The sequence below is a fragment of the Gymnoscopelus braueri genome (assembly GCF_963280865.1).
Source record: "Gymnoscopelus braueri genome assembly, chromosome: 8".
Taxonomy (NCBI): Eukaryota; Metazoa; Chordata; class Actinopteri; order Myctophiformes; family Myctophidae; genus Gymnoscopelus; species Gymnoscopelus braueri.
In genome coordinates this window covers 25,875,636-25,947,724 of record NC_137609.1, presented here as the reverse complement: position 1 = coordinate 25,947,724, position 72,089 = coordinate 25,875,636, and the positions used below count along the sequence as shown (strand labels likewise).

At 40.5% G+C, this 72,089-nt stretch overlaps 5 protein-coding genes across 8 annotated transcripts in view; 2 read left to right on the top strand and 3 right to left on the bottom strand.

Moving 5' to 3' along the window:
• Window positions 1–11,421, bottom strand: part of gria3a (glutamate receptor, ionotropic, AMPA 3a) — an 84,314-nt gene extending 72,893 nt beyond the window's left edge. Inside the window, exons 1-2 of the mRNA XM_080435313.1 lie at window positions 11,146–11,421; window positions 10,548–10,706 (exon numbers count right to left, since the gene is read on the bottom strand). Of these exons, the coding sequence (XP_080291439.1) occupies window positions 10,548–10,706; window positions 11,146–11,233 (247 nt within the window). The 5' untranslated portion in view covers window positions 11,234–11,421. The remainder of the gene's footprint in view (window positions 1–10,547; window positions 10,707–11,145) is intronic.
• Window positions 11,422–20,466: 9,045 nt separating this feature from the next.
• Window positions 20,467–29,960, bottom strand: cchcr1 (coiled-coil alpha-helical rod protein 1). The gene is made up of 19 exons (XM_080434784.1): window positions 29,684–29,960; window positions 28,491–28,785; window positions 28,098–28,265; window positions 27,550–27,667; window positions 26,850–27,044; window positions 26,606–26,769; window positions 26,360–26,474; window positions 25,653–25,763; window positions 25,256–25,399; window positions 24,828–24,938; window positions 24,267–24,373; window positions 23,902–24,014; window positions 23,734–23,806; window positions 22,999–23,117; window positions 22,710–22,898; window positions 22,376–22,477; window positions 21,418–21,569; window positions 21,186–21,327; window positions 20,467–20,980 (listed from the first exon to the last, which is right to left on the bottom strand). The coding sequence occupies exons 1-19, from the start codon at window positions 29,742–29,744 to the stop codon at window positions 20,850–20,852; spliced, it is 2,610 nt and encodes an 869-aa protein (XP_080290910.1). The 5' UTR covers window positions 29,745–29,960; the 3' UTR covers window positions 20,467–20,849.
• Window positions 29,961–39,684: 9,724 nt separating this feature from the next.
• On the top strand, window positions 39,685–53,018 carry LOC308089829 (neuroligin-3-like; the record flags this gene model as incomplete). 3 transcript variants are annotated; one of them, XM_080434757.1, is made up of 6 exons in its annotated part: window positions 39,685–40,165; window positions 42,131–42,190; window positions 43,269–43,418; window positions 44,045–44,230; window positions 49,034–49,823; window positions 52,226–53,018. In XM_080434757.1, the coding sequence occupies 6 exons, from the start codon at window positions 39,685–39,687 to the stop codon at window positions 53,016–53,018; spliced, it is 2,460 nt and encodes an 819-aa protein (XP_080290883.1). The 3 variants fall into 3 exon arrangements, with proteins under 3 accessions (XP_080290883.1, XP_080290884.1, XP_080290882.1); XM_080434758.1 differs by lacking the exon at window positions 42,131–42,190; XM_080434756.1 differs by lacking the exon at window positions 42,131–42,190 and having other exon boundaries at window positions 39,685–40,178; window positions 43,225–43,418.
• Window positions 53,019–59,446: 6,428 nt separating this feature from the next.
• plp1b (proteolipid protein 1b) lies at window positions 59,447–62,019 on the top strand (the record flags this gene model as incomplete). The annotated part of the gene is made up of 7 exons (XM_080436006.1): window positions 59,447–59,486; window positions 59,864–60,050; window positions 60,163–60,319; window positions 60,758–60,932; window positions 61,356–61,429; window positions 61,668–61,733; window positions 61,945–62,019. 7 exons carry the CDS (start codon window positions 59,447–59,449, stop codon window positions 62,017–62,019), a joined length of 774 nt encoding a protein of 257 aa, XP_080292132.1.
• A 1,305-nt stretch (window positions 62,020–63,324) lies between these two features.
• LOC308090393 (uncharacterized protein) lies at window positions 63,325–71,833 on the bottom strand. 2 transcript variants are annotated; one of them, XM_080435549.1, is made up of 9 exons: window positions 71,748–71,833; window positions 68,881–68,922; window positions 68,543–68,651; window positions 66,915–66,992; window positions 65,789–65,875; window positions 64,596–65,573; window positions 64,426–64,488; window positions 63,991–64,093; window positions 63,325–63,854 (listed from the first exon to the last, which is right to left on the bottom strand). In XM_080435549.1, exons 2-9 carry the CDS (start codon window positions 68,888–68,890, stop codon window positions 63,756–63,758), a joined length of 1,527 nt encoding a protein of 508 aa, XP_080291675.1. In that variant the 5' UTR covers window positions 68,891–68,922; window positions 71,748–71,833; the 3' UTR covers window positions 63,325–63,755. The 2 variants fall into 2 exon arrangements, with proteins under 2 accessions (XP_080291675.1, XP_080291676.1); XM_080435550.1 differs by lacking the exon at window positions 71,748–71,833 and adding an exon at window positions 71,361–71,404.
• Between the last annotated feature and the right edge of the window lie 256 nt (window positions 71,834–72,089).

Here is a 72,089-nt window from a genome sequence, read left to right as displayed (position 1 = left end):
AATGGGCAGGTTTGGCTGACAACAGCGGCAACAGCTGCATTACTCTTTGAAGGATTCTCTCTCCTCTGTGGCTTAACCATCAAATCGAATTTTAATGTTCTGCAGACAGTATGAACCGTTTTAGCTAATACTTGTCTCTTGCCTTGTGTTTTGTTTTACAGAAACTTTGCAGCTTTTGCTATTGTGTTTAATTTCACATACATCACACAACTACTTTTCTCCAGGTGGGTGTAAGGAGCAGCATGGCCTCTAGGGGGCCAAACTGTGGAATTATAATGACCAGACCACCACCACCAGCCTACTTCGGAAGTACTTAAATCGGGAACAATTTAACTTGGGAACGCATGCCCCTCTGGTTATGCAATACTCGTTTTACTTGCTGCACCCGTCTATCTGTGTCCCTTTTATGGCCATATGGCAGTACTATGACTTCATATTGATGATGATATCATGGTATTCCATTATGGGTATTTGCGGATTTATCAATATTTTTGGGACAACCGGTGGATCACACCCTCGGTGCTCGGCGATACGCACGCTGAGTTTGAATGTGAATCGGTCGTTAATTAATCATCATTTTCAGCATGAGCTGACATTTAAAAAAAATTGGCCCTGAAAATTCTATACTAAACCAAATGCATAGGAGGATGTACAGTCTTATTTATCAGTTGTGTTAGATGAATTGCTGCTGGTCAACCGTACCATAAAACCCTGATAAAATTACCTAGTGAGACAAAACACTATCTGAAGCTGAAAAACATACTGTATAAATAAACTGTCTGTTGTTAAGCAAGCATAGGTATTTCTGGATGTTTTCTGAAGAACTACTGTCGGGGATGTTTAATTACGCTCACAGTTGAGCAAATAAAGAGAGAGCCCAGGGAATGCATTATTCGCACTGAAGGTTGAGTGGGCATTTCTCCTCAGGTATCATGATTCATGGTTACATATAGATGTAAGAAACATGTAGGTTCCTCCATTTACTAAACTCGGTTAATCATGCTTAAATGGTGAGGCTGCTTATTTAAAATCATCTCCTGCTAAGTTGGATTGTCCCTAATCTGAGAACCACTTGTTGTATCATGCAGCCCACACATACTGTACTAAAACAACATCGTAGGAGGAAACCAGCAGCAGTGAAAGACAGACAGGGCCAGTAGACTCTTATATGGAAATTTCACCAGGGCTGTGCAGAAGCGCTGGTAAATTCCACCTACACATGCTTTGCATGCTGCAGGAACAAGAGCCCCAGACCATTTTAACAAGAGGCAGGGGAATAGAGCATGCTCTATACAGTCATGTTCTTCAAGTAAGTGAATTTTGTATGCTCTGCAGCAGAAACGTGACAGTGGAAAGTGATCATACTGTCATGTGTACTGTAAACAACTCATACCAAAATGAAAAGATGATACGTGGGGCTTTTGAGGAAAGTGATAGATTAAATCATTTGGCATGCAAAATAGTAGCAGCAAAGTCATGATGGTGACATTTCCTTGCTTGAGTTGCATATTACAGCCTTGAAATATAACAAGAAAACTTCACCTGGAGTTGTACTTGCTACGTTCATGACATCATCACAGTTCAGTAATCCTTACATTCATCATACATTCCATTATTGTGCCATGTAAAGTACCATTGTGCACATTTTATATGAAGCACATGCAAGCACATATTTACAGTACAGTGTAAGCGGTTTCTATATCACAAATAGTTACATACATTTAGACAAAATATTGTAAAACAACATCTAGATAGTAATCACCTTTATGTATATAAGAATAATAATACAATTCATAATACAATTATGAAGTGGACTTAAGTAGGAAGTGCATGCAAGTCTTTGAAAAGCTGCAACTCCAAATTATTCAGTGCATCGCCGGCATGGTTGACCTTCTTATTATTAGTCTATGTAGTTCATAGCTTGTCCTCAAATAATGTTTAGGAAACATTTAGTGAATTGTAGCAGCTTTCAGAGGCAGTGCTGCTTTGTGGGGCACATGATTAAGAGTGTTGTGTAAGACAGGAATATTGTGCCTCACTGCCATCATTGTGGCTTGTCAGTAATGATCACTGTCGCTCTGACATGTAAGCACTTTCTGATGCAGTATTATGGGGGCACGGCACATCCCACTAGCTACTGTAACCAACACAACTAAAGCACAGTTCTGCCATTTTACAGCATCATTATCCACAGCACTGCTGCCTGGACAGCCTAGAAGAGGTGGGGATGGGTTAAGTGAGAAATAACAAGATGTCCTCTTCTGACATAATAGTTGACACACACTGTACTGTACATACATGTGGCTATTTTTGACTGAACAACACCAGTGTCTGCGGTTACTTCAAGTGATTTCTAACAGCCTCTTCTTTAATTGGCACTATGATAGTTTAGATAGAAACAGGATTTTCTCCCCAAAATATTCTAAGCCATTCGTGTGGTCTCGTGAATGTGACATGGACCGACAATCCTTAGGAACAAACTAAATCCCGAAAAGCAAAGATTCTATTTGGAAAATTCAAATAACAGTAACACTAACGCAAGTCACACTGTAAACATCAGGCCACGTTAATGCCTTAAAGAACAGAGGCTATTTCAAGCTGTCTTCAAGTGGGCCAAAGACCCCCACACCACTTACTCTTCCACGCGAGCAGTGAGAATCCAATCCTGCTTTCTTGAAAGCTTCCTTAATTTGATTCTATGTTCAGACTGACTACATTCAGAACAGAGCACAGTGCAAGCAGGTTTAAAGCCAGCGAGTCTGAGGATGGGTTTTGTATTATCTTTGTACGGAAAAGACACTGTGCATGAATGTGCATCGTGTAATCGTGGAGACATGTTGGCATGTTTTCAAATATTCTGGGATGCTATCATCTTGTGATTACTTCATTGGACATTACTAGTGGTGCCTTAGCCCTAAACGTATCCCATTATCTCCCTGTGTGTTATCTTTTTTTAATTTTTTAATTTAGAGTAGCCAATCATTTTGTACTGCCTTTTTCTCCACAATTTCTTTATGCCAATTATTCTGTGTTGTCATGTCACTGCTGTTTTATCCTACTACTCACCTGGCAGTGAGGAGACCCCACCGGGAGGACATAGATCCTTCGTCCTACTCCTCCTGCCCAACACTCCCTGCTGACAGTCCCAGCCCGTAGGAACACATGCAATGACCAATATCCCCCTCCCCGACCCGGCTTCCCTCCCCCGAACACGGGCCAACATACGTGTGTTCGCATAGACGCCCGACAAAGCCGGCTGCACCGCGGGTGTTGTTAACTTTTGTACCACATCTTGGAGCTTCATTGTGTAGTCATAGGACCAATATTCATGTTCTGACCATGGTGACACATTCATTATCAGGGTATTGACAGAAGTCTTGGCCTTGCGAAACCCCTGGTTGACTTGAGAGGTGAAATTCAAATATCAAACAGTGTACAACAGCAATCTTGGAAAGGCCCACAGTTGAACCCTGAGGCAGCTTAACAGCAGTGGTACAATTTCATAAGCCGTCACACACTGAGCATAGATGTCTCTGTTCCAACCAAGCGACAGTTAATCAGTGGTGCTGGAAAATGTTCAGCGCTCTCTCCAGTGTGGTATTAAAGTAATACTGGAGCTTTGCTGTGCCTCAAGAGAAACTGGAAACTAGCTTGAAAACGCGTTATAATGAAATTTGAGGAAAGGGACATCTATTTCTGTGATGAGCAATGTTGTTGTTAGCTATGTAAAACACAGTATAAGAGGTCAGGTCAGTAAGAAAATGCATTATGTGGTTTTTGAGAATGCCTGTACCGCTCTGTGATAAAGCATCTCTGCTACACTGTCAATATACTGCTACAGTACATTGCACAGTGCAGTGTTATGAGACCATAACGCATTTGCTAATTCTTCTTCAATTTATCCAACATGTAATGGGTAGATTTTTTCAACACTTACACATCTGAATGCCTAAACGAATTACGTATAATAACCACAGGTCTACCGGAAAAAAACACTTAATGGATTTTGTACAAGCTGTGAAATTGCCAATACAATCTTATTCATTTTCCATTGCCTGTCATTACTTCAATTTGAAACTTTTAATAGAACAACGCCTCAGCTTAATTCCACACTGACTAGATTAATAGTCAGTCCAGTCGAAGGACTGTGGCTGGAGCCTTTTTCTCCACCCACTCTCCCCTGTTTTGACCCCAGCCTTAATGGACGACATTACGACCTTCCCATCTCTGCATCTATGCGCACAAACCCTCCTAGCCTGGGGCAAGGTGTCTCACATCAACCCATGTACAGTAGTTCCAGTTGAGTCACAGATTGGTGACATACTGTAGTGAACAACACAATCAGCCGTCTTTGACCAAGGCAGGGAAGGAGTATGCTCTACAATACAATTAGCCTAAGCATTCTATTTGCAATGAACAAATATAATACAATGACTCAAGCCATGTGTAATCTCCGCTATTTGACATTTTGTTGCCCTTTGTAATTTAAAGATCACTGTATCGTAGTTACAGTATGACAAGCTCTGGAATAAAGTATACATTTGCATTTAGTGAGGTATAGATGATTTTGTCCATACTCAAACGAACAGGAACGGCACACTTCACTGCCGGACCGAGTCCTTCCTGCTATTGACCCATTGCTGTCAATATCGCAGTCAATGCCATCAGGGATCTGCAACAATCGTTACATAGTCACCCAATCAGAGGAGAGTATGTGGTGTCCTCCTTTACTCTGCTCACAATCCATACGGGCTACGCTAGACATAAATGAAAAAGTTGGTTGAATACATTATGACTTCCTGTCTTTCAAATGATTGATGTATGCTCTGCTTTCTGTTGTTGGAGACAAAGAGGAAATCGTTTGACCCATTCAGTCCGGGGAACGCATCTCTGTCATTTCAGATTTCTTTGGCTATTCAAAAAGCTCATAGCGCGGCACTTGGCGCAGCGCTATGAGCTTGTAGATCTGCTATTTTTTGAAACATTTAGAAAAATTGTGAAAATCTTTGAATATGCATTTTTTTAAGCGAACATTTGTAACTCAAATCTTTGCTTCTGGGGGGGGGGGGTCCCTGGAACAAAATATTTTGAGATGGGGGTCCGCGGTCAAATACATATCATTTTGGGGGTCCTTGACATGAACAAGTTTGAGAACTACTGATATAGCAACATACGTTGTTTAAAAAACTGTTAGGATTTAGAAGACATTTGTAGAATATATATTCAGAGATTTGCACAAATTGTCATGATCTTTCTAAAATAGCAGATCTACAAGCTCATAGCGCGGCACTTGGTGCCGCACTATGAGCTTGTATATCTACTATTTTCTAATAGCCAAAGAAACCTAAAATGACAGAAATGCGTTTCCCGGATTGAATGGGTTAATGAAAGGTCCATCCTCTGCTCAGGAGCTCCACTGTCAAAGCTGGATGTTCCAATCCATAGAATGAGACATGCAGTGAACTTAAGAGTTAAACAGCAACGTGTCATATTCAGATCACTAGATCATCATTTAGGTTTAGGGCAGTGGTTCTCAACCTGTGGGGCGGGGTCAAGTCCCCAGAACCCAGTGGTTTCATTGAAGCCAAATGGACATGCTGGCCATTCATGGTACTGCAGGCCTGGGGCCTCAACATGAACGAGCGAAAACGGTTTCGACCAATGGGCTCGACTCACGAGCGTGCGCACGGGGCTGCGCGCTTCTGTGATGCAAAACGCGTCACATCTGTGATGAATTGGGCCCATAATAGGCCGCGCCTACCAAATTTCCAACCCAGAAGGGGTGATTTAGGCCCATGCGCTGGGTGAGCAACTCAATGCAAGTGGATGGGAGGAGATTTCTGGTGCCCTCTCTATTATTTTTAACTCTATGGGCGGGGTCCACTGGTGGGCCGTGATGACATTGCAAGTGGGCCCCCAAATAATTGGCAAAACACAAGAGTTTATGACAGAATACAGAATGTAAGAAGATGTCATGGTATTTTTTTTCTTTCTGTAAAACCTTGAAATATGAGTTTTCATTGTGATACAGATACATTGGAAGTATGCTACGCTCCATTGATCCAAGCCAGAACACAATTGGTGGATTGATCATTAAAATACACGCGGCCCACCCATCTGACCTCTTAATACGGCAGCCGAAAGTTCTTTAAATCTACACTTTCAAGATTTTCAAGTGGGCCCTGATCCAAAAAAAGGTTGAGAACCACTGATTTAGGGCATTATGAATTGTGGACCAAATTAAAAAAAATATTTGGTTAGTTAAATTTTTTAAGCAATATTTGGCTTAACAACCGTTAGTCAAAAACATGTCATAACGGGGACACTTCCTGCACTTTGGCTATGTGAAAACGGGGTAATAGTGAGATGGTTGAGCTCTTTCAATTGTAATGCATCTAGCTTAGATGGGAGATGCATTTCTGGCCACGATAAACTCTGACTTAGCAAGAAATAAAATACCGCAATTTCTTATCCTACAGCAAAAAGTTAGTTTCAAAGACCTTCTGATCCTTGTGATACTCACTATACTGTACATCCACAATCCACATGTTCAAGTCCCCAGGATTGACAATGAAATTGCTTTTCCCAATTAATTTGTTGACTACTGGTGGTATTCTAAACCTCTGTGTTAAAATTGAATTACTTTTCTAATAAAAAGATAATAGCTCAGTGTTCCCTCTAGCGGTTCAAACTGCAGCAGGTACAGTAGCACTCTAAGGAATTAACTTGTGACAGGTATGGGTTTTTGCAAATATGATTGCACTATACCCATGGCGATTTGTAATCTGGCACATGGGAAGGACTTCAATTATGTTCCTAAAGAAGCGTTTTCTTGAACTAATGTAGATTAAAGGTAGAACTCAAAGTCTGAAACACACAAAGATTGAAAGTATGCTGGATTTGTAAACTCAACTATTTTTGGGATGGTGATTAAGGAAGACAAGAACACTATTTTTTCTAAACTAAGCTATGACAGCAATGTCATTTGAAAAAGAAATATTACGTTACATCACCGTAAAGATGTCATAGATGACTAACTAAATAGACTGGCCTCCAAGTACGTTGAGCCTGTTTCACGCATGCAAAATAACCCGGGCAATGTACAGATACATATAGACAAGTCAGTACTGACATCATAGTACTGACAGCATAGATGTTTTATATATATATGTGTGTGTGTGTGTGTGTGTGTGTGTGTGTGTGTGTGTGTGTGTGTGTGTGTGTGTGTGTGTGTGTGTGTGTGTGTATGTGTGTGTGTGTGTGTGTGTGTGTGTGCGCGCCCTTCTAACGCGCGCGCATTAGAGGGGCTTGGACTTGAGTTACTGCTGTAGCCCTGATTTGGCCTTAACACTCTTCACTCCCTCAACAACTACTGACAAACACTCTTGAGCAAGTAGTGACTGGAATAATGATGCCAAATAACCTCTTCAGACAATATTTATAATAATAATTAATAATATACAGCGATACAGGGGCCAAGGAATGCAACAGGAAATGTGGAAAATGGAATATATGCAACAAGCCATAGAAACAGAATGGATTGAACTTGAGATAAAGGAGCCTGTACATTTAACAAATGAGCATTCTAAACAGCTGAGCACTCTACCACTGTAAGAAGTTAACTTTAAGGCTAAAATATAAAATAAGCTACACAGCACCGCCATTTTGTTTTCACAGGTCAATATTGAAGGTCATGGTGATGTTTATAATAATAATAATAAAGACCTTAAATTATTCCAACAGGGGAAACTACTTTTCAGCTTGACCCAGCTGATGTGGTCATATTTAGCACAGGGGAGCAATTAGGGGATAAGAATCCCACTCATGGACACCTCAACCCATGGCCGGGGATAGGAGTCAAACGCTTGACCTTCTGACTCACAGGCTGCCACACTACAAATTTAGCTAGAGCTTTGGCCACCCTGATGGTCTCTGTTGACTCTAACACAGTCACTAACACTACTCTAGTGGTTCACAAACCATTTACCAATACAGAAATTTGATGTCTCCTTGGAAACAAAACTAGTGAAAATAGCTGCTCTACAAGCTCACAACGCGCTGCTATACGAAAGGTTGTGAGCTTGTAGATTGGCTATTTTCACAAGGAAATATGTCATACATTTAAAATAAATACCCTCAAAGTAGCATTTCATGTTATCTTTAAAAAGTGTGCATGCATTAATTAATACGGTCAAGTTTTGTGTGTGGCAATTTAAACGAGCCTGCATAAGGTAAGGCTCGAAGCGGGGACCTTGTGACCTACAGACAGTGACGCTATCACCTGAACTACTGCTACCCCCAAACTGTGAAGAGAGAAGAGGAACCTATGCAGCTATAAAATGAACATTGGAAACAGCTTAGCAGTATACTGAGGGATTCTGGGTATTGTAGTCTCTTTACTATACAATATTCATTGGCCCCTGGAGGCTTCATTTTTTCACATACAAACTTCTCTTCAACTGGGATTTTTGATCATCCATATATTGTGTGTAGAACGTTTCACTCAAATCACTCAAAAATCCCAGGCGGTGTAAGGATTTAAGTGTTTTTCAAAATGGCGGAAAATCTAAGAGCGGAGCTTACTGGTCAAAGAGACAGATGCATGTGTTCCTCGTGATTCAAGGCACATGTGTAAGCAAGTTGCATGGCTTTAGGCCAAACGAGGCATGACTTATGCCTGTTCAAAGTTTGCATTTTCAAACGATTGCTATAGCACCCCCCCTTTGGCCAATTGGAGAAAGATTGGTTTCAGCGCTATTTGGAATGACCCTCTCTCCCATACTGCAAAGTTTAATAAAAATGTGACTCTGCATTCATGCAGCTAGGGGCAGAAGAATAATTTTCATAAAACTACAATATTCATTGGCTCATAAAAGCTTAATTTTTTCACTTAAAAATAAATTCAGTACGATTTTTGGTCGACATAATGTCCAAAGTTCATGTGTAGAACGTTTCGTGCACATTAATAAAAATCCCTGGAGGAGATAGATTTTAACAGTTTTTCATATAATTCGAAATGGTGGGAGATCTTAAGTTCAGAGGTCATAGGTCAAAGTGACACATTTGTTCCGCATAAGGAGACGCATATGTGTATTGAAGTTTTATTGCTGTCGGTCAAACGGTTCATGAGCTATGCCTGTTCAAAGTTTGCATTTTTCAATTGATTGCTATAGCGCCACCCTTTGGCCAATGGTAGTGGGTTTCGTGTCTTCGCCATTTGACATAGCCCTCTACCATATTGCTGAGTTTCGTAAAAAACGACTGCATGGTTAGGCTAATACTGCGATTATGCGGAAAAACTGCGGAAGAATAAAACCAAGCAAAACAATAGGGGACCACGGCACTATGTGCTTGGCCCCCTAAATATGATAATTATGTTCACTGACATGGTTAAGTTAAAATATATTAGCTTCTGGGGGGAAACTAGGCCAATATGCAACATTGAGCTACAACCTAACATACCTCTTCAGATCAAATCTTCATTACAATGAAGAAAAATGTGAAGTAACAAATATACAATATGTTGCTTAGTCTACAATCTAGATCACTCTTGATTTTTATCAACAGCAGTCAACAACTTAAAAATAAACAACCAAGATGGAAATAGGCTAAAAAGATAGCCTCTATGCATACTGCATTATCATTTGAACTGTATGAAGAAGCTGACACACTCTGGCTGTGGAGCAATGTATGTTTGTGTCTAGTAAGTTTAGCAGATCCATATACCATATTAGCATTTTTTTTCCCTACCCTGAATCACTCATGCTAACATGTCCTTGAGCAAAGCAATAAACTCCCTCCTCCTGCTTGATGACCATGGCAGTGGGACACTCATTGCCAAGGAGGGAAATTACCATCAGCCACCACCTAAATTATGGTGAATTATGTCTGGTGCCTGATGTGCAGCCATTTGGAAAGTGGTGAAATATTCGAAATATTCAACAACCACTCTGAGGACAGTTTTGCATTCCCAAACCGTCCACAGGTGTGTGTGTGTGTGTGTGTGTGTGTGTGTGTGTGTGTGTGTGTGTGTGTGTGTGTGTGTGTGTGTGTGTGTGTGCGTGCGTGCGTGCGTGTGCGTGTGTGTGTGTTCATGAGAGAGAGAGAGAGAGAGAGAGAGAGAGAGAGAGAGAGAGGGGTTGATAGAGGAACTATCCATGGTACTACACTAGTGGTTTTTGCTACACAGAAACTATCCAAGGAACCATCTCCTTCCCTGATGACCGGTTTAATCAATTTCCCTGGTTAAAAAACGAAGTACACTGGCATTGCACCTTACAGAAATAGAGCTACTTTCACAAGTCAAAAACATAGGACAACCTTCACAATAGGCCCTTAGTTTAAAACAAAATACAGAAAAAGAAAAACAGCAATCAACTTCAGAAAAATCTAGATAATAATAAGCACACTGTGTCTGTGTGGTAGGCTAGCTGGCTCTATGGCTGAATCCCTAATACAGTTTGGGGCAACAAGAGGTTTACATGAAGTTGTTAATTGAATAAAAACACATATTTATAAAAATGGCATAATTGTGTCATGATACTCACAAGCATGTGTGACAGAAAAACTGTTTGAGGATTCAAGGTTGTCGACATTGTAATTGAGATGGAACGGTTTCTCCGTGACATTCTGGTTTGTGTTATATAGTTGGACAGCAAACCTGAAGGCGCTGTGTTCCTGCACTGTAGAGCGCATGAAGAGTCCACCTGTACATGAAAGAATACAATACAAATTATTGCAAAATCTACGCTGCTTAAGATAAATAACAACCTGTCTTTTTCATGCCACTGTGTTTCTTTTCATTGAGATCATGCAACACATTAGCCTATACGTATCGTCAGCGGCTATAATAGAAAACATGCAAGTGAAGACAATCTTAGCTAACAGCCCCACTGCAGAGGCTGAAAAACTTCTGTAGCGATATGCATTATTATGTTTTTGATTATTTCAACTTCAGGGCCATTTCTACCCAACCCCACAAAGGAGCGCAGAAGTATTAGGCTAACCTTTCAGTGTAAGTAAACTTGACAAAGAATTATTATGCAAATAAACCGTGATCAGTGCGACGTGAAACCGACACTTGTACAAACATACCCAGTTTAGACTATAATAAAAAATATATGCAAGTCAGGAGAGTAAACTTACCTATATTGATCTGATTTGGAAATCCGGCAAACGATTTCCCAGAAAAATACAATAAGAAAAGGACGGTCGCTCTTGCGCGATACCACATCTTCTCCGACAACTGAAATCAACTCCTTGGACGGACGTGATCAAGATCAGGGAAAATCATGAACACAGGCTGATGCGCCAAAGAAATTCCTCAAGATGTGTCCGCTCTCTCACTGTGTGCACCGACCCACTGCAAATGTGTCAATGCATGACAACTACACCCGCCAATTATATCTGCCGCTAAGAGAAAAAGGCACTGATTTATCTCAAAGATGGTGGTGGAGCGAGAAGCTGGTCTTATTGTGAATGAGGATCATCCAATTGGGCCAGCAATGCATGGGGACGTTTATCAAACTTGATCTGACGTTGGATTAGAAGAGCAACCTCCGTCCTCACGTCACTGCAGAGTTGTGCTGCATGTGTGTGAAACGGCGCAGCCACTGGTCTACTGTTTGGCGGCATAGTGCAGTAGCCTAGTAGTGAATGCAGTCTATGTGATTTATATACATTTTGGTTACGTTTTTTTGGCCCGTATCAGATCATAAATTAATAAACCATCACATCCAGCCCATTATTCTTATGAATTATAACTCTAATAAACAATTTCAACCCCATTTGAAACAGCACAATAGCCTATAGGCTATACACACACACACACACACACACACACACACACACACACACACACACACACACACACACACACACACACACACACACACACACACACACACATATATATATAATATACACACACAGTGTCTTCTCAACTGTATATGACCAAACCTTCCTTAGCTACAGTATCATGTATGGCAGCAGATTTTCATCCATGTTTAAAGATACAATAATGAGTAGCATTCTGAAACTTGTTGCTTGTAAATCGGAAACACAACTCAGAAAGTCCAACAGAAAACATCTCTGCCTCATTCTGCACTGACTGGTCATTCCTCTGGAAGATACGCCTTAACAAGCATTGATTGGCCAGCTGCCATATCAGCCCAAGAAGTTATAAGGCAGCTGACCAATCAGCACAATCTTATTACCCTCCCAGGCCTTTTATCACTCCTCTTTCCCATGTCAAATAAAGGCTGGTGCAATCTCTGTATACACGTTTTGTTAGACATGGCTGTTTTCTGTGGTCTGTGTGGAGGGGCTGAAATCAAAGCTTCCAGTTAAGAGTGATGTAACCAGTGCAGCAGAATAGGACACACAGTCAGTATTTATTGATTTGAATCAGGGTGATTTGGCATACAACTATGATCATTTGCAATGTATGACTGATGGTGCTACTGCATAATACAGCAAGTGCAACAAAAGTGGTTCAAAATATTGATGGAAGGCATGAAACATTTAGGAAGCTCTACCATCTCAAAATCAAACTACTAGCAAAATGAATAAACGTAGCATTGTACTGTAGTGTTTATAAGCCAGTAAAATGAGCTTTTTGTACAGACGATAAATTATGCTTGAAATAACGTCTTCTTTTTATGAAATCATATATTGTAAAGAATTATGTGATACTGATGTCTGGCTATTGTAGTCACTCTCTTCACTACAGGTTAGTCTGCGGGTGCAGTGAGCTCACAGATGGCAGATGAGGCCACTACACAGCTCTATGGCAAACTACAGACAGGTTACTGCAGCCCTGTGCTGCTGCTGTTGCAGGCAGCACTGCATCATGAGCCCCTCTGGTTTCAAACAAGACAAGATCATTCTGGCTGTTGTGAGACTCCAAATCAGGTGGTGGTGAGGTGATCTTGACCAAAGACTCAAAGTCACCTTTAGTAAGGTCTTCAGGTTATCTTTAAAGTGATTCTTTGTCCCGAATGGGGGCAAAAAACGATCTGCTTAACCACACAAACTCTACCGTCCCTATTCTGTGGTAAACATTCAGCAAAAAATAGCAGATCTTCAAGCTCACAACATATCATGTTGTGACACATTGTGAGCTTGTAGATTGTCTATTTTCAGTGAAGAGATTTGGAGTAGCGGGGGAAAAATGAGAGGACCAAGTATAGAGCCCTGGGCTGGGGGATCCCGGTCAACAAAGTATATTGGGTTTAAGTGGCTAAGTAAGCGCTCTCTCTCTCTCTCTCTCTCTCTCTCTCTCTCTCTCTCTCTCTCTCTCTCTCTCTCTCTCTCTCTCTCTCTCTCTCTCTCTCTCACACTTTAATAAGGCTCAATTGAGTGTAAATGTCAGCATGCCTTTCCAGCACCTCCTATGGAGTTATTAAGTAAAAATGGCATTTATAAAGTGTTGACCATATGGTGGGTACAATTAATAGCAGGGTGTTGTTCTGGCGTTGCCAGCAAGAGCTTAAATGGCACTGTGATGACAAACCTAAATAGTTAGTGACATAACATCTCTCCAAATGTTTGCCTCGGGTATTGAATGTTGTTGGGATTGAACCACATAATTAGACACAGACTATATTGGACAACCAGATAAATACAAACATTGCAGCACACATACTTAATATTACTTGTCAATACAAATCTGTCAGAGTCTGTGAACTCAGCTCTGCTTTATATTTAGTAATAGCTTGTTATAACCCACAGAATTACGCACACAAGTTGTAAGCCTGAGGGAGTAGAGTGGCCTAAATACAGGCAAATGCGGTGTCCCACAAAGCACCATGAAGCGCATGCACAGAGCTACAGTCAGACACATCAGCCATCTAGAGTAATTAAGTCAGCAAAATCGTTTTTCAACACTCCAGTCTGCCTGCTTTTAATCAGAATCTTTTCAATTCAGTGGAAATCTTGTCAGGCAGGCCACATACCAGAAATAGACTTGCGTAAGAAAGCCTTGAATATAATCACTTTTTCATTTATTTCTATGATCATTCATATTATTCTTATTCTTAGTAGTAGAAGTAGTAGTACTGGGTGGTAGCACCTGAAAGTATTGTTTATGACAATGTGTGTCTAATGTTTGGCCATCACTTCCCATTGCTGGAACCTGTTAAATTGGCATGTGGACATTGGCAGGCATACGAATGCTGGATGTGGTTGTGCATTTCACATTTAACTTGACATTAGGGCCAAAGCCTGCTAGGGGAATTGAAAAGTGCACAGAAGAAGTACTTTGATGCATGAACAGCCTCATTCTCCATGGGCAGATAAAGCAAATGAGGGTTGGCACTGCCTAATTAAAGATGGGAAATCCAGTCATAAATAATGTCTTCCAATGTAAACAGCAAACTGTGAAGATTTTGTCTTGGTGAGACATCAAGAGTTTGCAAGTGAATGCAAATAGAGTGGGACAACCAGTTTTATTTGATGATGGGTGATCCAGCATATGTGATTGAATGTATTACTTTATGCATGGTATTAACCACTTTCAAACTGGCGTCTTTATTTTGGGAATTGGACATTATAGGCAAAAACTCATTAAAAAAATAACAAAAATACAGCAGCAGATCTACAAGCTCCCAACACGCGCTGTGAGCTTGTAGATTGGCTTATTGTTTGTAGCTGTGTGTAGCTACTCAAGGACAAGACAAGACAAGCCAAGAATAACCAGACTATGACACGTCAGAAAGTTGAGAAGATACAAGGAACACATTGATTTCTATCAAAGTCTCACTTTTCTAATGTTCCCTAACAAAATGTCCAAATTAAAGTGTTGATGCGGTTTCTTTCAAGTACTGTACTGTAAGTGCTCTGAACTGACCAGCAGGTCAGATTTTTTAATCCAGGGTTTTTACCACTTGCCACCTAGCTTGCTCTACAATACAATGTATTTCTATTTCATCTCATACTTGTAGCAGTCACTCTACCATTATGATGGTGCTAATTTATGTTAAGAGGTTGCAATACAACCTTAGAGAAGGAGCGTACAAAAATATAGTAGGTTCAAAGATCTGGAACTTGTGACCTTTAAGGTGTAATTACTTTATTGTCTTTGCCAGGCCAGACAGCCAAAGGGTATACAGCCAAAGGCCGGAGACTATGTTTTCGCCCCTGTCCGTCTGTGTGTCTGTGAACAGCTAATCTCCGTGAAACTTTGCACACACACTCCCAGTAGGCCAAAGAAGAACCTCTGCCACAATTATTTTAAATTGGCCTAATCGTGGTGCTAAAACAGGCTACTTCAAGTTTTGGCCTATACTGTAACTCTTAAACCATTGGTTGTACAATCAAAATTATTTTTGGATCATGACGCAACATAGGCTATCTGTCATTTAGGGTTTAGTTCAAAACACGCTTTCTGCTACTACTACTACAGATTTTGTCCAAAAGTCACATAAATTGGTACTATATGTGGTCAAGTGATCAAGACATACATGTCCGAGGTACCAAAATAATATGCTCAGCTTTTGTAAACGAAATAACAAGAGGGCCGAAATCCTGTAATAGAAAAGCCTATTTGTACAGTGCTGATAACCACAGAGACGTGAGGTGCAGCAGCTGAGCTGAGTGATAATGGAAATTTGATTTAAAGATTCCCTGTGTCTTCAGTTGCAGAATATATTGCTGACAAAGTGATTAGAGAATTATATAAATTGGCCTGGCAATTTGCAATATCAATGTCCTGCTTTGTCAAACAAGCCTTTCCTGTTCCATCTAAAGACAAATTCACGATGGACTTTTTACATGATATTAACTGAATCTTTCCAGGACAATTTAAGTTCCTTCTATCGCCAGGAACTTGAAATGACTTTGTGGATCCCAAAGATTCCAAAATGAATCAATCTAAAACTCTCTCCATGAACTTGAACAGCTTTGTAAAGTCTTTTAACCCTGACATTACAATATTTCACGCTTGTGTCAAATACTGTAATGAAACATTGCACAATTTGCATAATACATCATAAAAACCCAGAAAGCTAGGATAATGATCTTTGCCTTTTTTGGGGGGGGCTAGAAATAGGGGAAGCTGATTTCAAATCCGGCTTAAAGGAAGGGAAACAGATAAGGGACAACTTTACATATTTACATACTAGTCTATCTAGAACATCAGTTAATTTGGAATTATATGGAAACTAGAGGTTCGGGTCGGCCCGAACACCTACAGGTGTACATTGCACCACCGATCTGACTGATATGCCCATATATGGAGATCTCTGTATATGTCAGTCCTTGTCCCTTTTATTTATTTATTTAAATTTTTTATCCCACGATTTTGTAACACATTTTTCACCCAGTTCCAATTTCCTAAGCTTGTAATCCTGGCCGCTACTCTCCCTCTGCCAGCCTGGGGAGAGCCCCGAACTGAGCTCATGCTTCCTTCAATGCATGAGGACTTAGCAGGCCGGTTCTTATCACCTGACAGGGGGGAGTTTCCCCGTTAGGACGTAGCGCGTGGAAGGAACACGTTATTCCAACCAGTTCCTTTCCCCTCCATCAGGTGCCCCGGCTGACCAGGGGGAGGCAGTATAGAGACCAGGATTACAGCATGTTTTTTATGAGGTTACCTACACTAGGGGACATGGGGAGAACATGCAAACTCAACACACTTTCCAGATTCATCTCACCTACTGTGTCGCCTACGCACCTGCTTGTAAAGGAACTGGCTGTGCGGAAGTTTTTTTCCGCTAATATAGGATGACTAAAATGAGAAGTTCTGTAAAGGTGACTGCACAGGTAGCAGAATGGAACTGCAGAGTAATGACATCACGAGTGGAGGAAGTTGCTAGTTGTATACTGCATTAACCATACTTGGAACAATATTGGCCTAAATGTACTTTGTAAATGCCTCTCTACTGTTAACAGTGAAAATAAAGGTATATTGATGATTTAAGTATCCTTGTATTTGTTTATACAGAGTTTGGGTGAGTTTACCAAGGTGGACTTCTTCCACTCCTAACATCACAAAACTGCTCAACTTTATGATTACTGAATGTTGCTGTTCAAACACCATTTTCCAACATATATATAAACCATATATTTATTGTTTATGAGAATGCCAAATTATAACATACCGTAGGCAGGCTAGTGTTTTCACATTGTTTTAATTTACAGTGTTTAAATGATCTGTTACCCTGTCTTTAACTGCAGTTGTCTGACCCCTCCATGTGCAAACCATTTCCTTTGTAAAAGCCTTCTATGGTCAATGTGTGATGAAAAACAACAGTGCTCAATATACACATACATACTTTGTATTAGTTTAACACCATGAGTGTACAAATGTAACCAAACAGGTCCATCTGGCTACATTTGTGTAGGAACATAAAGAATGGTTGACTTGAGCCATACTTTTCATTCACAGAGTTGACTGTTTTGGTAACTTTTTACATAAGTTCTAAGTGGTCAGTACACAGCATTTGCTTGACCTTCAACAACACACAAGATAAGGATTAGCCTCATTCTAACTCTCTACAGGGAAACAGCAAAATACTGTAGTATAATACTGTAAAAGTGCCGCTGGCATTCAGTTTGAAGATTGGACAGTTCAGTTCACCGCATTCCCCCAAGCAATGCCCCAGACATCCTACATCTATAAATAGGGTTACTTGGCTGCCTCTCTGGCTGCAGTTTTACCCTGTAGCGTGGCCTGCAACGGCAGCGCTCAACCATCCACCATCCTCTGATCCAGCACAGAGCGCTGGTGGTGGACTCCACTGACTTAATGGATCACATCAGCCTCACACACAGCACCAAGTTTGCTCTGGCCTCAGGTCCGCAAGAACTTTGACAAAATATGGATTGGGGCGCACAATCCAAGGTACATACCATAAGTGATGCGTCCACAGTAATATTCTCTTCCAAATACCAAATAAAGGAATGGAATGCTTTCTCCACAATACTTGGCAGCATCTGCATGGTGCTAAATATGACTTTGGGAGTACAGAATGCAGAGCTGATGTTAATTAACGATACATATTAATTGACACTATGGCTAATGAAAGCAGGATTTATTCATTTAACCAGGAAGGTCAATGAAGAACAAATTCTCAATTACAATTATACCCTGGCAACAAGCCTCTCATAGGGAAGCCTAATTGTGAGAAAATAAATGCACAGTAAACATGATGAGGAGCACAGATGGATAATACTAATACAAAATACTATAATACATGGAAAATGACCAAAACAGTAGCAGGTAACAAGAGGAGTATACTGTAAAATTCAACAATAGTATTTTCTAGTGTCTTTGAAAGTATATAGGGAGGCGAAAGTGCCCTGTTTTAAGGCATAGTCCAAAGTGTGTTGTCTGTCTGCAACACACTTGAATGAGGACTGGCCTAGGGAGGACAAGAGTTTGGGGACATATTGGTAATATGTGAAGGGCAGAAGATATATTATGGCCGAAACATTACGTTTATAATAGGTTCCCCATCAGGCCATCTGGACTTTCATAAATGAGCATCAGGCGGTGGATTTTTTTTTAACTGGATATGTGAGACTGGCCAGTTCACAGAGGAATACAAAATGCAGTGAAGGCAAAACTAGCAAAATCATAAAACATCAAGAGCTCAAGGAATGCTTTTGCTGCTCTTTCAATGACAGCAATATAATCTGCATGGGTGAAATAAGCTTGACTCATGAGCTTCATATGAATCATGTGAACTCTGAATAAAGCCCCAGGAAAGAAAACTGAAGAAAAACAGTCACTAGCATGTACAAATGTGTTTACTGAATAAAAGGAGTGAGAGATTATATTTGTTGTACGACAGTGCCGTGCGATGTGTCATGAGCTTGTATACTGGCTATTTTAGGCGCACAACACTGTGGTATGACAGGGCATAAGTGAGGCATATGACAGGACCTTGGAACACACAGTCACAGGCCTTTGTAAAAATCTTTAAATCAATGAAGATAACGTATACTTATAGAGTGTACTGTGTCTGAGCCCACTAGAGCCAGAATGCAGTGATCCAAGGTTGTTTGCTTGGAATGCAGAGATTGGCACATGAGTGAGTTTTGTATGCTAGGAGCACCAACTTGCTCATCCCACTCACTTATTTTACATGCCATTAATTCTGAATTGTTAATACAATGAGAGCTGAGAGCTTGTCTCCCTTGCATTCCTCTGCTCAATTATTCATAAGTTACTATGTTATTTCGCTTTGCTATGGTACTAATCTTCCAGCCCAGCTGAGGAAAGTGAACTGATGCATTTTCTTTTTACCTGGCTTATGCATTGCATGGAGCAACAGTTCTGCGTTAATCAGAAACTAATTGACTGTGTTGACACATTATGTTTGCGAGAGGCATGCTGGAGGGCAAGATTCCTCTGTGCAGTTATTTTACATTTAAATCAAGTAGGCCAATGGTTGTGGATTATTCTCATGATAGTCTTCAAGAGACAATAAAGTGGCCGCACACACTGGTAGCCAAAGTGCCAATATTTTATTCTGGACGCAGAGTGATAAAAAACAACGTTTCGGCAGCTAACTGCTTTCTTCAGGGTATGGGATGTGGATTATTCTCACCCATACTCTTGTCAGCCTAGGAACCTTCATCTATTGCCTGTATGTTATTGTTATGTAATGTAGTTTATTGTGCATACATTCATAGTCCTGATCTTCATGTTCGACTTCATTATTCTCAAAACAAAGAAACTGTATAGCTAACCACGAATCAATAAAAACCAGAGACTAAAAATCATCCAATTTATTTAATAACACTGCCCTCTGCTGGTAAAGGAATATCAACACACATTTAGATTTTTATTTGCGGTTATTGCTACTGGAATGAAGGCTATTGACATCCCACAGATATTGACACCTACTGTTCATTATGAAAATTGATTGGTAAAAGTGGTTATCAACACTATGTGTTCAACCAATGTTTGGAAGCAACATTTTTTTTCTTTTAGGTAATGCCATGAACACTTTTGGAAACATGGACAATGTAAATTTCATGACATAATGTAACAGCAGCCTAATTACTAGTAAACATGCTAGTGAGGCATACACTAAATGCTGTTGAGATGTTTTCTGCATATACTGTATAGATGACACCAAAGCCACACGAATATTACCATTATAAAGTTTATAATTATATATTTATTATTATTATTATTATTATTCATGGCTGGATTACAGACATATACAAGAGTAAGCTTTGTCTACGTGTTTTTGATCCTGTTAGTAACAGAATGAGTCAGACTAGACATCTGGTATGACAAAGGAGGTGTAAACAACCCTGAAGGCGGGTGTGGGGCCGCTACGCGGTCACACTAACTAATTTCAATGATGAAATAGCCATCTGAATAAAGGCTTTTTAACATTTTTTCCTTTGTTGAGGTGCAAACCAACTATGACCTCAAGATTTACAGAACATGACTTCAGTAGATCATTCCACTCTGTCAAATATTGTCTCAATAATTCATGCAAATATTCATAAATATGAAAAATAATTTATTAGCTCACGTTTACAAAAAAGCATGGTAAAGCCAGTTAAAAATACTACATATCCCATCTCAGTGTGTTCATCGGTCTTCCACACCAGTGCAGAAGATGGAGCCAAGTTCTTTATTTATTTGATATTCCTGTCAGGCTCCACTTTGCACAGAGGCACAAGGAAAAGCCCACTGACTCTATGAAGTCATCAGTGTCTGGTCTGGCCTTGCAGACAATCAAAAACTAATCCTGCTTTTCCAGACTCATTGATTTGCTGGGTATTAGTCATATGAAGACCTTTTTATTGCTCGAACCTATCACTGCTTTGGCGATTATCACTGAATCCTCGAAGCAGTGATGGATGTTGAAAACCTTACTTGACTATCAGCTGTGTGGATTGGCTACGGGTGGCCCTACACTGTCCACATGTCCCTCCTCCTCAGCTGAGTCTTCTGAACTGTTGACAACGGCAGCACTGAGAGCCTGGAGGTCATCCAGCACAGACAGGAGTGTCTCTGACAGAACACAAACAGACCATTGGTCAGGTTTAGTCAAATGATAGATTGAAAAAGTCTCACCTTACTTCCAGTGGTGTGAATAGACAATGTAACAGTGGCTATGTTGAGGAAGGAGGTTAGGCCTGAGTTATACTTAGTTGCGTGCGGGTGTCGCGCACCGAAAATAGCAGATCTACAACCTCACAACGTGTTGCAGCTTTACCTTTGGCATGGAGCTGGGTTTCCCCTCTGACAACATTCTTCTCTGAAGGCCTTGCTTGTTCCCCAAGAGCAGTCGAGTGCTGCAGCACCGTAGTGCGAGCCTTCTTGTACTCGTTCATCAGTCCTCTCTCATGAATAGTGGCCTGTAGAACACAATTGAGCTCAAATGAAGACAAAAAACAACATGACAGAGGTTTATCATTAATGCCTTGGCATTGCATTAAATGTCTCACCAAGAGTAAGTTTTTGTCTTTGTCCTTCTGTCTCAGTCGCTTATGCAAATCCTCGAACTCTCTCTTTGTGCGTTCACTCTGCAAATGTTGCCCTTCCTTCTCCTGATCCCGTTCCCTCGCTGCGTGCCTCTCAAACTGTCTCAAAGTCATCACTGCAAGAAGCACGAGAGAAACAGTTATTGGATTTTTTCATCCAATAATTTGGATGAAAAAATTATAATCATAGTCACTAATATGTTTAAATATTGCACACAATAATCTGATAAATGAGAGTAATCAATTTATGGAAATAATTCAACTGATTAATTTTCTTTACATCAACCTCAGGGGGAGATGCAATGATCTTAACACATTTCTCAGGGAGAAATGGCCAGAGAGAGAACAGACATAGTTAACATTGTACTCATTGGTCGCCGTTTCAGCACAAAAACAATTTAGGTTTTCTTGTATTTCAATTAAGTGTGTGCTGCGTAAATACTAAGGAATACTAAGGAAAAATATCAATTCTAATTGATTATGCTAGATGAAATAGAAAGATCTTGGGCCCTATTTTGCACGTCTTACCAGGTATCATAAGTACCTTATGACTTCACTTAAGACGTGGAGGCCACTCAAAAAAGCAAAACAGCATTGGCTTAAGTTAAGTCATAAGACCTGGTACGTGCAAAATAGTGAATGATTTTTCAGCATCAATTTTAATAACGGTATAAATAAACCAATCCCTCTGTGGTCTTGATTGTGCAGTTTTTGAGGATGGGATAGGTCTCCAAATCTTCTCCCCAGTGGACCCTGTATAGCCTACTCTAGTTTGCGAGTTTGCAATAATAATAATAAGGAAGTGCCCAGTATGTTATAATGAGACTGAAGGTCCTGGAATACTATGAGACAAATGTTCAACTTTTAAAAATGTTGACGCAACGATATATCAGGCTTTAGTGGCTGGTTGATGCCTTCATACCTGCTTTAGTGTGCTCTCTCCTGGCACTGTTAATCTGAGCCTCCATCTCCCTCAGCTGCTCAGCACAGCGGCTCTGCGTCTCAGACACCGTCTCCCGCAGGGCTGATGAGAAACAACAAAAACAAACACTTCAGCGTCTCAGGTAATGAGAAACACAGTCCAGCCTGTTTTTCAATCTACCTCAGGGGGAGATGCACTGAATCTTAACACATTTCTTGAGGAAGAATCGTCAGAGAGAGAGAGAGAGAAGAAATCAACAACCACCAAAAGATTTGACTGAATAAAATAATCAATGTCATGTGGGTATAAGGCCAGAGTGACATGTCTGTCTGACCCTGTTCACTGTGTTCCCGCTGGGTGTGCAGCTCTGAACGGAGTTGTGCCAGGTTGACGTTAGTCTCCTCCAGCTGTGTCTGGAGATGCTGCAGTCTCTGCTGCGCCTCCTCTCTGCCAGACACCGCCTCATGGCGCTCCGCCTGACTCTGTTCCAACTCCTGTCGCTGCTGCCGCAGTTTACTCTCAACTGGAAGGCACATGGAGAGATACAATGTAACTAAAAACCAAGATACGTTGCTGGTGGTGGAGAGTGTAAAGATGCGTACAGAGTTGTACAAAATGCTCACACTGCTCTCTAAGATCAGCCACAGCGTTCTCAATGAGCTCTGGGGTTCTTTTCAGTTCCAGCGTCAAGTTGTCCCTCTCCTCACACACCGAGTTAACTTCTGCCTGAAGGCTTCTGATACTGCCCATGTAACGCAGACAAAGAAAGGTGATGATGCAATGAGGAAGGCAGAGGGGCAGAAAAACATACAAGCAAGTCCAAAAACAAGACATTTTAAGTAGGGATGCTATGGCTATGTTTACATGTAATGTTCCTTTAACAGGACTGTAACTGTGTGCCAAAATTACTAGAACAGCGCAATTGGTCAAAACTGTACAATCGACAGGAGAATACTAGACTAATAATAGGTTGCCGTAAAAGCTGTTTATTCTGATTTAATTATGAGCATTTCTTTGCAGATTAAACATATTGAACAGCTGATGTGATTGTAATTATTTTTTCTATCCTATATCCTGTTTAACTCCTGCACTGTTCACCTTGTGAACTAACAGTTCCAGTGGATAACAAAGGACAGTAATAGCTGACAACGTATTTGGGCTAAATCCTTATGTAAGCCAAACACAGTTGTTTTGCTTACATGAATGCTATTCCAATGCAACCTTCCAACGTCTTTAGTTAGGCTGGACACCAATTGACCATATTCACACAATGGCCATTTTGCTCTTACAGTATGTCATACTTGTGTAGTAATATGGTCAGCTTGTTGCTGACAGGTATACAGCTGATAAACTCATACCTGTCATCAGCCTGGTCTGTCATTTTAGCGGACTGCTGTACTTTCTGCAGAGCCACCTTCCTCATCATCAGCCCTGTGAAGCAACAATATAATAACTTCAAGTTCAAAAATAATTCTGACACACATGAACTTGTGATGTGTTATTGTTATCACTGTCTGCAACTATACCTTGGATTGTCTGTACTCTTCTTTTAGCAAACATTAGCCTTTGGGTAAACATGTTGAGTCGTGCTTGAGCTGCGTCCACTTCTGCCACTTTGGCCTCAAATTCAACCCTGAATCTATGGAGTACAGAGATATTCATCCAGTAAAAGTACTGTATGTGTTGTAATGTGGTTCAGACATTACAAAGGCATTTACATTTTGGTAGGTACAGTATGTGGTGGTTACTAACTTACTATGCTCTGGCTCTCTATGGAATGTTAATGTACAAGCCATCTTCCAGTCTGTTATTGATCTAATTTATTTCATCAACATTGCTCATTATTGATTAACGGGATCAACCCACTGTATGAAGGTAAACTTACACTTACCTCTCGAATGCTTCAATCAAGGTCTTCATATCAGAGTCTGCTTTCTGACTCTGGGACTTCAGTTCTAAGTTTTCTTTGACAACCTGGGCCAGGTCCTGTTTCACTGTCTGGGAAGACAAACCCCATATGCTGCTATCAGATTAATTTGTACAAAACCTAATACACAATTATGAAAACAGTTCAATACTCAGCTGTCTTCTTAACCACTTTCATCCTGGGAACTGGCGTCCCCATTTTGGGCATGTCATTATAACGTTTTTCAAAATGTTTTCTAAAAGAGCAGATATACAAGCTCACATTGGGATGTGCGGCAATGCCTTGTGAGATTGTAGAATGGCAATTCTTTCTGCCGTGACACCATTGTATGGAGAAGTATAAGATTAGTGTCAAACTTCCCAACTTCTGATAAAAAGCTATATTTTGTCATGTGCTGTAAACAGCTGCTGTAGAGAAACATACATTTTATTTGTCCCATTCCTAAGAAACCATAGATTATTCTGAAATAATGAGTAAAGTAAGTAATGAAATAAAGAGACTTGTATGATTTGTTCTTGCACAAACCTCCCTGGCCACTCTCTCCAGGTCCAGCTCAGCAATCCTGTCATGCAGACTGTGCTGGATAACACTAGCCTGGTACTGTTCCTGTTTGACTTGCTGCTCCATGGACTGTATCTGTACACAACAACCAAACAGCATATTCTAACATTACAGAAGCATTAAACCATTAAGACCTGAAGCTGATTCTACAAATGCCTTCTAAACCAGTAGTTCTTTCAATATTTTTCAAAAATAGCAGATCTACAAGCTCACAGTGAGCTTGTAGATCTGCTATTTTTGAATAGCCAACGCAAAAAACTCAAATGACACAGATGCTTTCGCGGTTTTAATGGGTTAAAAAATGATAATAATAACAATCAACAACACGGTACTGTATGTCCTTATGCCACTTGATGCGTTATCTCATGTTTCAGCTGTGTGAGTCTTCATACCGTTGAGAGGAGTCTGTCCTTCTCTGCTCTTAGTTCAATGTCTTTTGAGCGAAGCTGGACACATAACATGAAGACTTTCTCTCTCCAGAGCTGTAGAACTCGTAGCCCTTTGGAACCAGTTTTCAGCAGAGGGTCTGACAACGTCTGTGGACAATGGTGTTAACACACACACGCACGCGCACACACACAACTTTAACAGGAGCTTTGCCACTTTTATTTTGGGTCATTATACAGTATGCAAGTGGTTCAATTGAAATATGTAGCCGTATAGTAACACCTTCAAGTGAAGGGAAACGTGGCTAGCATTGCATCATATAATGCTGAACTTATGGTGGTTCATTTGATTAGTGAAGCTATTAGCTAAATGCATTTCCACTGAAATAATAAATTGACTTACACTTTTAACAATTTTCTCCTCTTGGAGGGCCAATATCTCATTGGCAGAGTTTAGTCTAACTGTCAAAAGCTCTGTGGTCATCTGAAGGGCCTCTTTCTCCTTATTCAGCCTCTACGAAATGAGATTCAAGTTACGTCCACAATACACATGAAACATATCTTGAACTAGGGATGCTCACTTAATGGAATTTGAATTACACTAGTGGCGTCCCACAATTATGAAGATAATCAAGATAAAACTAATATTGTGCCACATTGTTTTTTCAATGATGCTTGTTTTAACTTGATATCTTGAACAACAATACTGTGCAAGATTTGTTACACAATGCACCACAAGGTCATATGGTCTATGACCAAAGAATATTGTTTATGTTTATAAAGTCAATGTCTAATCACGTTAAATAATCACGATCTTAGTATTGACCAGAATAATTATGATTATTGCCATAATCGAGCAACCCTAGCAAGTACATTCATACATGTTTTTAAAACATTTAGAAAATAGCCGATCTACTACGCTCACAACGCTGTGAGCTTGTAGATCAGCTATTTTCGCTGTCTTGTACGATGTAGTTTAAGTGGTTAATGATAAAACTTACAGCATTACTTTCTGAATCCACAATATAAAATATTTAATCACTGCTGGGAACGGTGTTTCCAACATGCACTCTTTTGTCATTGTACAGAACAGTGCATTGATTTCTCTACCTCAACCATTTCAGTTAGTCTCTCCTGCTCTCCTCTCTCAGGAGCAAGCTGTCCAATGTAATTTCTAAGACTCTGCAACGTTGCCGACTGGGTCTCAAACGCCTCTCCCATTTGGCTGGGGGGGAAAAAAAGAAGTGACAATATCCAATCAATATCAGGGAATCTTTGTACAATGCACTTTAAAAGTTTAATTAAAAACACAGCATAACAGTGGCCATTATATATATTTTAAATTGAACACAGCACCTTAGATTCTCTTTCAGGCCATCTCTATCGGCAGACACCTCCATCAGACTGCTCTTCAACTGCATTACTTCTGAGGTCACGGAATTAAGTCGACCCTGCAGATCGCCATTTGTTTGTCTTGCAGATGCCAGTTCTATGATGTGGGCATCAATCAACTGCTGCAGCTAGACAAAATATGTAAAACAATTTTAAAAAAAGCAATCACTTCCCTTGCATACAGTGTAAATAAATGCGCTCCACTAACCTCGATCTCACGCTTCCTCCGGGATTCCTCCAGTTGTTCTGCCAGTTTAACATTATGTTGTTTGGCCTCATCGCCTGCCTGCAACCTGGCCATCTCAGCCTTCAGACCCATCCTCTCAGCCTCTTCTCTGCTCCTCTCTATGTCTCTCTTCAGCCTTAGCATTTCCTCTGCATACTCCCCTTCAAGTCTTTCAAGCTGAATACGGAGACAGTGTTGTTCAATGCAAGGCTAAATTATTAACTAGGGAGAATATTAACCATTCTCAAGCTGGTGTCCCTATTTTGGACGCCAGCTTGTTGTGACCTTGCATAGCACTGTGAGTTTGTAGATTGGCTATTTTTGTTACACAACACTATCATTCACCATAGATGAGTGGGTAGAGAGGCCAAACAGAAAGCTCCCTGGTTTTGAGTCGAAGTGTCCCTGGGCAAGACACTTAACCCCTAACTGCTCCCCGAGCTCTGTACTAGTAGAGCCCACTGCTCCTAATAGTTAGGCCAAATTTCACAGATGTGCAAATATACAGTGACAAAAATACCCCAAAGGAGTGGGGACCGAATTATTACTATGTTTAAATCAGGCTTAAGTGGTTAACTGAATACACTGAGGCTGAATCAAAGCTTCCCAACAATTCACAAGTGAGTTGACTACATACTTTGATATTTCCATGTACTGAACCGTGCTGCGGGTAGGGTATTACCTGGGAGGCTATTTTATCCTTGTCCTCCCTGCTCTGATTGAGCTGCAGTCGCATTTGGTCCAGTTGAGTCTTGGCCTTACACAGCTCATCACGCATTGCCTCCATTTGAAGACTCTGCCTACAGTACAGAAGATAATGGTTGACACAAATCACAATCACAAATCACAAATGCCACATCTTCACAAATACCTTTCAAGATTCAAGAATGCCTTTCAAGATTCAAGAAGCTTTATTGTTCATTTAGTCTAACCACACATTAATGTAATAAATAATGCTACAGGCATATTTACAGTCTGTACTCTTCCTATTTTGTGTTGATTCTGCCAACCAAGGCAGTCTTCTTTTGTTTTTGCTTTCCATTTCAAATTTGTTTTCCTATTTTTATATTTTTGGGGGGATTGTGTTCATGTGTGAACATGAGAACATCCTACAAAACCCCCAAACCCATGCATGTGAACATACTCTGCCGAAAGGATTATTCTTATCCAGATCTGTGTAAACCCAAGTTCACATCATTTCACTGAGCCTTAACTACATGGACAGATTACCTGCTGAGGGTACTTTCTTTGTCTCGCATCTCGTCCCTGTGCCTCCCTGCAGACTCTTTCAATGCGTCCACCTGTCCTCTCAGTCTCTCACTCTCAGCCTTGTACTTCTCCACTTCCTGGCGCCATTCTGTGTCCCATCTGGACCACTGCTCACTTCTCTCCTCACATCTGTGAACGAGAAGAATTCAGAAGACTCATATTCCTCCCTGTAGAGATGATGCATGTACAGTATAAAATACACAGCATTTAACCGCTTAAACCCCTTACAGTGCTAGTAAACTGGAAATTAGTTGCCTCTGTACTGCGCTTTTCCCCCTCTACACCAAAAATAGCCAATCGACAAGCTCATGTTGCGACACACTATGAGCATGCTTGCAGATCTGCTATTCTTACCTTGCTCTGGTGATCTGGTGATCTGTAGGGTTCTGCCCCCTTGTGCCGTCTCCTTGTAACATCATAATCCTCTGGTTTTCCTTTTTTAATTTCAGGATTTCCTGCTGAGCTTGAGTTATAGCAAGCCATGGATCGGACAGACCAGGAAACACTGGCGATGTTGATGTTAGCGTTGGTGTCATCCAGGAGACAGGTGCTGTCCCTTGGTTCAGGGTACCTCTAGGTATCCATGCAGACGCAGACTGAGCACTTGACATGAAATGAGATGGGGGCACCAGGGTCTTCTGCACGTTCCCTAAATAACACAACTTGATTTGAATGTATACTGGTCCAGGCTAGCTGTAGAATACAACTCTCGTAGACGTATTTATGATTTTGACGTTTTCAATCTACGAGAGTTGTAGGGTTCACCCCCCATGGACACAGGGACTTTCAGCACTATACCCCGTAGACACTCCAAACATGTACAAATTGAAAATAAAGGTGCTTACCCCACGCCCCAAATGTTAACTCTCGCTACGGGGTAGTAGTTTAATGTAATAATCCATATCTTTCAATAAAGAAGTGTTTTAATGCCGTCTGTGGCCGATTCTGTCGGACGTTCCCAATGGGCAGTAGTGACGCGCCCATCTGGTGAAACCCGGAATTACACTCAATGTAAACAGGAAGTAAACGAGGGTGAAAAAATGGCGTTCGGACACAGACGGCATTAAAACACTTCTTTATTGAAAGATATGGATTATTACATTACACTACTACCCCGTAGCGAGAGTTAACATTTGGGGCGTGGGGGTAAGCACCTTTATTTTCAATTTGTACATGTTTGGAGTGTCTACGGGGTATAGTGCTGAAAGTCCCTGTGTCCATGGGGGGTGAACCCTACAACTCTCGTAGATTGAAAACGTCAGAATCATAAATACGTCTGCGAGAGTTGTATTCTACAGATAGGTCCAGGCAGTCATTGTGGGCACATTTCATATATATAATCATGGTATTTCATGGTTTCAGGTTATTATGTTCTCTGCTCTGAATAATGGACATCCATGTCAGTACAGTACAGTGACAAACTACTTACCAAGACGTACAACCTAGTGTTGTCACATTGACCCACCAGTAGTCCATTGCTGGTCCGATAACGATAAGTCAACCTTTGGAAGTAAGATATTTAAACAATGTTGTAGTATGCTACTTACTTGGTGCAATGAAGTCTTCGGGGACATTCAGCTTTTCCTTTTCCGCGAAATGTCTCTCCATTCTTAATCTTTATGTGGTTTGTTGTCCCCCGCCGCTATTCGCGTTACCTAGTTAACGTTACCACACTCACCACTGCGTTAACTTTGCGTCGGTTGAATTATTCGCCTCTCTTACAGCTGGGCCTGCCCTGGGCGTACTGTAAAAGTACACGGTACTCGTAACTAGAAACGTGCAACATGTCAACAATCCAAACACATACAGAACTACAACAATCACATCACTGCAAAACCTTCCTTCTGCCGTTTGACTCGCGCATTGCATCACGGGAGTCGGGAGAGTCGCCGTGGTGATTGCGGAAGTAAACATTGCCAATGCGGAGAGAACGGTGGAGAATATATTGTAGTAGCCATGGTTCACATGACGCTCGTCTGTCACAAGCGTCATGGTGCAACTTGTTCGTGGTTTTTAAAATGTCTCCATTTACAACCTGTACATCTACATAAACGTTCATATTTCAAATATAAAGTGCTTACCTCGCGGCCACAGATGTAACAAGTTAAATCGCCTGGGTCTAAGTACTCGTATCTTCCGTATTGTTCAATAAAAAGCATTTTAAATCCGATTGGTGGCCATTTTCTCAAAAGTTCCTTCATAGGCTTTCAACTACGCGACTTTATTGGTTGGGGGTGTATTGCACTCTGATACATTATAACACTTTATGAGAAAATGGCTGGCGATCGAATTAAAATGCTTTTTATTGAACAATACGGAAGACACGGGTACTTAGACCAAAGCGTTTCAACTTGTTACATCTATGGCCGTGGGGTCAGCACTTTACATTTAAAATGTGAAACTTAATGTAGATGTACGGGTTGTAAATGGAGACATTTCAAAAAACAAGAACAAGTTGCGCCATGACTCATGATAATGATATGACAGTCATGTTTCAGGGCTAATATTGTAGCTGTGGTCTCAAAACGTTTCAAGTCAAGGATCCCCAAATTGCTATAAATATATTTGGCCGCGGACCCCATCTTAAAATGTTTCGTGCCAGGGACCCACAGAAGAGAAGATTTATGTAAACAAAAAAAAACAATTCAAAATCTTCCAAATATTTTCGATATTTTTCAGAAATCTCGTTCCGCGCTGCTATTTTTGAATAGCCAACATATAAATAGATGAAGTGGTTGAAAGTGATTGGACCCCTGGGGGTCCCCCGCCGGACCCCACTTTGAGAACCACTGTATTGAGCACTGTTTCCCAAACCTGGTGGGTCGCAGATCAATTTTTTTTTATTGTTTCCTAAATGTTGTTATTAATTATTATTTTTTAAATATTTTCTAAACACTTACACAAAATGCACACATTTTCATGAACAAAATAAAAATAGTTAAAGAAATTCCAAAATTAGAAAACAAATGTAAGAAGTAGCCTAGTGAAAATAGCAGATCTGCAAGCTCGCAATGGGTGCGAAGCGATGCGTTGTGAGCTTGTAGATTTGCTCTTTAGTTTTGGGTCCCGGTGTTTCAAATTGTAAGGAGACCAGATCAAGTTGAGACCGCGTCTACTGTCGTCCTAGTAACAGCAGATGTTGTCCCCGGTGAAAAAAACACGTAGCTGTCCTCGTCAATGCCGTTTTTTTTTCATATCACAATGTCAAAACATACCGATCTGATTCTTGTTTGGGTGAAGAAACGCCAGACAGACGAACACTCACGTTGCGTTGTGGACGGCTCTCCGTTGGTTTTGTTGTTGTTGTTGAGGAAAAGGAAGACAACCACTTCCTGTGTCAGTCTCTCTAACAATAGATTTACACGTTTTATAAATGCAACTATTTGCCATTGGAGTCGGAGTCAACATGTGTAAGGTACAATCACTATTCAGCCCATTCAAAGCGTGCAAATAAACGCATCAATGAATTAATAAATATATAAATAAATGTTCATTCCCTCCTGGGATTCGAACTCTTCCCAATGTCAGCATAAATACACCAGAGAGGCGCTTACTCCGGTGCGCCATTCTTTTCACAACAAATAGGTACCATAAACAAATCATAGAGTATACAACCAGCCATTAAAAAACAAAACAGACATGGTCACAGATTAACTTGAGACCTCAGTCACCACACTGATTTTATTTTACTGGTCTCCAACACGGCTGTTTACTACAGATTTGTTTCTAAAATATCTCACCATGATCATCTATTATTCATTATGTTATAGGCTACTTAGAAATAGTAAATATGACGCATGATATAGGTTAGATAAACTGTTTATAACATGACCAATTATAGAGAAAATATGGCCAAAAGTGTCTGAAACCCCACATTACAGTGACGTGATTATTGACCAGTCAATTTTAAATGTCCTACAAATTATTGAAGCTAATGTTTATGTAATCTAATCACCTGGAAATAGTATGTTTAAGATACAGTTGCAGTCGCTGCACAGAAAATGGCATTTCAAGGCATGTCCATTTAGAGCTCTGGTCTCCGTTAGGAGCGGTGCTCCTCCCATTGACTGCAAATTCCACTACCGTGCGAGGTCTCCAACTGTAGTAAAACTAAAGAAAACGATTTTGCTACTCATCGAAACAAAGGCTGTTTTGTGTTGCTGAAAAACTATTCTCCACGGTGGGTTACATCTCAGCACACCACCTTCTCTGTATAATACACTTTTTGTGCAGAAAATAAAATATGTATTGCAGGTGAGTATTAAATTACTCACCTGCGCCCTCTACAGATCTGGTCAATATAAATAACCATTGATCATTAGGCCTACCATTGATCATAAACGAACAGTTTATCTAACCTATCATGCGTCATATTTACTATTTCTAAGTAGCCTATAACATAATGAATAATAGATGATCATGGTGAGATATTTGAGAAACAAATCTGTACTAAACAGCCGTGTGTTAGAGACCAGTAAAATAAAATCAGTGTGGTGACTTGAGGTCTCAAGTTGATCTGGCGACCATGTCTGTTTTGTTTTTTTAATGGCTGGTTGTATACTGTATGAGTTGTTAACGGTACGCAATTGTTGCGAGAAGAATGGCTCACTGGTGTAAGCACCTGTCTGGTGAATTTATGCTGACATTGGGAGTGGTTCGAATCCCCGAGGGGATAAACAATTATTTATTTATTTATGTATTCATTGATGCGTTTATTTCCACGCTTTAAATGGGCTGAATAGATATTGTACCTTACACACAATGACTCCAATGGCGAATAGTAGCATTTATAAAACGTTTAAATCTATTGTTAGAGAGACTGACACAGGAAAGAGTCTTCCTGTTTCTCAACAACAACAAAACCAACGGAGAGCCAGCGCCCAACGCAACGTGAGTGTTCGTCTGTCTGACGTTTCTTCATCCAAACAAGAATCAGATCGGTATGTTTTGACATTGTGATATGAAAACAAAAAACAACAGGCATTGACGAGGACAGCTACGTGTTCTTTCACCGTGGACAACATCTGCTGTTACTAGGACAACAGTAGACGCGGTCTCAACTTGATCTGGTCTCGTCTTAATCTTTGTGTTTCCGGGCAAACGTAAAATTTATTTTTCGGGTCTTGACTCTCGAGACAAAAGGTTTGCGAACAACTGTAGAAATAAATTCCTTAAACTAAACTGTGTGGGAAATGGGAGAAGTTGTGGTAAATGTGTGTGGAAAAGCGGCGCCGGGTGCCGCGAGGTTAGGTCATCATAACTCTATGGTTAGGCGGTACATGTACCTATTAATGAGTTGTTTGTTGTCTGTCTCCGTGGCAACAGAGAACGCAGTACGGGACGGATGATGACGGACGAAGACACGCCTTTATTCCAAAACAAATAATCAGCAGTGGTGGATAAAGTAGGCTACTCAAATGTTTTAGTTAGACTAGATAAAAGTATCAATACTGCATTATGTAGAAATACTCTGTTACAAGTAGGAAAAAGTCTGGAATTCAACATGAGTAAAAGTAGCCAGCCTACACAAGTATTGGTATCAAAATTTACTTAAAGTACGAGTACCAAAAGTAGAAAGTAGTCTACTCTACTCATTATGCAGAATGTCCCATTTCACAAGTTCAAAAATGTAAAAAATCTTTAGAAAATAGCAGATCTACAAGCTCACAATGCCTAGGGCTATAGGGCTATTTTCAAATGGCCAAAATATATAGACCTTAAGTGGTTAATGTATGTTTAGTAATACAAATCTAAATCTAAGAAATAACTAACAAAAAAATTAAAATAATTGTTGTGGAGTAAAAGTATAATATTTGCCTCTGAGATGTAGCTAAAGTATTGAAAATTGGAAATACTCCACTAAAGTAAAAAATACCTCAAAATTGTACTTGGGTAAATGTACTTAGTTACTTTACACCACTGATAATCAGCCACCTGTATTAACCAACCCTCACCAGCTTTTCCACACAAAATATAACTGTGGGCCTACTGTATGGCAAGTTGTCAATACAACCATTTCAGCAATAAAATTAAGATGAAAATTGTATTATTAAAAAAGAACATTTTAAGTCAACCCCTCCAGGGAAATACATAGCCTATAATATTCTGTAGTAGGCTATATGTATAAATAGCATGACAGAAAACTGCATGAAAAACTAACCGAGTGTGCTTTTTCCCTGCAAATCTTCTAATTAAAGTTTTCAATCAATCAATCAAAAACAATAAATTGGGTATACTGTGGAGTGGGGAATTTATAGTTATAGTTATAGTATAGTTTGTTTTGTTATGTTATGTTATGTTTATATACATAATTCTTCTGAGCAGGGAATATGAATGAAAAAGCAGCTTAATAAGCATAAAACGACTGCTTGAATTGTAGAAAACAATAGCAAAATGTTATGTCCCAACATTAGAGCAATTAGGTTTAGTTGACCCATGCTCCCATTTGGGTATTTCTTAAAAAGACAATCATGTATTTATAGGGAAGTTCCCTTTATTCTGTGCAAGGGAACAGAAAAAAATATTTAATTTAAATGTGCCCTTGTGAGAAGCAATTGACTTCATTGAGGTAGTACAACAACATGCACATTCAGGTGGCCTATATTGTCAGCTTTCAACAGAAGACTCAAAAAGGATTTCCGCCACTTCAGTTTTGATATGTTCCCATATTGCTGTATGAATATGACACTAAAGCCCCATGGTATAAATTTGACAATTGGCAATACAATGACTTGTAAGAGATGAGAAGCAGACAGAATTGACCATACAATATAATATGAACTCCCAAGTATTTGCCACAAACAAGCATTAGGCCTATACTTGTCACAGGAGGGAATTCCCTCTGTGAAGTTATTTGTGTTAAAAATGTATAAGTTAAAAGCTATTGCAAACAAATAATTAACTAACTACATTTTCTAACTAACTAACCAACTTTTTATTATTTTGTCAATTACACAGATTTGCAGACACAAAGGCTGTTTGTTACAAAACCATTTTATAAACTCCAAGATAGCACTTGAAAACCTGTCATATGGCAAATCCTCTTAAACCAGAGAGAAGAGAGCAATAATGCATCTTGTTGATCTTAGAACATTTTAATCGACTCTGTTTATTGATTGATACATCTTTTTGTTTGTTATTATTATTATTTCTGCTGCACATCTCTTGGACTGAATAGGCGTATTTATTATGTTTACATATTTAACATTGCCCTACATGTCGCTCAGTGGTGTAAAGTAACTAAGTACATTTACTCAAGTACTGTAGGCCTACTTAAGTACAAGTTTGAGGTATTTTTACTTAACTGGAGTATTTCCAATTTTCAGAACTTTTACTTCTACTCCACTACATCTCCAGAGGCAAATATTGTACTTTTACTTAGTCTCCACTACAATTATTTGAAAACTTTAGTTTCTAGTTAGGCTACTTTGTCAATTTTGATTATTATTACAAAACATACAGTAACCACTTCAACCCATATATACATTTTGGCCATTTGAAAATAGCCGATCTACAAGCTCACAAGGCATTGCGATGCATTGTGAGCTTATAGATGCTATTTTCAAAAGATTTGTATACATTTGAAAACTTGTGAAATAGGACATTCTGCATAATGAGTAGCCTACTTTCTACTTTTGGTATTTTAAGTGCATTTTGATACCAATACTTTTACTTTCACTTGTAACAGAGTATTTCTACCTTATGCAGTATTGATACTTTTACTTTTTCCACCACTGAATTGTCGCTTGGCCAGACGTATCCTTTCTTAAATTGTACAGTAGCTATACAGTATGGCTACTGTGCTGTACTGTAGCTACAAATAGTGTTTGCTCGGGCACAAAACGGGTAGCCCAGACAGTTGTCCCAGGAAGGTTGTTAATAAATGTCTAATTATAAATGAGGACTTGTCAGTTGTTGGCGTTTGGTGTGGAATCTGAGCAAGAAGCGTTAATTTAATGCTCTGGCGTAGGCTATCTCAATGGTTGCCTAGCAACGCGTTGGCAGTGGGTGCCATAGGGATCTCTATGGTGGGCGCTCCATTAAAACCGTTGGCGCTCCTGACCTTGGCGTCGTGAATGCGCAAAGCGCACAGACTTCTGCGAGCAATACATCCATCGGGATGCAATACGCTAGACCAGAATATGACAGTAAAGACATTTTCCACGGAATCAGGGAGAATATTTTAGCCTGGATGCTGCATTTTGCCTAGAGGACTGACAAAAATGGTGATAAAGAAAATCTCGGAACGGAGCGCAAGACAGCCTCTATGAAAGCAGGTGAGTTGATTATTGTATTTTCTGTGAGAGATATAGGCGAGCTTCATTTACATCGATCAGGGATCTAGGATAATTATTCCATGCAAAGTTGGTCCCATGCTTGAGATCAGTTCAACATTTAGGTAGCCATATAATCCCCCCCCCCCCATTGTTCCAGGTCCTATATAGACCTAGATTAAACAGCTCCTTCATTATGAAATAGCCTACAGACTACAGCAGGCTATTTGGGCTGTGGCTTGGTATCCAGCACATCAGGATTTCTATCTCAAATGAGTGTTCGTTTTTATTGTGGCACCTGCTCATCTTATATGTGCATTTAAGGCTATGTCAATCTCCTCTTTTTGCATTGCTACATTATGGTGGTACGGTAAAAATGCGTGTAAATGACATCAATCTAATGATTACAAGGGCATAGGGAGCCCACTATTATTGAGCCGATCAGATGATATGCTGGGCTTTTCTAGCCCGTACCCTGGGCCGCGGCAAAATGGCCTTTAAAAGGAAAATGTTATGACAAAAAATATTTCATATAGGCAATTTGAACATGTCAGTCAAAAGGTATTGATACAGGCTACAACTTTTTCGGCAACTTAGATGAGCATGTTCTCATGAGATAGAAGCTAATTGCATAGGAAACATTTGATCCTGTTACACTTTTCCGTAGCCTGCCTACACCAAAAACAAGCAGTCTAGCTGTGGTAACCTATAGACTATATCCTAATGAACTCAATCTAGATATAAGCCTTTAAGGATTTGACTCAAGGTTAAATTTATGTGTTATATCTCAATATCTTAAGACATTTCAAGAATGTTATTTTGTTTGTTTGATTAATATTAGGCATATAGGCCTATGGCAATATTGAACACAAACATCTCTTATAGGCTATAACGCAGTAATCTGTGATATAACTTCACAAACATAATCTCCCCATGTTGTTAGCTGAGTTACAGAACTGTAGAAAACAAGCATTTCCATCATTCCACAATTTTGAAGGAGACAAACTCACGTCCTGTTTTTGGTTTGTGGGTTCACTGGATAAAACAAACCTAGAAATGTCATGCATTTATGAGAATAAAAAGAAACCTGTACATCCTTATCTATTAAGAGTAAGCTGCATGCATGCCTGCCACATTTAACTTCTGAAGTTTCAACCTCCCTACTATTTTAGTCACAACGGATAGAAAGTAGCCTATGCCTAAGGTTGTGGTCATCATTGTTCAGTTAGATTTATTACTGCAGTCTTTATCAGAAAGTAGGGTGGGCTCTCTATAGGAACAACCATGCATTTTGTTCATATACTGTACAAAGCACTATATCAGGTTATTCTGAAATACAAATCAAATATATGTGCCACGCTCAAGAGTCAGAGTGTCTGTCTTTAGACATTGATTCCTCAGGCCAACATTGACTTAAGGAAGTTAACATCAATTATTATTCCCCACATAAGTGGAAGGACCTTCAGAGCTCCGCAAAATTGGACAGATTGATTCTATTTGCTCAATTGAAATGTATCTTGTATGATATGCAATCTGAGTTTACTGATGTCTTTTCTTGTCTGACAATTTAAACTGGTGTTTTATGTGTTTTGTTTTAGCCTTCATACAGTTGTATGTTATATGTTTTGTAGTTCATCATTGAAAAAGAGAGCTTTCTCTTAACTGGCCCTCTCAACATTGAATAAATAACGGTGTGACCTCAGCTATGTCTGTCATAAGAGCATGGGAGAAATGTGATCATGGCACCCGATGCCAGATGTGTCCATGTGTTCAGTATATCAAGTTAATTTGCCGTAATTGCACAGTTTGCATGACAATTAAAAGTGTCAACATTGTCATTGTTCATTTACAGCTTGTAGTTGAGATATTATCCACACATGGTCTAATTAGTCAGGTATCCGAAGAAGTCAGACTCATAAACAGAAAAAAAGCTCAATGATACTCAGGACAATATGCACTGATAATTGTTTAGTAATTAGTTTAACAAGGTTGTTTTAGCATTGTCACTAACAAACCAATGGGAATGTCAAGCAATATGAATGCAGTTAACCTAAGTCTAGATTCATATAAAGTCATTCACTGGGTGACAAAATGGTCACAGTTTATGCCCCTGTTTGTGTTTTCATGTGCTTTGTAGTGAACTTGTGATACAAGAGTGAGGTGGTTTTTGAACAAGATGTGAGTATAGTGAGTGTTGTATTTGTAGCATAAGACATGAAGAAAAACAACTTCTCAGAAGATTGTAGTGGAGCCATTTTGAATGAAGTGCATTTAAGGTGGTAGAACTCTGCCTCATTTGATTTAGTTAAAATAATCAGTGAAAAGGATTTTATTTTCACGAGTATAATAAATAATGCATTAAGAGGCCTATATGGATGAGTGATTTTCTTCACTAGGCCTACATCCGTTTCCATTTTATAAGATTGTTATACTATACAAGCCTGGCCTCTTCAGACATTTCAACATTCAATATTTCATCCAACTGCTAATACATCTGCAACCAGTTTCCTTGTTTGCTTTTTCAAAATGCCAATACGTATTTATTTGATGTGAAACATTTGACTTTGACTTTAGAACACACTAAGCAAAAGTAAAATATGTCACAGGGTGGGTGGGTGTCACAGTGAAATCAGAGACTTATTTTCATTGTAGTCTTCACATACGTTCCCATCCAGTGCCCACCTCCTTTGCAATTTTTTTACATAATTTCTTAAACTGTATAAGTAAACTTTAGTTTCAGGTACCATCTCTTGGTAAACAATGGACAATGGAGAAACAATGGACAATTTAGAACAATATACATGGCCTGCTTTGTTAACACACTCACATGTACTTGTATAACATTCATATAGGGTTTGTTGTATTGTTTTTTCCTTTCTTGTTTTTATATTGATAAACATTTTTCTTCTGTGACATACAGATAATGAGGTATATTTTTAGAGGCTTCAGTTTTGCTCCGATCTGATATAGTTCAAATGGTCTGATATAGTTCAAAATAGAGCAAAACACATAGATCAAAAGTAGGCGTGCATTATCTTGCACATGATGTTGATATGTTTTCTGATCTGTTCTTGTTTTCAGATCTGGTCACACTGCAATGAAAAGTAGAACTGGGTTGTGAGGATACACCTGGCTGAAGAGTATTTAATTTTGACAGTATTTGGAGCCAAAAGGCACAATGAGCGATGTCTGGTTAACAGGATCAGGGGCAGAGTGACTAAGAGGACACTGTAGTGGGCATTCGTGTTGTACGAGGGCACTGTCTTGCCCAGACCATGTGGCTGGCTCCATTTAGAGACCATCTGTTGCCTGCACACCTACTACATCAGCAAGGGACTGTGACCATCACCCACTGTGCCCTTCTTTGGTGGATATTATGCTCCTGCTGGTCATTCACCAAGGCAACAAGCCAGAAATTCTATCCAACGGTGACCACCCAATTTGGGAAGCTGAGAGGCCTCAGGGTGCCCGTGCCCAGTGAGGTGCTTCGGCCCGTCGACCAGTATCTAGGGGTTCCGTATGCGGCCCCTCCCGTGGGCGAGAAAAGATTCATGCCCCCAGATCAGCCCTCCTCGTGGTCGGGGATCAAGAATGCTACCCACTTCATGCCCGTGTGCCCACAGAACATCCACAACACAGTACCGGAGATCATGATGCCCATATGGTTCACATACAACCTGGACACGGTAGCCACGTACATTCAGGACCAGAACGAGGACTGTTTGTATCTAAACATCTACGCTCCAACAGAGGATGGTGAGTTGGTTTGGTAAACTGGACAACAGTGACTCGCCATGTCCGTCGATCACCATTGTGGCCGTGATGTCATTGTAGAATCATTATAGAGCATGGGCATCATTCCATTTCATTACCGCCATCCGCGGTTGATTTACCATCCAAAGATATCTCACCATCTCACCATCAGTTGCCTTGCAGAAAGCCAGTTTGTGCATAAAGAGGAAATAATGGTTTTGTGGTAAGCCTGAAGAATCTATCTCTCTATATATCTACACTGTGTACTTGAAGGGGAACTAATAGTTGAGCACTCTTTTGTTCTCCACTAATAGACATCAAATAAAATAATGGCAAGGTCAGGGTTTTTCTTCCAAACGACAGTCCATGTACAAATAATATCTTTGTTTTCATGTTCAAAATGATGAGACAAGCACACTTGGATGTTTCCACTGAGTAAACAGAAAATCAATGCTTGACACAATGATAAACCCAATCAAAACATACCATACCACGTGTCGGCTGGGAATCTATTGGTACAAAAGAATGCTCAACTTCAGTTTTCTCCTCTCTGATTACCCTGCCTGTCTTCGCACCATAAACCAGACCTAGTCTTGTTATAGGAAAGCTTCATCTCATCATCTGTTCGTTTTAAGTGTTTTTGGTGTAAAAGCTATTTTTATACTGTCAATCATCTATAGATTCAAATAACATTAAAGATACTGTAATTAAGGAAAGTTTTCTGCAAAAAGACACTGTATTAATATATATTTTACAGATTCAGCTGCCTTTCCATGGATAAATAGTGCTCCCCCTAAACATTCAGAGAATTGTGATTATTCCATCCTTTAGAGTTGAATCTGTTTCAACTTTAATAATATGCAGCACGCTTCTCTTTCACCAGCGTTCCTGGTGGTACACACAGTAGCATAGCAACAATTGTTATGCAACCTGCTTGAAAGGCTGCCTTTTTAAAAGTCCCCAGTGTGAACACTGTCAGTGTGCAGCTGCACAGCAGAATGCGTGCTATCTTGGATTTGTTATTACATCAAATATTATGGAAATGTGTGAAACTGTAGCGTCCTGATAGACAAATGCACTGATCAGCAAGTGTCCAGTTCAATTCCCGTCCAGCCGGACTATTTCCTTTATGTCATTCCCTTATTATCTCTGTATTTCCTCACTCCACTGTCACTATCAAATAAAGGCTTAAAATTTGCAATGTGGCTCTATTAGTGCAGGCCAGTTCCCTGTCTTTGTGAATGTCTATTTCAACAACACCTTGAACTTTCTGAGCCTGAGATGTCAGTCTGATGGGTGGAAGGAAAAGAAAACCTTCTCTGCACTTTTCAGTTTCTTACACCTTTGCCCCCTTTTTTTTAGAAATGAAAGAGTCTATCTTTGCAATCTCAGCTTTTTTATATACTTTAAAGTAGCTTGCACCCTGACCAAGTCAGTGTGTGCATTCCTCTCTTTTCAATATATTCATATACTCAACCACACATCTTGCCACCAATGAGTATCCTGAGGTGACACCTAAAGAATCTGAAACCAGCCTTCTGACTTACTGAAATAGACCTAATTGAGCACTACCTATTGAAATTGTATAGTTAATAAACACATAAGACATTCATTATTTTTCTGTCATTTTAGTATCCATTCAGTGTGTGTCTGTGTCTATGTGTGTCTGTGTACCATTCCTTAGCAAATCTAGCCAGCACATATTATATTTATGTCCAAATATTTTTTGCTTTGGAATAGGGGACATTTGTGTAATTGTCCTATGCATGTTTGAAGAATTAACAATGCCATCTCCAGTTTTTATGAAAGCAGTGGCTGTAAAGCATTTTACACACAAAGGCATACTTTTTTCTTTAACTTTTGCACTTTATTTTGTGGGCTAGACTGGACATCGGATTCAAAACTATAGGTTTAACCAATCTTGCTATTTTGAATTCTGTACTTCTTTTTTCCTCATGTGACTCCCAGGGTCCCAACACAAGAAAAAGGGGGCGGCTTTCTCACATGGTGACAGTGATAAATCTGAAGGTATTTTTTAGAGCTCAGTCTTAATGCATGGATTCTTTTTGCTCTCTTTTTTAAATTTTTGGGGCGGTGCGTGGAAGACGCTGACTCAGAATCAAGTTCATTCTAAATAGTTTCTTTTTGCCTCGTCTCACTGCTTTGAGCATAACAACAATTTGTAAGGGACACTTTTTAATTGCCACCGATTTTGATTTTGGCATGACATGATCTATTTTGCCTCATTATGGACCCCCCCTGAAGACAACAGCTACACGGAAATGTACATATTCACCATTTCAGTTTTTACTTTGGATTTCATGAACTGTATGTACCAGGGTCCTGATGGGCTGCAGCTCAGAATACATGGGGATGCATTTTTACAACTGAAAACCTCTTTTAACACGGTGAAAAAGACATGTTCATGAATATTGCACATCATATGGTGTTTTTTATTCCTGTGCATGAATGTCATACACTCAAAGATATTGATACAATGCCATTTTCATTTTAGAATATCTGCTCTCAGTTGAAAGGGTCTAATTAAAATTGTGTGTGTTTTAATGTTATCTATTATCCTCCTGAGCATTGTGGGTTCACTTCAGACCTTCAATGACAGGGACACAAAGATACAGTATACGATGCACAAAGCTCCACTATGCTCTTTGGAACATGCCTAATTGATAAAAAAAATAACAAAAAGGTGTTGTGGTTAGTCTTCACCATGTTTCGTGCTTCATTGACCAGCATCCCCGGTCTTTTTTCCCTCTACACCAAATCTCTGCATTGAAAATAGCAGATCTACAAGCTCACGTGTTGTGAGGTTGTAGAGTGTCTATTATCGATGAATGCACACCTATTTCCGTCGAATGTTCGCCTATTATGGCATGCCCAGGATAGGGATGCTACGGTTCAAGTGGTTAAACCTTGTGAGAGGGTACTACACATCACTATATTTTGCTTCTCGCTCTACACTCAGTGTCTCTATCAAACTAGTATAGAGCTGGGAAATAGAGCTTTGGTGTGGAACATTTCAAATTCCATCACATTACTGTTGCCAGTGCAATTGTTTTGTTGAGCATGTGTTTGTTGCCTGATGTTGCAGATATACGGGACTCTGAAGCTCGTCCTGTGATGGTGTACATCCATGGAGGATCCTACATGGAAGGAACGGGCAACATGATGGATGGCAGCGTGCTTGCCAGTTATGGGAATGTTGTTGTCGTTACACTCAACTACAGGATTGGCATACTAGGTGATTGAAATAGCCTTGTATTTAAATGGGGGAGGTATTTTGGGCTTCAAGCTTCCAGTCAGTGTGCAGTGAGTAAACTTTGGCATTGGTAATTCAATTTTCGGTCGCAATATCATTCTAAACCAATAAATGTAAGAAGAAACAGTGAGGTGATACTATAAGTGAAACATAATATGAGGTAAACATCTGATTTTGGCAGCATCCTGTACAGTACTGCATTATGCAATGTGATTTGTGTTTAAGTGACCTGTGGAGTAAACACTCATCTTACTGTGCTGAAAATAGCCTACTACTGTAGGAGGGAATGGGGATGCAGGGAGGTCAGGGGTATTTCTTTCCCTAGTGTTTAACATCCAAATACAATGGTAAAGGAAGGAGGGGCCAATGAATTATAAGTGCTAATGGTGGCCTCTCTAGTTTCTAAACATTAATGTAAGTAATTGTCAGAGACCAATTAACACTCACACAAAGACAGCATCAGTAAGGCCTCATTTATGTTTCTTCATACAACAATGCTTAAAGCTTTAGGTTAGTGGTCCTGATGGGTATTACGTTACTTAACACCTAAGCAAAACAGCAACTATGTCATTACCACCTGTGTTCTTTCTCTGTACTGTGTATGTTAGGCTTCCTAAGTACTGGTGACCAGGCAGCGAAAGGCAACTATGGACTCTTGGACCAAATCCAAGCACTCCGTTGGATCAGTAAGAATATTGGTTACTTTGGCGGAGACCCAGGTCGTATCACAGTGTTCGGATCAGGGATCGGGGCTGCCTGTGTCAGTCTGCTAACACTGTCCCACCACTCAGAGGGTAAGACTGTGGGAGCCACTGTTCCAAACCATGTTCCAAACCATCATACACCATAGGAGACATGCACATACAGTAGGCTACAAAAATGTACGCTCGCTCGCGCACGCACGCACGCACGCACGCACGCTCGCACGCACGCACGCACGCACGCACGCACGCACGCACGCACGCACGCACGCACGCACGCACGCACGCACGCACGCACGCACGCACGCACGCACGCACGCACGCACGCACGCACGCACGCACGCACGCACGCACGCACGCACACACGCACACACGCACACACGCACACACACACACACACACACACACACACACACACACACACACACACACACACACACACACACACACACACACACACACACACTTTGATGATGACACAGCTACTTTTACTATTTCATTTCAAATCCATCTAATTACTTGGAGGTTTTTACAGTATACATATTATGTACTTTAGACTAGAGTCCAAATGTAGCTGTTTATTGTCCGAGTCCACTGCAGCTCTAAGTGGTCCATCATAAGCAGTGGAGTGTTCTCATGTGGGAGCAGTGTAGCTGGGGTTTTGGTTAAGTGAGTCACTGCTATTGTTCGCCTCTCCTCAATCCAATCAGGCTAAAAGCTTTGCCTCTTAAAGAGAGAATCTCTTAAAGGAGCATATCTGTGTCATAAAATTTTCATCATCTCATCATGTTCACCTGCATTTCATACATAAACATCTGCTGTTTACCATTTCACTTGGTTCATTTCTTAGTGTTTATTATTGTTTATGTTTAGCCCTTATCGTGGGGCTCCGAGGATGGCAATGCCAGTCAGTCAGTCAGTCGGTCGGTCGGTCGGTAGGTAGGTCGGTCGGTCAGTCGGTTCTGTCCGTCTGTCCATCACTTTGTTCCCAAACAACATACATATCTCCAAAACTACTGGCTTGATAACCATGAAATGCTGTGCACATTCATGATCCCTAGAGGATAACACATTTTGTTGACTCAATGGCCTTTCCTCTAGCACCACCCGTAGGTCAACATTTCTAATTGGACACACAATATCGCAGAATCTAATGGGCAGATTGCCAGGAAACTTGTGTTCAGCAAGGATGAACCCTACTGATTTTGATTTTCCCATGTTCTTTCCTCTACTGCGTCCTTGGGCTACACTTTCCACTTTTGCAGAGCACATTCATGCTCCCTGGAGGAAGAACCCTAACTATTTGAGTGATGAGTAGAATTGTATATGGATATCATGGCCCTGTCACAGGGATGTTAGACCCTGTCACAGCCCAAAGCCCTATCATGTCAGTATCATTGTCAGTATCATTGTCAGTATCATTGTCAGTATCATGTCAATATCATGTCAGTATCATGGTCAGTATCATGTCAGTATCATGGGAGGGGGAGGGTCATTTCTGGTGTTAAGCTTAGACTTAGAATAGGACCAGTTACCATTTGCAGACAGGTGCTCTTTTATGGCGGTTTTGAAGGCGGGTAAGCACTAAGCAGTCACACTTTTTGATGTCTGTTGGTATAGGGTATTCCACATTTAGGTGGCATAGCAATAGAGCACCGAAGTCCTGACGTCACTCGTTCATCCCCAGGTTTGCGGAAGTAATTTCTCTATGGAGAATAACATTGGGTCATCTTAGAATCGTCTCATATAAGAATTGTGGTCCAAAAATAAACACCGCGTGTCGGCGTTATTGTCAGGGAGGAGGTTCTGTATAGTTTATGATAGTCAGTCACTTATATTTGATACAGTCTGTTTCTGGCGAAAATGTAACTAATTTGGCGGAAGTAACATTAGCGTTTTCTCACCGTCAGTTGATGCTTCATATCCATAAGAGTCAACCCGCCGTGGTCATTTGTTTATTTTTGGAACACAGTTCTTATTTGACGCGATATTAAATACGTCTATGGGATTCAGAACGGGGGTGGAAAACTGCGAACCAGGTAGACAAACAAAGGATGTGTAAATGACGTCAGACTTCGGCGGTCTATAGAACAAATTCAACCCTATGTTTGTGCCGAATCTGGGTTGAGTGAGATGAGTGGAGCTCCCTCTGGTGTTGTGCCTGTGTGTGTCTTTTACGCTATTGAAGTAGTCTGACAGGTACATGGGTATCACTGTTTTCTCACGTATCTTGAAGACCAGGCCCATTGCAAGTTGCTTTACTCTGTCCTCTACCCTGAGCCATCCCAACCTAGCATAATGAGCAGGGATTAGGTGAGTTCTGGGTGTGAGTTGTAACCTGACCAGTTTGTTTGGAGAGGTCTGCAATTTAGTTTTTAACGCCTTTGTGGCGCTAAAGTACCATGAGGTGCATGCATAGTCGAAATGACATTGGATGAGTGCTCCAGCAAGTGTCCTCAGTGTGTTCCTACTGACCACTGAGGAGATCCTAAATAGAAAACTTGTTCTTTGGTCGACTTCTCTGATTACTTTTGCCATTTTTTCACTTGAAACGTTGTCCTTTAAGATACTACCCAGGTAGGTAATTTCATCTTTCCTTGTGATAACATTGTTACCCACTTTGACCGTGAAGTCTATGGCCTGGCAGAGGGTTATTCTGGACCCAAAAAGCATGTATTCAGTTTTTCCTAGGTGTAATGATAGTTTGTTATCAGTGAGCCAGGTGCAGATTCTACCAAGTTCAGAGCTAAGGGCTTTCTCAACGTGCAATTTGTCCTTGCCCGAGAGCGGGAGTGCTGAGTCATCCGTGAACAAGAACAAATTGCAGTCACATGCTGATGGCATGACGTTTTTGTTCACCAGGAAGAGTAAAGGTCCTAGTATGCTTCCTTGAGGAACGCCACAGCTCACAGAGTACGGCAACTTGCAATGGGCCTGGTCTACAAGATACACCACTACATTGGGATACCCATGTACCTGTCAAAGTATTTCAAGTCCACAACACCAGAGGTAGCTCCACTGATCATGTCCAACCCAGATTTGGCACAAACAAGAGGTTGAACTCGTTCTCCTGCTATGCAACAAAAATTTGGAATGCCCTACCAAAAGTAGTGAAGGAGTGCAAAACCCTACTCACTTTCAAAACTGCCCCAAAAACTGCCTTCAGGAGGCTGCAATTCCAAACCGGTCCCTGTAAAAGTCATAACCTGTCAGGCCCTGTCACCATGTAACCATGCCTGTTACCATGGTAACATGATGACTGTCAGGCCCTGTCACAGGTCACATCTACATGCCAACAACGCGTCGCATCGTGACAAGTTGTTGGCTTGTAGATGTTTTCTTTTCAGCAAGCAACACCGTCGTACAACGGAGTATAAATTGGGCTTCAGTAGCCTTTCCAGATATGCTTCCACCTGTACAAACCTCATTCAACAATCTAGCCAATCTTCCATCATTATCCCAATAAACAACGAGCAACTACACACAATTCAGAAACCACGCCTCATTTGACTGCAGCGTTAATGAAAAAAAGTCTTGGATGAAATGAAGAAAATGTGCATTTGAATATAACACTGCCCCCCACCCCCGTGAGCACCTCAGCTTATTTTTATTATAGCAACAACCAACTTCAAATCTTCAGCTTGGGGTGCCTGGTGGCTCAGCCAGTGAGACCATATGCTTGTGAGCATGAGGGCTTGGTTTGAATCCAGTCCCCATCTTGTTTCTCATGTCTCTCATGTCTTTCTGCCCTTGGTTTCCTATCTCTTCACACTGATCTATCTGAAATAAAGCATAAAATAATAATTAAATACAAATACAAATCTTCATCTTCATTGTGTGCATCTCCCATATTGCAAAACCTCCCTCATATTGTGTTTACTGTATATGGGGAGGCAGTGAACCTAGTTGCAAGGACCAAAATATTATATTTACTTACTTTTCCTATTGTTGGCAGTATCAATATTATATATAAGAATGAATTGTGTCTTTTTTCACTGACCTTATTGTTTCTTTATTACAATATTGCCCTGGTGTGGCTGTCACTCAAAGTAGTATTTTCTAAAGCAATTGCTGTTGCAATTTCTAACTGCTTAAAGTCATGTAACTTTTTCAAATAAACACATTTTATTTTTAATTGAATCTTTCACTGGTATATTTTTCACAATAACCATTCCACATAAATGTGTTTTTGACAAGTTCTCTACACACAATTAAACACAATTTTGTATTTGCGAGGACACACACACGGACGGATCTACAAATATCACAGCAACTGGAGCGGCTGAACTCGTCAGGCACATCATTAACTACAATGCTGCAAACCAGTGCTCACCTTAATGGTCCTGCAGTGGCATAGTTCTAAGGATGGCTGTCCGCCCATCTGTCCAGAATTTGCCATGCAGGTGCACAGCAAATTTCCAAACAATAATACTTCCCAGGAGATTAATCCTACTGGTTTTGGTGATCCCACTGCCTTTCCTCTAGTGCCAAAATTAGGCCACTTGCACACAAGATATCTCAAAATGGCCACATCTCAACTTTGCACAAAAGATATTTCATAATCTCATCGATTTTTGTGACCCCATGGCCTTTCCTATAGCACCACCCTTAGGCCAAACTTTTCACATGCACACAAGTTATCAGATAGCTATGAAAATTATGGAGCACATTCATGCTCCGTGAAGGAGGAACCCTAACCATTTGAGTGACCCAATGACCTTTTTATTATCACCACCCAATTTCCGCTAGTTAAAATAAGCTATTGACCATCGGGTAAGCAGCTGGCTACCAGGGCTTTTAGGCCCTTTTAGTCTTGTTACAGAGCTAAATGAACATTCAGGATTTTGCTCTGACTTTGCCTGATGTCTTTTTGTGTGGCATGTTGTGCGTTCTCAGGTCTGTTCCACAGAGCCATCATCCAAAGTGGCTCAGCTCTGTCCAGCTGGGCTGTCAACTACCAGCCTGTCAAATACACACGCCTGCTGGCCGAGCGGGTTGGCTGTAACGTCCTGGACACAGTGGACATGGTTTCTTGCCTGCAGAAGAAGACCGCCAAGGAGCTGGTGGAGCAAGACATCCAGGCCGCCCGCTACCGTGTGGCCTTTGGACCGGTCATTGACGGAGACGTCATACCAGATGATCCAGAGATACTCATGGAGCAAGGCGAGTTCCTCAACTATGACATAATGCTTGGCGTTAATCAGGGCGAGGGGCTGCGCTTTGTGGAGAACGTGATGGACCTGGAGGACGGCGTGTCTGGCAGTGACTTTGACTTTGCTGTTTCTGACTTCGTGGACAGCCTGTATGGCTATCCAGAGGGGAAGGACACCCTGAGGGAGACCATTAAGTTCATGTACACAGATTGGGCTGACAAGGACAACCCAGAGACAAGGAGGAAGACTCTGGTGGCTCTGTTCACTGACCACCAATGGGTGGAGCCCGCAGTGGTGACAGCTGACCTTCACGCCCGCTACGGCTCCCCCACTTTCTTCTACGCCTTTTACCACCACTGCCAGAGCCTAATGAAGCCGGTGTGGTCTGACTCGGCACACGGAGATGAGGTGCCATATGTGTTTGGCATCCCCATGGTGGGCCCGACTGATCTGTTCCCATGTAACTTCTCCAGGAATGACATCATGCTCAGTGCTGTGGTCATGACGTATTGGACCAACTTTGCCAAGAGTGGGTGAGTAAAACGAATGTCTAATTTGTACTCTGTCAGACGACGGTGTAGCTTGCTTACAAGATCTGTTTGTCAATAAGTGACACCATTATGAGATGGAGTGTACTGAGTTTGAAGCTAAGGTAGCCAGCTTTTGGTCTGATTTATTTTTTGTTGCTCGCCAAAAGTAAGCAATGAAACCGGTTATCTTCTACAAAAAATACAGTTGTAGCCCTAACTGTTAGGAAGCCATAGCAAGAATGTTGCGTATTTAAGCCAAGTTGTAAAGTGATTGCTACTTTCAGAGAAAATAAAACTGTTAAGTTTAAGAGTTTAAGAGTAACTGTTGATAGTGGAATTTCAGGATTCAGCCCATTAATATTCATTATTTAGGATACATTTTCCTTCTATGTGGCTTATCTTTGATACAGAGGCAGTCCATAACCCTAAAAAAGTTGCTCCTCCTTACTTCCGCAATGCAAACAACAGCACGGAAATTCAAGACAAAGCCCCAGGGGTAAAATAACAATACAATTATAAATAACTGAATGAGGGAGCAGCCAGTAAATATAAAAAACAACAGCAACAAAACAATTTATTATGGGACCTACAGCAGTATCCCAAAACATACAGGATTCAAATAGAATCTGGCAGCTCCCTTATCCTGTTTATTCTACTTTACTTTACTTACGTTCCCTTAGTCAACCTCAGCTCAACCAACCTCATTCATTGCTTTAGTTTAAAAAAAACTTTGAAAAAATAAACCAATTATCTGAGTCACTCTTCAGGGGTATACTGTAACTCCTTCTGTAATTCTTGTAGAATTCTTTCTACTCTTGGCACATTTTCACTGCTCTGGGAGTGGGGGGTGGGTTCCAGATAAGTAATTTTATTTTATATTTAATTAGACACTTTTGACATCAGGGTCCCTTCAACAGAATAATTTGAAAACACCTGTCCTAAGACACATATCAAAAAGTGCAAGCTATGCAGGTTGGAACTGTCATGTGATTTGAACAACCAATGACAAAATAGCTAATTCTCTACAGCATGGCTCTTCAACAGGGGTCCGGGACCCCTAGGGGGTCCTCAGAGTTACTAAGGGGGGGCTGCCAATGTTTTTGTGTGATTTGCCAAAAGATGTCTGAAAAAACACATTAACCACTTGAACCCTATACACATGGCTGACCGGGGCACCACAGGGTGTCTATACTTGGACCCCTCCATTTTTTTTACACCAAATCTCTTGCTGAAAATAGTAGATCTACAAGCAGATATGAAATTGTAGATCTGATATATCCTGTTGCATACTGTAGATAACATGAAGCCAACATATTATTAGCAAAGTGTGTAAATGAACACACAAACAACAAAAATAATTAAATTTACACAGCACTTGGTGATAGTGCTGTCAAACTAATCTATCTGCTGCAGCACTTGGAGGCAACCCATGAGCACATGAGAACAGAAAGAAAAACCTGTGGAATACTTCCAAGCTAGTCTCATAATAACCCTCAATGGTCAACAGATATTGATGAGACAGTCAGCTAAATATGGTGAGCTAGCTTTGCAAGCCTCTTACCAAAATGTATATACCATAAATATAAAGTTCAATATGCAACACAATTGTATATGTATAGTTGGGGTCCTGGCTCTGTCTCTCTCAGCTAGGGGGTTCTTGGCCTCAACAATGTTGAAGACCCCTACTCTACAGAAAATTATAAAACATCGCAACTCAGACTCTCAGTTTGTTGGGGTGAACCTAGCATTCTCTCAAAAGACAATTATGTAACTTCTCACGCATATGGCCTAATGTACAGTATAATTGCAATTACTGATAATTGCAAAGGAAAGCATGATGTTGAAAGGATAATTCAGTAGTCGTACTGTATCTGACAGGTTTCTAAATCTAAGATTTCTTCATACTGTGTCCAACATATGCACATATTTAGTATCTGTAGAGAAAAGAAGCACCCATGATCTACTATGCAGCTTCACTGCACTGCTCCCTTACCGGTGTTACCCAGAAAATTGCAGCAAATGCCGCCATTGTAAAAGGTGACCCTGGCAGTGGCAGCAGCAGACAGCACAGGGTAGATCATTTTGGGCTGCTGACTAGTATGTAAGAATAAGAGAATACTGAGCCCTTGAGGGGAGACAGCAGCATTGCATCACAGACAACACTGCTGTAGCCTACTGCAGTGAACAGAGATGCCATTTGTAGTTGGAGCATTATATTTGGACTGGCAACACTTTGATCTATTAACCACGTAAGCCCTATATACTTCACTATACAAGGAATAGCTAAAATAGCCTAGCTACATACTTCAGCTGTTTCTTGCTATTTTTGACTATATTTGACTATTACATCCCCAAAATAGGGATGAAAGTTGTTAAGACATGCTTTCTGTCTGTTGTATCATTAGAGATCCTAACAAGCCAGTGCCGCAGGACACGAAGTTCATCCACACCAAGGCCAACCGTTTTGAGGAGGTGGCCTGGTCAAAGTACGACCCCTATGACCAGCTCTACCTGCACATTGGCCTGAAGCCTCGGATCCGAGACCACTACCGCGCCACCAAGGTGGCCTTCTGGAAACATCTGGTGCCCCATCTGTACAACCTCCATGACATGTTCCACTATACCTCCACCACCACCAAGGTCACACCGCTGGACTCCACACAGGCCAATGGTAAGGCCAGTACTGGTCGAACTTCTGTATCCACTGCCCACGGCAGTGACGGGGAGGGAGGAAAGGAGATGGGCCCTCTTATCATGCCCAACCCAAGAGATTACTCTACAGAGCTAAGTGTCACCATCGCTGTGGGGGCGTCGCTACTCTTCCTCAACGTGCTGGCCTTTGCCGCCCTCTACTACCGGAAGGACAAGCGCAGCCGCCAGGATTCGTCCCAGCAGCACAGCCCTCGGCGCCAGAGCAAAGGCAACAACCTCAACCACACCAGCACCATTGACGAGACGGTGTCCCAGATGAACCAGTGTGACTCCCTCCTTGACCCCTTGCACGTCTCCCCCAGCATGGACTATTCATCACTCACACTGCGCCGCTGCCCTGATGACATCCCCCTCATGACCCCCAACAACATCACCATGATCCCCAACTCCCTTATGGGTCTCCCCAACATGAGCCCCTACAGCACTTTCCCCACTGGCTACAACTCTGCAGGCATGCCAAGCACCCACTCCACTACTCGTGTATAGCCTGATTTGACATGGACTGAGAGAGGAGGGTGAATAGCGGAGTAAATACAGTAATAAATGTAAATGTAAATTCATATTTAGGATTTGTGTGGGTAAAATAGGCTTGAATGTTCATTCTGTCTTTTCGGGGGCGAGGGGTGGGGGTCTGTAAGACATTCTGCCTTTGCTTTCTCATAAAAGGAAGTCTATCCGCAGAGTCATTTTATAATACTCATTTTCAAAGGTACTGTAGTGAAAAGAAGAAAAAAAATTACAAAAAAGTACATTTCATTTTCCACTTTTGTCTTTGAAAGTCACATTTTTTGGAACTTTACCTAGTAAGAACTCAGTATAATGTTTATACAGTTGGATTTGTATGGGGAGCTTTTTCTTACTCTATGATACGTATTTTGATCTCCTGTGTGGAACAAAGTGAGATTACGAATCCTGGTGGACAGAGAGGATATTGTCGCTATCGGGTTGAATCCTTCTATGTCCAAATCTGTTGCTTCACTGGAAATGGACAAAAATAACTTGTTTTCCAATGGATCTATTGTAGTTATTATTTGGTCACAAGCTCTTGTTAATACTCTATATTGGTTCAATACTTATAAAACCCACAGTCAAACTAAACCACTTTCACTTTCCCTTTAAAACATTTTCAAAAATAGCAAAAATAGCAGATGTTTATGCATCACATCACGACGCGTTGTGAGCTTGTAGATCGGCTATTTTTGCTACTTTTGTGTGACACTGTAGTATGACGAAGTAGGGCATTAATTTACAAAAAGCTGAATTATGGAGATTAGGTTTCTGCCTGACAGCAACAATATCTGGGGAGAGCTGTAAAAAGTAGTGTTACTATTAAGCTGTTTTATACATATTTCTCATGGTACATTACTTATATTATTAAAAGGGTATTTTTACGGTATACTTACTTAAAATGGCTTGTGCTACCACTTGCTCATATAGGAAATTAACATGTTATTGTAACTACAATGCGTTGAGATTTTACTGGAATAATGTTAGTGGTGAAAATATCAAAGTTATCCAAAAATATTTCCATTTTATATTATGCAAAAATATACCAATCCTCTGTATATTAGTATGCGTGTAGATGTAGGTGTGTGTGTGTGTGTGTGTGTGTGTGTGTGTGTGTGTGTGTGTGTGTGTGTGTGTGTGTGTGTGTGTGTGTGTGTGTGTGTGTGTGAGTGTGTGTGTGTGTGTGTGTGTGTGTGCGTGCGTGCGTGCGTGCGTGCGTGCGTGGGTGGGTGCGTGCGTGCGTGCGTGCGTGCGAGCGAGTGCATCTGCCTGTTCATGTATTTATATTGAATGTGGGTGAGTATGTATGTGTGCGTGTGTGCATGCAAACAAATATGAATGTGCATATTTGCTGGCGTGCACATGAATATATGGGTGTGTGTGAATTCATGTTATTGTGTGTATGTACTGTATGTGAGCGCACATGCGTGCGTGTTTGTGCGTGCGTGCGTGCGTGCACGCGTGCGTGGTGCGCACGTGTGTGCGTGCATGCGTGTGTGTGTGTGTGTGTGTGTGTGTGTGTGCATGGCAAGACGATATAAAACTGTAAAATTAAGGAATTATTTGATTTTAATTTGGTTAAGTTTTTGCATATATATATATACGTATACGGTATGTTGTACAATCTATTGTAGTCTATTTGAGTATCTTTGCTGTATTTTTCTTTCATGTGTCTACTTTTGTTTAATACATTGTAAGAATATGACTTTTGCTTCATTATAAAAAAAGACAGCTGCTTAAAATGTATTCTCCTATTCTAACCAGCTCATCGCTCTTTTGGCTTGGCTTGTTTGTATAGAATAAACTTAGACCAACATTTTATTTGTTGTTTATTAATAGCCTACTGTAAGGTCTCAGAGAGAGATTACTGTAATAACATTGTAGTTGAACGTATGTATTCCACCCGAGTCATTCATTTAAAGAGGAGTTTCACACAACTTTCACATTAAAACCCGATTCATACCTCGTCATGGGACAGTGTCGCACGTCGAAAATAACAACATGTTGTGAGCTTGTAGGTCTGCTATTCTCAGCGTGCGACACCATCGCACGATGGAGCATAAATTAGGCTTAATGCTCCTTTTGCTCAATCCTGCAAATAATCAAAGTTGTATCCAAGAATTATTGAGGTTCTCTGGTTCAAAGTGGTGGCTGTTGCATATGTGAAGATGCACATCAAGCAGGGGAACTGCCCACTTTGATTTCTCTGATCCTGTCATAATGTTATTTAATCTAAATGAGCTGACTATTAAAAGATTTTTGGAACTATGTATGAGTCATGTCGAAACTCCACCGCCCATCTAGTACGTGTGTTTTTATCTCAGAAGCAACCTTTTAACATAAACCTTTTAACATAGACATTGAAAATTTCAGCAGTTACCATAATGCTACACCTCCATAACTGTGCCATGTGGAGAGTACGATGATGTGAATTTGTTTAAATTGCATGTTTAAGGGAAGTTGGAACATTGTTAAAACATTGCAGAGTTTGCATGCCATTATACCCACCATAAGATACAAAAACAGACGTTTTTTTTCTTCTATTCATAGTGTTTATTTAAGCTGTCTATCTATAGCTATTTTTGACCTAACCTTGTTACAGTAACATTTGCCTCCTAAATCCATTGAACATGCATTCATCCTGTGGGTACAACCCTGGACTGACATCACTCTAGTCTACTGTATACTTCAGTAAAACAGTCATGAGAAGCTTGGTTTTGTGAAAATATGTGTTTGTTTTGACACATCTAACAGCATGAGAGGTGACTCCCAAAAGATGGCACGGTATTTGCCCCTGACCCACACTGGCTCCTTTGTACTGAACCCAGCTTTGACATCAACTGGGTCAGAAATGAGGGAGGGAGGGACAGAGGGTAGCAGCCTCAATGCCCCCTTGTTAGCCTCCTACATCATCAATGTCAGTCACAGGCATATGAGTAATTTAGCTCTGTGTTGTCTATGTGTGCTTCTTATATCTGTGTGTCCTGAAGATGCTGCTCTCTGTCAGACACATTAACAATATCATGTTGACATCTACTGTGCAATGTGCCATTCATTATGTGCAGGCAGAAAGCATATTGTCACTGTCGGACAGAAAACTGGTATGTCCAACATGGAACGACATTTTACAGAAATAGTGAAAGTCGCAGATTTACAAGCTCACAATGCGTCTCATCGCGGCACATTGTGGGATTGTAGATCGGCTATTTTCCCTAATTCTGCTTGACACTCTTGTATTATGAAGTAACGCATTAAACATGAAAAAACATATACAAGATCTGAACCACTTCAAGCAAACAAACTGTCCTGATGCCTACAAAACAGTAAAGTACTCTTGTGTCCAATAATCCTACAAAAAGGACTATAAAACATATTTGATAATCAAATAAGGTCTATGTGTTGATTTGTTAGAAAACCAACACATAAGATATACAGTGAAACTTCACTTGCATATAGCAACTTGAGGAAAACAAAGCCTTAGTGCATCAATTGCCCAATACAATAAATGTTGTAAGTACAGGACTTTCAACATCAAATGCATTTATGGTAAAGTGTATACAGTGGCTTTTGAAGAAACAAATGAATGCCATCCCATATGTGTGAAGGTATGAAAAGAAATTTGGATAAATATCTCCTAGACTCGCTACACCTTGCTTCACATTAGAAGCAGTGATAAGTGTTCATTTAAGTCAAATAGAGCAAAGGGACATTCCACTGGATAGTGGATACCACCAGACACCAAGAACAAGCCTCTTATTGGAGTCTGTGACCCGTGCCGTGTCCTCAGTACTGAACCCACAGCTCCATAAATAATCACTGGCAGCTGAAATGGGACTTTGTGACTTTAAGATGTGACTCTGGGACATGGGGTCAATCTATTGTTGATGAGACAAAAGCGCAAGTCAGATTCATATAGGAGTGGTGGGGAATAAGTTCTCATATCCTCATAACACGGTCACAAGTCAAGCAAAACTTCCATAACCCCATACTTCTGTCTGGACATGGGTGAGTGCTATTTTTTGGTGTTATTTATTATTAATGAGGCATTTGCATAGATCTGCAATATATTTCCTTCAATATATCCTTTCTACACCTACAGTAGTAAGGAACTTACGGCTTGTTGCAGATGTATCCTATGGCTTTATTTGTTATTAACATTATTTTATGCACCTTCGCATTATTGGTTTATCATAGATGATATGTGCTTTCCAGCAGTTTTTGTGAAGTTATGTCAATATTTATTTGTAGAAATAAATTAATGATTTTGAATTACCCAGTAATCATTTGGGGTTTGAGTAATGCAAATTAAATACACAGACTCAGTCTGGAGAAGGGGAATATTTACCAAAACCCAGTTTGGTATGCATTAGGCCAAGGACCCCATAACTCTGACAACAACTCAGTGGAACCCAGGTCCATTTGGCTCCATTTTGTCTGAGTTACAAACCTGTAAGGGTTCATTTGGTTCCTAATTTTGCTGGGGATTCCATGGAATCCCTTCAAGGACGCCCGGGGAAACCCGGACCCCATTTTGAGAACCACTGGTAATAACAATAATAATAATTTGGCATTTGACCCGCCTAATTCCAACACACTTTGCTAGTTTGGGATGGCTCAGGGTAGAAGACAGGATTAAGCAAGTATCAATGGGATTGGTATTTAATAAAGTATTCTATCAATCAAAAAATATATATTTACTGGAACCAGAGAAGTGGTAGATCAGAATTAGTAGAACCAGAGCAGCTCACAGTGGCAGTCAGTGACCTCCTGCAAGGCCAAGGCCATACAAGGTCACTCGTGTCAATGAGGAAAGATACTCCAGCAAGAAAATTAGAAAACGTCCCAAACTGCTGCCTTTTGAGTTGAGATGAATCTGTTCCGAGTTTACTTTATAATCTATAATTTTGCTTTGAAACATGTTGGCATGGTGCTTTCTGCTGTCTTTGCTTTTTCATTGAATGCACAGAAGTTAACGCAACTTACTTGTCATGCTTACCACTGTTGCTGAGAACGTTTGAGGTGTGGGTTTCTAGAGCGAATTGAAGAGGTGAAAGACTCGCACACCACAAAAGATTTAAGGATTAGTCCTTAGACAGAAACTAGAAAAGAAACATAGGACAAAAGTTTCGGTCAGAAGACTATCGTCAGCACCATATGAATGAATCCCAGACAGTAGGGCTCTAGGTCAACACAGGTGAGGATCATGCAGGGTCATAAGGGAAACTAAACAAGGTCATCACCATGGCAACAATAAGTGGTAATTTCAGGACCAAAGAGTACAAGGCATTACAAATAAACCACAGAAAATCATAATATACACTGTACAGACCATATCCCATATAAACATGTCACTTTGACCCCATAGTAGTTTAAACAGTACATGTAGTTGTAGAAAAGTAATTATTTGGCATGTTTTATAGATTCAATGTATCAAAGTTTCTGGAACGAATAATATTTTTAGGAACTCCAATACTGTTGCAGCTTTTATTGTTTGACAATTTTTTTAATGCACCTCTGCTCCCTCTCACTAAAAGGATGAACAGTAAACAGAAACTTTGAGAACACTTTCTCAGCATCCGAAAATTACGTTGGCTCAAACATTCATAAATATCTCTCAGTCATACAGTGTTGAGAAGCAAGGCTGTTGTTGTGAAGATATTCAAATGATCCCTCTCGTTCACCCTGCTGCCTCCACCCTCTGTTGACCTCTTGAACTTAGCCCCCGCAGACATTGACGCTCTGCAGAGGTACCAGTACCAGGCTCAGCCAGCTGTGGATGTCAGCCTGCCTGAGTGACGTAATTATTTGCCCTCAGAATGCTGGCAACCCTGCAGCAACCAAAGAGTTGATTACTAGTGTGCATGTGTGTGTGTGTGTGTGTGTGTGTGTGTGTGTGTGTGTGTGTGTGTGTGTGTGTGTGTGTGTGTGTGTGTGTGTGTGTGTGTGTGTGTGTGTGTGTGTGTGTGTGTGTGTGTGTGTGTGTGTGCTCACATACGTGAGTGCGTGCGTGCTTGAGTGAGGGAGTGCGTGTGCGTGGTGGCACTGTGGTCTTTGTTTGTTTGACCTCGATGCCCTTTGTTCCTCTCTGATCGTGGCAAAGACAAAGGATATTGTGTCCCCTGCCACAAAGAGAAGTTGTTTCGTCAGGCCCCTGAAGCACCATGTTCCACTACCATCTCTCACTTGCTTGGTGACGCCTGTGACCAGTGGTGAAGGAGGGCTGGACGAGAGACAGTAAGGGCTGAGCTGTGAGGCATTGTCACAAGCAGAACAGCTGTCACATGCGGATGAAACCACAGCAGCGAGTGTTGTCTTTCAGTAGCAATACATTGCAGACGGTCCAGTAACACACCGGTTGACGTTGGAATCTTGCTTGTTTTGCGGGAGTACGGGATCAAAAGCAGCAAATGTTTCCGGTCAGGCAGCCTTGGCTTTGCAAAGCCTTAGGTGCTTTTCCTCTCTCCCATTTCTACCAATGCAATTATTAACAACCTGGATATTTGCTGCCTACAGTATACCTGCTTGAACAGCTCTGCTTACTCTGGAAGAGTTGTGTGAGACTGGTGGCTGGTTTTGTATGGACGCTTTATTGGGACTCACTGCTTGAACACTTGGCTTTCACTGCTGTCGTTAACTTTTATGTTGCTTTCATGTCTGTTGATGGAGTTGGGTGTACTATGCTGATGGATTTGGCAAACAGAGCGAGGCCATTTCCTTAACTCCCCGCAGAAGGGTGAAAGGGGTCAACGCAGTGGCTTAAATGTGCTGTGTGATTATATGTGCGGTGTGTGCCGCTGGTGTGCTGATATATTATGCCCCCTCAGGTTGTTATGATTGCTGTATCCGGTGCTTCGGGGCAGTGCCCTACCCATCCTTGGTGGCCACATTGCTGTGCTTTGCGGGCATGGCATTATTTTGTGGCTGCGGGCACGAAGCGCTCACTCAGACTGAAGTGCTCGTCGAGACGTACTTCGCTCGCAATGCCCAGGACTACCTGGTCCTGTCATCATTGTGAGTGGCACATAAATAAACCCTTTTTTTTCTTTCTTGCAAGCAAAATCTATCTCTCAGTTGTATCACCATACAGTAGCATCTCTAACTTTCCCTTATGACTTTGTTCCAGTATCCAATACTTCCAGTACGTGATCTATGGCCTGGCATCGTTCTTCTTTCTCTATGGCATCCTGCTGCTAGCAGAGGGCTTCTATGCAACCAGCGCTGTCAAGCAGACCTTTGGGGAATTCAGGAGCACCAGTTGTGGACGCTGTCTCAGTCTGACTGTGAGAAAATGGAGGGGTGGAGAGGGAATGAGGGAGGGGGAATATGAGGTCATGGTCATGTCATTGTTGCTGAATGGTCATCTGTTTTAGCTTGTAAACACAAGGTTGCTTTGGTATGTATGTGTGTGTGTGTGTGTGTGTGTGTGTGTGTGTGTGTGTGTGTGTGTGTGTGTGTGTGTGTGTGTGTGTGTGTGTGTGTGTGTGTGTCTGTGTGTGTGTGTGTGTGTGTGTGTGTGTGTGTGTGTGTGTGTGTGTGTGTGTGTGTGTGTGTGTGTGTATATATATATATATATATATATATATATATATAGTATATAATGTCATATAGATTGGGGTTGAATTAAAGACAACATGGTTCACAACAGCTACTGCAAAACCTGCACTTCTGCTGTTACATTACTTGTCTCTGTTAACCTTCTGTATTGCTTCCTTCCACAGTTCATCATAGTGACGTACATCTTGGCTGTCATCTGGCTGGCCGTGTGGGCTTTCACAGCCATCCCTGTGTACTTCTTCTTCAACATGGCTCAGACCTGCCATAACATAAACCTCCTGGCTGAGGGCTCCCCTCTTACTCAGCATGGTTGGATTTGCATGGACGCCAGGCAGTATGGTATGTTGTTTTTGCTGCAAACCCATGACTTTAAAGAAAATCTATACTAAAGAATAACTGTAGTAATTCTAGTTGCATATAATTATAACTATAATATTAAATGATTTGGGATAGTTTATACTGTAGTGTATAAGAAGCTATAACTGCACCTGATCCTCATTTGAGAATCTGTTGCATGTTTTCTTACTATTTAACTACAGAACTATGCAAGACATATAGACTAGAGCATAACCATTTCACGATGACACATGATGCCATCCTCTAACCCTGGGGTTCTCAAACGTTTGAATTTCAAGGACCCACAGTTTGGCATTAGACCGCTGACAGCGTACCAAATTATTGATAGTTAGGAACCACAGAAAATCATGAGATGTTTGAGGGAAATGAATAATTGCACTTTGTGTCACAATGTCTTTATTAAAGGTCTGCTGCCTTGGAATGCAATGCCAGGAAAGGCATGTGGGTTGACCTTGGCATCCATTTGTAAAAGCAGTGAAGTAAGTAGATGTATCCAATATTCAATGATCACTTATCCTTCATATTGTCCTTACACACAGTATTGTGAAGCAGGCTATTGTTAAAAAAAAATCCACTTTCTTAATGTGGTGCATCTAATTTAATGTAGCCTGGATGGCATAAATCAAAATTTAATTATTCACAATTGGTCAACTCAATAGCAAAAAGAAAGGATTGATGAACCTCTATTGAACTACATTGTGTTTGATGTCTTCACAGTTCCATCTCACATATGACTTGTACATTGCTGCATTTGCTGGTGCTGGTGTTGCTCTCTTAGCTTTGGTGAGTAAAGAGTTTAGCCTTCCTCTCAAGTAAATGGCACTAAAAACTATAGTTGTAGTAGTGTTGAAATGAATGCAAAGTACCTGGTTACCTTCCACATCGCTACACATGTGCCCTCGAGGACTTGCTTGCATCATTAGTGCTGACCTATGTTTCCTGCTCTTCTGTCTCCTTTACTTTTGTCTTCCATCCTTTTCCATCTCCTCTATAGGTTCTGTACGTGGTGGCAGCCACCTATAACTATGCAGTCTTGCGGTTCCTGGGCAGGAAAGGGCTACGCTGGTGAATGTAGGCCTTCTGACCTGTTCAAATCAGTTCCATTTGGCATGGAATGGACAGTGGACAACTTGCACACCACATCCTCTGTACACCAACAAACCCTGCATCATCTGCTTATACTGTTTAAGATTTGTCCAATAACTGATGTCATGATTGGTAAGAATAATTCATGTACACTTTGTCGAACAACAGTGTCACTCGCCAAAAAGATTTTTGACTAAAAAGCACAACACATCAACACTGTCCGACAGAGTATACATTTATGGCTTAAAGGGTATAGTTAGATTTCTGATATGTCAGTTTGATATCACGTTTCATGAGATATACTGGTCAAATAATTGAAACCTCCTTTTCAACTGGCACTACTGTTACTGAGAAATGTCCTTCCCATCCGTCAATGGAAACGAATGGATCAGCTAGCCAGTATCTAAAACAAAATGCTGGCTAGCTGTCGCTGACATTACCATTGCTACAACATGCTGACAAGCTTTCGGTGGGCATTTCTCAGTGCCTACCAAGAACTGCCGATTTTAAGCTATTAAACAAGAACCATGGGAGGTGCACTAATAAACCAAAATACATATATCAAAAACTGTACTATCCCTTTAAGGTAGAGGAATGTACATAACTCATAGCAACCAATAACATGCTCTGCTCACAAAATCCTACTCTCCTACTTTGTCTTTCATTACAAGGGGTCGATTCCCTTAAGTTTGTGATTCATTTCCCCCTTGGGGCAGCAAATCTCTCATTTTCATTTACACATTTTGTGGTGCTGATGTATCTGCCAAGAGCAGGATAAATGACAGTTCCCTGAGCTAATCATCCTTGCTGCATAGAATCCCTACAGATTACTGATGTCTGTATCTATTTTGAATATCATTTGCTCCCATTGTGTTTCCTATGATCATAATATGATACATAATATTATTATTATGTATCAAAATTTCATTTTCACTAATACAAATAAAGAACAATGCATCGAAGTTATGTGCCCACAATGATGTCTAGGCTGTAGCCTCTCTTGTGATTATTTCCATCTAATTGTTTGGCATTCACACATAACACATTTTTATTTTCTTTAAATACCACTGTGTGGGGGGAGAGAGATCATGTGTCAATTTTCTGGGGGGTATGCTTTAGCTGTTGCTTAAAATAAACCATATCTTGTCCACTGGCATCGTGGTGCTCTTAACAATTTATATTTGTATGTTTTATTCCCAAGTGGCTTCTTTTTGATGTGAAGTCCAACCATTTACTGAGCTGGGCTGTGTGTATGCTCTTTTGAAATGATGACTTTGATTATTAAAGCTTTTGAATCTACATTGTAATTTTATTTCATTCTCATGCAGTCCTGTAATGAAAGTACATATATAGTAGAGTATTTCCATTCAACATTTCAACACATTAGCATATGTTTTTGAACATATAATTTGGCAATACAGTAGACTTAAAGATATCATAACACAAGACAAGACAGTGTAAACCTCTTTGCAGTCATACAAGGTGCAACTGGCAACTACAGTACAGCAGAAATATTACCCAAAGATTTTACATTATTTCATGACATACTATTTGTTACTGATTTGTCTTTATCTTTTATCACTAAAGTGTGTGTATACAAAAAAAAGAATATAAATATATATATATTTTTAAGTGTAACGGTAATGGCAGAAAGGTTCCTATTCACTGTAATCACAGTATTCCTGATGGTCCTTCCCTTGGGTTTTGGTTAATTAAGGTCTAGATAGTTTTTGCGAAGCAGATTCCACAGTGGATGACTTGCTCATGCAGGAACATTGGTGTCATCATGTCTCCCAGGGCCATGCTACACGCACCACACTGCAATAGTAATCATCACATTCAATATTAGATTTGATGCTGCTGCCCTAGAAAGATAATGTCAACCAAAATGAATGACATGCAACCACCGACGCATGTACTGTATCCCAACAGGTACAGAACAAACAGAACAAACCTTCAAGCAGTCGGGGTGGCTGTATGCTGGAGGGTAACTAATTGTGATCTTGATACTTCCATCCACTGCCTTTTTACAGTATGTACAAATGGGCATACCGTCCCTTTAGTGGACAAGAGTTAAAAAAATATATGTGTTATGATGCAGAATATGATGCAGAATATGCAGAAGACACATAATTGTTGTGTTATTTGAGCTGTTAAAATTGTTAAAGTTATACATATTGTCAAAGAAAGCCAAGGTTACTCAAATATAGTTAAGTTACACTACAACTGCTGTGTTGAGCATGTAGGTACTACAGTACCTACATGCCCCCCCCTTCATGCCATAGCTTTTGTCTCTCTCTGCTGTCCTATCTTAATAATGGATAACACTCCCATCTATAAATAAATTAAATCAATCGTGTCACAAAATACACAGAAATTCTCAACTCACTTCATCTCAGGTTGTGCCAGAGCACTCAGCACATCCACCGGAGGCTTTTCAAAGGTCTCAGTGCTGAAGAAACATTTGCCAAGAAAAAGAACATTTTCTTAAAAATGAAGACAAATACATATGGCACAGTCAGTGTACACACAACAATGATCTTTATGAAGAACACTCACATTAATACTGTGTTGGTGCTAGCAGGTTGTTGATTTGGAGTTAACTCCACGGTGCTTGAATCTTCTGCTCGGTCCACATGTTCACCTACAGCTTCAACAGACTCCACCTGCAGCACATCAGCCAGTTCAAATGTACTTTCCTCCAACTGACTCTGCGCAGCTTGAGCAACTGACTCACTTACGGGTTCAGCAGGAATCGTAACACTGGAACAATCTGTGTGATCAATAGCAGCGTCAGGTGTTGGTCCACAGCTTTGCTCTACAGCAACATCCGCAGACTGGACTTCATGGGCAACTACAATGGCAGCTTCAGGCTCACCCACAGGGACAGAGACTGGGTCTGATTGAGCTACGGCTTCGACAACACACGTGGCAGCCGTTTCTTCAGGAAGCTCATTGAGAGAAGGAGTGACTGGTTCTGCAACAGCAGCTGGGTCTTGGACCACAAGTTCTGCTCCTCCTGGTGCAGCATTGGTTACAGCAGCCTGCTCTACAGCAGGCTGTGTAACAGGTTCTACAGCAGCCCCCATTGTATTATCCTCAATAAGCTCCTCTGCTGGCAGGAGAGTTGATTCCATTCCAACCTGCTCCAGCTTGGATTTGCTAGCTGGCTCTTGGTCAGCAGCAGGTTTCACATAGGGGTTCTCTGTGTTTTCTGCTTTTGGTTCATCTGTGAGCTCTACACTGATTTGAGAATTGTCTCGACTCAGCTCTGTTTCTTGACTCAGCTCTGCCATGGCCTCCGCTGATGATTCTTCAACTGGATCGACATGGAGGTCTGCAGAGACCTCAGTAGCTGTCTCACTGGGTTCTGCGTTTGATTGGTCAACTGGTGCATCAATATGTTCTTCCTTATGTTCAGCAGTTCCATTGGCAAGAGCTTTCTCAGTTGGCTCCACCACAAAGTCTTCCACTGAATTTCCATTTGTTGGATTAACTGGTTGCATCGTGTCATTTTGTCCTGTGGGTGTTGCAGGGCTGAGACACAGACAGGATTATTCATTCCCAAATATGCTTTCAGGAGGACAATATAACAGTTTCCACAAAATGGCTGTGCATATCGTCATTTCTGCTGTGTGAAAATGTTGGTGTAGTATGATTTAAAGATGAGGCCAGGAGTTTTCAAATGAAGAGCGATAAGAAAACACCAGCGGTGTGTTCAGTTACCTCAATAATATGTCAGACACACTAACCTTTCTGTTGGCTCCTCAAAAGCTTCAGTCGGTTGGACGTCTGTCTTATTAGGGCTAACATTGTTGTTAGGTTGACTTTCTGAGCCACTAAGAGAGAAAACAACACATTACAAAAGGGATTTCGGCATTGAACATTCATAGCCTACCAAATTCCATCTGAAATCTACTGGCTATCATGGAAAAACAATATAGTAGACTATTGTTTACACCTTGGACAATTTACACATCAGAATACTGAAATGAAAGCCTTTTAGTCACAAATTCTGGGAAGTTTTCTGTTGTTGGGCTCACTGGGGAGGACACTGATCTGAGGGGTGAGAGACCTAGATAAGCAACTTCCATATCCAATATAAATGGAAAGTTCTGACAGCTAACAGTGTACAGTTCTCTATTTAATGTTTAAAGTGCTTAAAGGGATAGTTCACCCCCAAAATGACTTTTTTTCTATCGATTACACAACCCATGGAGACTTGAAATCATGGAGATTTTTTTGTTTTTGTCGCATTCCTAAGCCAATAATTTGATGACTGGCGGCGGTTCCGGTAGGAGACTCAAAGTGCATCTCTTTCTGCCGGTCATCAAATTATTGGCTTAGGAATGTGACAAAAACTAGAAAATCTCCATGAATTCAAGTCTTCATGGGGTGTGTAATTGATAGAAAATAAATACTTTTTTGGGTGAACTATGCCTTTAAGTAGAAAAGTTACTTTTTTTGTTTTAATCTAATTAAATTCAGAGCTACTGTCCAAGACAAAATTTCCGGGGCGATTCAAGATAGAAAGAAAATACATTTAACATCAGATGTTGGCCATGGTTTTGTAGACAATGTATTTGTAATTACTTATTTATTACATATACATATTATTTACTTTAGCCAGGTGAGGTTCAGCAATGCCCTGTTTCACACTCATGCCGTTACAAATATTCACACCTGGGAGCTGCCCAGTCCTATACTTTGTTGTAGTACAACCCTGGGATAAGTACAGATTGACTGCTGATATCTAACAGATTATTTTCTGGTTAGCAGTTGAATTAATGGACAACTTTAGTAAATTTGCTTACACAGTAAGAGACAAGTTTCTGCTTTTTTTTAAAGATCAATATTATGAACATGTCATGCACTCACCCAAATTTCTTGGCTGTTGAGAGGACATATGAACTCTGTCTAACCATAGGAGGTCTGGTCTCCACAGCATCCTCATTTCTATAAAAGAGATTAATTCATAGTGAATGTACAACATGATAGTGATGATAGTAAGCATTGCTTTAGAGTGTTTGTTCAGTAGCAGGTGTCTCTCCAGCTCTTTAATAAACAGAAAATGCATTTTCAGGTCGTGATACCAATTTTATCCAATCACGAGAGAGAACTCATACAGGATACAGGATAAACAAGTGAACTTGGAAGGGATGACAAAGACAAAATTGGAACTGGAACAATATCAAATTGAAGCTGATAAATGGGTGCTCTCTCCTGATTGGTTGAACATTTTCTGTTAATTAAAGGGCTGGAGAGATGGGGGGGGCTGTTATTGAACAAACACTCTATAGCAATGAATACTATCAGAATATCGTGCTTTCACCTTTTAACAAATAACCTTTAGTTTTTACAAAAAAAACATCACCCTATTAATTAAGTATGACAGCTTGCTCTTGTTGTGACCCATTCACTACAAATGTGATGTCACAAACATAGACCTGCAATCAGTGAAGAGTCCTCTGGGATTGCATGATCTAGGTATGGTGATGAAGCTGTAATAGTCCTTATCCCAATGTGGTTTCTTTGACATACAATAGAAACATCAAAGTCCCATGGCATCAGTGGCATGCAGTTTCTGAACTAGTACATGCCAGAGTGTGCACACAGTTTCATTGAATCCCCTTTCTAATATTCACAAGCCATTTTGATAAATTATGATCTATGGTAGTTCATGCCATAGATCTACGGTAGTTCATAGCCTAATTCTTCACTCCTGCATTATATAATTTTGCAAGATGTTAGAAAACACATTTTTCATGTAATTAGTTGAGCCACAACAAAATGCAAAACTTTTATTGAGGATGTCTGTTGGTTTGTTTGTATGTGTCTAGTATTCTACCTAAATAACCAGGGAAGCTGCAATTCTAACTGCATATTCTGTATATCCTCAGTCCAAGGGAATGTGCAATTCAAAACGATATCCTAGTCTATGGTCACTCACTACACGTATTAGGGTTTACAGTTTATTACTTTTTTATTTTATTTGACCATTTTTATACAGAAGAAAATCCCATTGAGATAAAATACCTCTTTTACGAGGGAGCCCTTACTAAAATATGACTCAATACTACTGGCAGTATCTTGGTCTGTATATTATTTTTTATTTTTTATTACCTGTGTATTATATTTTGTAATATCTGCTGGACCTTAATTGGACAGTTGCAAAGTCTGGTGGAGTCTGCTCCACTGCACCAACATTTCACTGCTCATACACGTATGAGTATGTGACAAATAGAATCTGTGTGTACAGTATGTCATTCTGTCTGCAATTTCTTCTGCCAGGGAGTGCTCAAAACACTACCCAAATGAAAGATGATGAGTCTTGCTCAACTATGCACACCTCTAGGGTGCCTTGATGAGTGATTCATTACTCACTACTGCAGTAGCAAGAGTATATTTCTTAACACAGACATTTACACTCAAAGGACCACACAGTAAATAAGCTCTCGAGCTTTAAAATAAACAACAAAAAAAGAACAGACTTTGGGGCACGATACCTTGGTTTCTCCTCTTCAACTGCTGCTGTACCTTTATGGATCCAACTGCCATCTCCCTTCAGATTTGTGCGCACCCTGGTGGTTTGAAACACCTTGGCTTTGTCAGTGTCTGAAAAGACAGACAGAAAGCACACTTAATGAACAACTACACAAACTCAATCACTCACTCACTCACTCACACACACACTCACACACACACACACTACGCGCACGCACGCACGCACACGCATGCATGCACACACCGCTTGACAGTATGTCTTGCATAGTATCAGGACCTGCACACCTGTGTACACAAATAACACTGATGCAGCATACAGTAGTATTCAAACTGAATTTACCTTTTGACATAATGATATTGTTTTTCTCCTCAACTTGTCAATCTGAAAAAAGAGAACCAAAAGTCAATAAACAAGAAATGACAAAGTCATAATATACCCGCTTGCGGCAGGCTATTTTTGCCCCAATCTGCAGCACAAAATGTAAAAGTTGTCATTGTCAAATAAAATCTCAGCCATTCGAATGCAACAAAAATAATTCCACAGAGGTTCATTGGTTGGCTACCAATATAAAGTGTGTGTGTGTGTGTGTGTGTGTGTGTGTGTGTGTGTGTGTGTGTGTGTGTGTGTGTGTGTGTGTGTGTGTGTGTGTGTGTGTGTGTGTGTGTGTGTGTGTGTGTGTGTGTGTGTGTGTGTGTGTACAATATCAATGATAGTGAAAATAATTGATCTACAATCTCACAGATCTGCTATTTTCACCAGCTGATATAGTTACTTCATAATGTAGCCTACCCTTACCCAAGTCAAAACTACAGTGTTTCACTTAGAAATGTATGAAGAACAAAAATGAAGACACACACACACACACACCCAGGAGGACTGGTTGATAGTCTTGTATGCATTGTTCCTGGACAAAAGACCGGTGGTGACCAGTTAGTATTCATTTATGTATGAAAGAAAGAAACTATTTTCACAATAAACGAAGTGAGTCCATAGAATACAGGTAGCGTAAGGGCAGTCATGTTAAAAACATCAACAGTGGTGGAAAAAGTACTGTAATGTTTTACTTAAGTAAAAGTATCAATACTGCAATGTAACCCTAACCCTTTATAAAAGTGAAGCGCACAACTTGTCTTTTGATTTCACTGTTTGAAACAGCTAGGCTTGAGTTGTAATGCATAACTGCAAGTTTGCCCTTTTCACTACTGGCTTACATGAAAGAAAAACCCAAATGGGTCCATTTGGTTTCATTAATGTCTTTTGTAAATGAAGTATTCAATAAAACGTCATAATAAAAAATAGCAGATCTACAAGCTCACAAGGCGGCGATGCGTTGTGAGCTTGTAGATCTGCTTTTTTCTGATAAAATGCAGCTGATTTTAGCGTCATACCTTACATGAAAAATGTTGCTACAGTAACCTTGGTTGTAGTGTGTATTCATTCATTTGTAAACAGGGCAGTCATGTTAAAAACAGCAACAGTGGTGGGAAAAGTACTCGTACTAGTGTTGCCATGTATACTAATTACAAGCGACCTTGTTTTCTGTGAAGTTGCTTGTAAATGTAGGTAGTTGCTTGTTATTTGTTATTATTTTGTTGTGAGCTTGTAGATCGGCTATTGCCAAGTCGTCTATTATCAAATAGCCGATGCATATAGGTTTAAAGTGCTCATGTAGCCTAATAGTCACTTAAGTCTTTGGGCTTGTTTTCATTGACCTGGTTGCTTATTTTTCTCTCAAAATCTGGCAACCGTGTCATTGTTTAGACCAACGAAGAAGAAGATGGCGGAAGTGATCCTCTTTTCCAAGGCCCGTGTGAAAGACAGTATTATGTTGAGAAAATATAAAGTCATTACAGCACCATAACATGGTTAATACATTTTATTTTGGGATGTACAATACATGAAAATTACGAGAGTAATAACGCGAATTGCGTCGATAACTAATGGGGAGCGGACATTAGCGCGCTTGGCTAAAAACAGTTAGTTAGTAACAGCATACAAGCTAACTATTAGCCAAATTCGGCTAGCGCTCGGAGGACTGCATAGTCCCATAGCTTGGGAGGACGAGGCCGCCCGTTCAGAGTATGGGAAAGTATCCCATTGGCTTAAACGACAGCCAATGACGCAAATCTGTCGAATGCAAATTAATCTGTCGAATGCAAATGAATCTGTCGAATGCAAATTTGTCGAATGATGAGTCGTAGGTCTGCCTCTTCATAGACCCGCAGCTTTCGCTAAGCGGGTAAAAATGGGAATATATACATAAATATAGACGCACGCACGCACTCACACACACACACACACACACACACACACACACACACACACACACACACACACACACACACACACACACACACACACACACACACACCAAGGGTATTATTGATAGTCCTATATGTTAATCAATATCATTTTAAGAAACCCTAAGAGTCTGCATGAATGCGATAACAAAGGACTCGTAAGAACCTCATACTTGGCAGTCAAGTGTTACTGAGTTATTACACATAGATATCATCATTAACCTCACATCCAATTTATGAACCAGAAGCAACTTGCACTGCAGCATTCTGCAGCACAACAATAGGAATGATAAGTATTGCTAATTCCAGAGAAAGTATTCAGATGGAGAATGCCAAACTGAGATAAGCATGTGCACAAGTGTTTCAAAAAGAAAAGTTTAGTTTAGTTTAATTTGGTCTATACAGCACATGCTTGGGGTGCTTACAGCACATCATGTTTTTATAAAACAGCTCTGATATCAATGCTTACATTTAATTCAGCTATCATTGAATGTTATTTAGAGATATATTTAAGAATACTTTCAGGAGGCTGCAATTCCAAACTGGCCCCTGTAAAAGTCATAAACCTTTTCAATCCTATTTAGTTGACCCTGTATTTTGAACTGTACTTCCATTTGCTTTTTTTCTCTGCAAACTTCTGAGTAAAGTATTCAATCAATCCATCAATCAAAGATAAACCCTAATCGAGTGCCAGAGTGAAATTCAGGTGGCATATCAGCGGCAGCAGCAGCAGCAGTAGTAGAGTGAAAAATAGGACAGGTAAAAGAGTAAAAATTCAAGAACCAAAATAAAAGAAAACAAAATAGTCCATATTCAGCAGAACAGACAATGTCAGGTCAATATAAAATGCACTAACACGGTTCTGCATAAACAGAAGTATTAAATATAAGCATGAGCAGCCCTCACCTGTGACCGTCAGTGGTGTTAATGGTGTCTATTAGATGCTCGTCCTTTCTCTTCCTAACACACCTGCCACCCACCCTCTGATGAGTGATGACCCAGACTTCAAACCGTCTTTAACAGGTGGAAACACTGCAAATTCCATACCATGCAAGATTCCATCCTATCATTCGGGTGCCACTCCTTGATGCTGGTATGCGGGGTGTGTGTGTTCGTGTGTGTGTGTTGGGGGGGGGGGGGGACTGTGGCTGGCTCACCATGGGCACATTAAGTTGGGTAGTGTGCACTGCATATGGTTTCTGACACTTCCAATTGATGTCATCTATATATGATACATATATTGAGACA

Bases quoted from the DNA above. Each gene is read 5' to 3' on its own strand.
- LOC308090393 (XM_080435549.1), bottom strand. The intron at 65,574-65,788 runs GTTAGTGTGTCT...TCTGTGTCTCAG, and splicing joins TTTGAGGAGCCAACAGAAAG to CCCTGCAACACCCACAGGAC. The intron at 64,094-64,425 runs GTGAGTTGAGAA...TGTCCACTAAAG, and splicing joins CTGGCACAACCTGAGATGAA to GGACGGTATGCCCATTTGTA.
- cchcr1 (XM_080434784.1), bottom strand. From the start codon at position 29,744: ATGGAGAGACATTTCGCGGAAAAGGAAAAGCTGAATGTCCCCGAAGAC. The intron at 27,045-27,549 runs GTAATACCCTAC...CTCCGTATTCAG, and splicing joins AGGATAAAATAGCCTCCCAG to CTTGAAAGACTTGAAGGGGA. The intron at 20,981-21,185 runs GTAAAGCTGCAA...GTGTTCTGTCAG, and splicing joins AACCCAGCTCCATGCCAAAG to AGACACTCCTGTCTGTGCTG.